General features: G+C 34.7%; 3 protein-coding genes across 3 annotated transcripts; 1 reads left to right on the forward strand and 2 right to left on the reverse strand.

Annotated features, from left to right (window-relative positions):
- The first annotated feature begins 4,821 nt into the window (after positions 1-4,821).
- On the forward strand, positions 4,822-26,653 carry LOC107820626 (uncharacterized). Its single transcript, XM_016646940.2, has 5 exons — positions 4,822-5,162; positions 6,170-6,559; positions 22,025-22,563; positions 22,675-22,735; positions 25,991-26,653. Exons 2-5 carry the CDS (start codon positions 6,187-6,189, stop codon positions 26,437-26,439), a joined length of 1,422 nt encoding a protein of 473 aa, XP_016502426.1. The 5' UTR covers positions 4,822-5,162; positions 6,170-6,186; the 3' UTR covers positions 26,440-26,653.
- A 12,769-nt stretch (positions 26,654-39,422) lies between these two features.
- Positions 39,423-40,575, reverse strand: LOC107798692 (uncharacterized). The gene has a single exon (XM_016621724.2). It carries the CDS (start codon positions 40,098-40,100, stop codon positions 39,513-39,515), a length of 588 nt encoding a protein of 195 aa, XP_016477210.1. The 5' UTR covers positions 40,101-40,575; the 3' UTR covers positions 39,423-39,512.
- Positions 40,576-42,752: 2,177 nt separating this feature from the next.
- LOC107798701 (uncharacterized) lies at positions 42,753-53,867 on the reverse strand. The gene is made up of 6 exons (XM_016621734.2): positions 53,711-53,867; positions 53,417-53,522; positions 49,618-49,662; positions 48,745-48,853; positions 43,599-43,839; positions 42,753-43,253 (listed from the first exon to the last, which is right to left on the reverse strand). Exons 1-6 carry the CDS (start codon positions 53,756-53,758, stop codon positions 43,065-43,067), a joined length of 738 nt encoding a protein of 245 aa, XP_016477220.1. The 5' UTR covers positions 53,759-53,867; the 3' UTR covers positions 42,753-43,064.
- Between the last annotated feature and the right edge of the window lie 18,222 nt (positions 53,868-72,089).

Consider the following 72,089-nt stretch of genomic DNA (forward strand, 5'->3'; position numbering starts at 1 on the left):
GCAAGGCCTTCAAACAAATATGATTCTAATCCCGAGGTAAATCTTGCTTTGAAAGATGATGATTTTGAAAGTCTCGATGATCTTACTCATTTGGAAGTTGAAGACTTCCTTGGGGATCAAAACTGGAGTTCGTTCATAATATTGGCGAATGCAATAATGTTGTTATATTTTATTTTCTATATATTTTTTTGTCTTGTTCCTAAATTTACTTTTATTTTCAAATTGTACTTAGGTTTTCTTATGGTGTTGTAATTTTTTCGTATTTCTTATGGTGTATTTTTTTATGAAGAAAAATAAACTTTTCCAGTTTTCAATTGGATCCAAGATGAGTGATGAAGATTTATGCCTTCTGGATAGTGCTACAACTCACAAAATATTGAGAGAAAAGAAATTTTTCTCTTATTTGATTATAAAAAAAGTCATATGTTAATAGGTTTACAAAAGGTTTACTATTTCTAATGATTTGATCATTTGGCATGATCAGTTGGGCCATCCCGGTACTAATATAATGCCTAGAATAATAGAGAATTCAAAGGTGAACACATTGAATAACAAGAAAATTCTTCAATTTAAGGAATTCTCTTGTGCTACTTGTTCTCAAGGAAAAAAAGTTATTAAACCATCAGCAACTAAAGTGGGGATTGAATCCCTCATTTCTGAAATGTATACATTGTGATATATGTGGGCCTATACATCCTCCATGTGGACCATTCAAATATTTTATAATCTTGATAGATGCGTCTACAAGACGGTCACATGTGTGCTTATTGCCAACTCGCAATATGGTAGTAGCGAGATTGTTGGCCTAAACAATAAGGTTAAGAGTATTTCAGATTATGCAATTAAAATAATTCGTCTTGATAATGCTGGTGAATTTAAATCTCAAGCTTTTACTAACTACTGTATGGCCACTGGAATAAAAGTTGAGCATCCGGTTGCTCATATTCATACTCAAAATGGTCTAGCAGAATCGTTGATTAAACGCTTCAAATTAATACTTAGATCATTGCTAATGAGGACTAAACTTCCCCTTTCAGTGTAGGGACATGCTATTTTGCATGCAACAACATTACTGGTTATCATAAAGTTCCCCTATTATAGTTGACATTTGGCCAGGAGCTAAATATTTTCCATCTATGAATTTTTGGATATGTGGTATATGTTTCAATTTGTCCACCACAATGCACAAAGATGGGTTCTCAAAGAAGGTTGGGAGTATATATTGGTTCAGAATATCAAAGAAGGGTATTATTCCTAAATGTCCAAGTAGCCTCCAACTTATAGATGTGGTCGACAATACACCGATAAGAATGACTCTACTAGACATGGCTCCGAGACATCCTAGGACACTTTAAAATCTTAGGTTATGATACCAAGTTTGTCACGCCCAACCTCGGGAGGCGCGACAGGCACTCAACCGAATAAACCCGGCCGAGCAAGCCTGTTAGATACTTTCTACCAAACTCACCCATGATAAGAGAAGACATGTCTTTATTAGCTAATCAGTAGAAGGACCATATGCATAGACATTGCCAAACCATTTCATTTTGCTACTTCCTGTTAAATTTCAAAAAGGCATACATGTTGTGATTTAGTGGAACAAAAATTAAAAATACAACATAATCCGTTTGACCTTTCTAGTACCCATGTACAACCCACATAACGTCTATGGAGAGTCAAGATGGTGCCGGTAATAAGGCCCCGACTATACCTCAAAAGTGACCACAATATAAATAAAAGGTATAATACATAACACCGGAATGAAATGGCGCTCACCGAGTCCGCTGAGAAGAGGATGCAGGACTATCTGTGATCAACACTGTCTGCTATGTAACTACCTGCATCCATTTAAAGATGCAGCGCCCCCGGCAAAAAGGGACGTTAGTACCGTCGAATAACACTAGTATGTAAAGCTAAACACCAACTCAATAGAATAAATAATAATATAAGAGGAACAACCAAGAATTCAATAAGGGCTTAAAATAATATTAAAACAACAAGTTAAGGATTATATACGTTTTCAAGTCAATTTTCATATTATTAGGTTGGGTGATCTTTAATACCGATATTCCATAATTCACAATACCTCCATATTCTTACACGGAGTCCGATCTCGACCCGATCGGCTAGGTCATCTCATTTGAGACATTACCATAATTTCATTATAATTTCCAGCACAGTACCGCCATGTGTGCGGCATGGCATCCGATCACGACCCGATCGGTTATGCCATCTCATTTAAGACATTACCATAATTTCATTATAATTTCTAACACAGTACCGCCATGTGTGCGGCATGGCGTCCAATCACGGCCCGATCGGTTAGGCCATCTCATTTGAGACATTACCATAATTTCATCCACAATACCACCGCATTCTTATACGGAGTCCGATCTCGGCCCGATCGGCTAGGCCATCTCATTCGAGACATTACCTTCTTTAGTCAATCATCTCACATCGTACTTCTTAACAATTACAAAGTCATTCTTGGCACTTGGCCGTATTTTATAGTTCCAGATCCCTTTTCCACGTTCAAATATCATTATTATTATCAACATCAATAGGGCTTCCTATTCAAGACATTAATTCACATATGATCAATTTAGGAAATTTTAGGCACGTAGGGGCCTTTCACGCAATTTGGCATAACAACCTTTATTTCGGTCTTCACATGAAGTTTTAACATTCCCAACACATATTTCACATTTTTGAACATATTATCAAATGGCAAGATGACATGATGAACCATTTAGAATAAACATTGAACAAACATCCTTCAACACAACCACATTAGGAAAAACCAATTCAATAATGATCAAGGACTTACTCCAATTACATGAACACCGTGGGATTTGATTCTAAAAAGGAGGGGGATTTAGCTAACATACCTCAATTGAGCTTCTCAACTCTAAAATGATCCGAAATTCTTAGCAATTTTAATGTATTTTAGAAATATAACAAGTTGAACAAAAAATTAGGAAGGTAATCATGGTTTTAACTAATTTGAGCATTTTATCAAACATTAGGTATGCATTAAGGTTCTAAGGCTCTTTTGTGGAAGATTTCATCATTTTTCACCCACTCTCTACCATTTTTAGCTCACAATCTTCCACATACTTTAAGGATACATGCATGCAAGACAACAACCCCCACCTAATAATTGCCTCTCTAATTACCCCATTTTTATAAAATTTCGAAATTGAGAGCTAGGACATAGATTCCTACCTTTAGGGTAAAGATTTCCTTTATTAATCCTCAATGATGGAGCAAGAATTAATGAGTAATGGTTAAAGATTGCTCCCCACTCTACGAACTCTCTCTCTCACTCTAAAATATCATAAATGTGCTCAAAATGGTCTATGGGGTGTTATGCGGTCCGCGAAATGACCGCGAAAATGGGTGCCAGAGCAGGAAAGAAACTGACACGGTCTGCGATCACTATGCGGCCCGCATACCTATTCTGCGGTCGCATAATGCATCATAGAACGGTTCTGCGGTCGCATAGTGCACCGCGGATCCTCCCTCCGAAAAATTCCAAGGCGGGATATGCGACAAGAATGCGGCTCGCGAAACGGTTATGCGGTCGCATAATGGCCGCGAAATTGGGCATAAAAAATGCACCAGAAATCTGCCCCACTCTGCGACCAGGCTGCGGTCCGTAGAGTGGTGCTGCGGCCCGTAGAAATGCGTACTTCTGCCCAATATTTTCCTTCAACTCCCCAACGCACTATTCAATCTAAAAAGTCCAAAAGAATTTCTACTAATATAATCTCTACGCCTACTTTGGCATCACGGAAACCGGGGTTATAGAAAATTTTTTACGGGGCCTTACAAGTAAATTTAGAAAACATATAATAAAATTGCATCTTTTGACTCGAAATTGGACGTGTCACATAACAACTTGTTTGGATGATTATTACCTGTTGTATTGTATCGTATTGTTACTTTAAATACAATATTTGTTTTGATTGTTAATTAAATTTTATTGTATCGTATCGTTAAATCTGTCATTATATAATGACAAAAAGTGTCATTTGATGGAACCGATTTGGTGTGATCGCGTCGTTACCTTATTTTTTTCTCTCATCTTGCCCTTCCTTATTATTAAATAATCTCATTTTATCCACCACCCTACCTTTTTATATAATAATTCTACCTAATACCTTACTTTTTTTTAATAATATTACAAGTTTATTATTCATATTATTGGTGCATGATATCATGAAATCATGCCAAACAATATAATTTATCCAAATATTAGATACAACAACAACAACAACATAGTAGAATTCCACTAGTGAGGTTTGGGGAGGATAGAGTGTACGCGTACCTTACCCATACCCTAGAAGGATAAAGAGGTTGTTTCAGGAGACCCTCAGTTCAGAGACAATAGATCCGTAACAATAACAAAAACCAAAAAAATAGTATCAGCATCGTAAAAGACAACAAATAAATAGAAAGACAAAAAAAAAGTGAAACATAACAAAAACCGCTAGCAGTCCTAGACAAAATATTATGAGACTAGCCAGCATAACGAGGAGTGTTCGACCTCCACACCTTCCTATAAGGGCCATGTCCTTGGAAATCTGAAGCTGCGCCATGTCCTTGCTGATCACCTCACCCCAATAATTCTTAGGCCACCCTCTACCTCTTCCGCACGTGCCTGAATCATCTAAGCCTCACTTCTTGCATCTTGTCGTCGAAGGAAGCCACGCCACGCTCTCCGGAATAACCTCATTCCTAATTTTATCTAAATATTATATACATAAAACTAATAAAATACAATACTACATGCTACATTAGTAACAAGGCATAACAACTATCCACACAAGCTATAAATTGGGTGGATTTCTTTTGCACAATGCCAAAAACCCTCTTATTTGCTTAGTCATCGCCTTGAATTTTGGAACGCTGTCGGGGCACTAGGAAGGAATCTCCGGCGGCCGCATTCTCGGGGAACTCGACATTCCTCAGCTATAAGGGAGTTTTAGGGTTTCCGATTCCGAATTCTATGATTCTACGATTCTACTGTATGTATACGCGAATGCATAGATATGTAATGAAACATTTGCTCTGAATCGGCTTTATTCCTCGACTTACGGTCGGCACAGGCAACCATTTTTTTTAATTCGGAAACCCTAGCCTACCTTTAATTTTCTCAGGTATACTCTCGAATCCACCGTGAGCTTGTTGATAATGGTTTAAAGTAGTGAACTTTGAAAAGTAATGCTGTTATCTCTGTAGTTTATTTACATGTGTTTACTGTTTTTAAGTAAAAGAAGTTGCTTGTGAACAACTGACCGAAGCCTTTGAAGTTTGAACCAATGGATTAAATAAAGCCATTTTTTTTGACAAAATAGTTGCTTGAAGTAAAGCTTTCTTGGCCAGCTATATGTAAAGTATTCTTGGTCAGCTATATGTAAAGGTTTTCTAGAGCTAGAGACACATGCCACTACTCCTTCAGAGGCCGAAAATGTGAAAAAAGTTTCAATCTATCTCTTTTTCCTCATTGTTTAGATTAGATTGATCCAATTTGAGCCTTTATTTTGTCAATCACCAACATAAGGGTGTGATGCTGTGATTATAAGGGAAGAATGAAAATTAGATACATTGTCTGATATTCTGTAATGATCACTGTCCGGAAGTTCTTGTAGTCAACTGGCAAACCTTAACAAAGTCAAATCTATCAAAAGAAGGAGTACTTCCTGTTGGACACATAAAATTGAAATTAATGGTTTTGAAATGTGCGTTAGATATTGTATTTGTTCTGTCGGGCAGGGTCACTTTTGTAGCTTCAAGTTGCAAGGTTCACTTTCTGACTAGAAAATTAAGGACAAGTTGGATACATTGATTTTGTGGAGATCCCTTGGACTATTCTTTTATCTATGTTCTTAGCTATCGTATTCTTTCTTTTGTTCAATTATTAGCTAACTCGTTTTGTACAGAGGCAAAAGTACCCGCTTTGACTTTTTAATCTTAAGCTGCTTTTTATTATTTTAATCATCAGAAAATGTGTTTGCTTTCTGATTTGGACTTGTGGTATGACTTCTTCATTCTTCTGCTTGATGGTTAAACGAGTATTAGGCATTGCTGTAAGACTGTAATTTAACAAACCTTTTCTTTCTTGGATTTTAAGCTGATATATTCTTTTCTTTGGCTATCTACACAGTTAAAACATCTAGCTACATGTCATCCAACGATGATCCTGTGGAGATTGACAGTCCTGCTGCATGTAACGGAGATACACTTAGTACCAATAAAAACGGACTTTACCTTTATCCTGTTTCTGTCAATGCTTCAGGCGAAGGTTTACCATATGCTCCTGCAGATTGGCCGAACCCAGGTGACAAATGGGCCTGGAAGGTGGGAAAACGAATTGCAGCTGCTGGCTACTTTCTTGATAGATATCTGTATCTTCCACAACGTCTTCGGGGAAAGCGAAATGCTTTTGCAAGTAGGCTTTCAGTGGAACAATACATCCGGTCTGAGTTTCCAAGTGTAGATATCAAGGAATTCTTTGCATCATTCAGTTGGAAGATTCCGTCAAAACTATTAAAAGGTTGGATTTGATATGGCTTTTTGGTCATTTAGTACGTTGAATTTTCTTATGTTTTTGGAATTAGTAAGAAACTTTTATACATAGCTCAATGCGGCTACACCACTTTCAAGGGAAAATTACCTTATCCCAAAAAGAAAAAAAACCACTTTCAAGGCAAAATTATGCAACTCGGAGCACCTATACGGAAGTACCAATCTTAAGCTCTAGACTCTGCATATGTAACTTTGTCTTGGGTTTGTGCCATGTTTGCTGAGCTCTCTATATTGGGGAGCCTATTTATATTTGCTTAACTTTAACAACGCCATTACGCCAATTTTAGAATACTTGATATTCTTTTGAGAGGCTATGGGTGAAAATGTTTATATCAATTAAGAAAGAACTTTTAATACTCCCTTCATCCTAATGTATGTGACACTGTTTGACTCGGCACAGAGTGCAAGAAAGAAAGAAAGTATTTTAAAACTTATAATTTAAAACATGCCATAGATATTTTTGTAACTATAAAATTATTTCATTAAGGATAAAATGAGAAGTTTAAAGTTAAATTGATTCTAAATATAGAAAGGTGCAATTCTTTTTAGAACAAATTAAAAAGAAAATTGATCTGAATATAGAAAGGTGCAATTCAAAATGGGACAGAGTGAGTATTAAATATATATATCTATACTAACAACAAATTATTCTGGAAGAAAAAGTCATTATTTCATTAGTTTTTCTTGAGAAAAATGGTGTCTAGTTCATTAGCTCATTAGAAAGGGCTAAGACGATTCAATCCGACACATAGTTCGATCGTCTCTTGACCTAACTAATCTTCCATCAATTAAAGTTATCAAACAATCTTTTTTTGTTTGTTTATGAAGTAAGATATATCATTGAAAGGGCATCAGGAGGATGCCAGATTATAGAAGACAAAAGCATGTTAGCTCTATTACAAGAGTGTCTATGCTAGAATCTGGGAGCTAACAAAGTCCAAAAATTGTCACCACTATTAAGGGTAAGAGAGCTCAAACTGAACAAACGAACTAAATATCTAGTTTTCAGGGAATGTGTTGGAGTTGAGATTCCATCAGAACATCTGTAGTTTCTTTCATTCCAACACACCAAAAAATTATTGTTGGGATCATTTTCCATATTCTTTTGATGACTTTGTCAACTCTCCGAAAAATGCTGATATAGCCTTCCTTGATGTACTGAGGCTGACACAAAATAGGCAAAAAATGAAAAGGAAGAAATACTAGATATCAACAGCAACTGAGTAGTGAAAAAATAGATTAGTTAACACTTTCTGAGCTTTGTTGGCACATGTAGCATCTGTTGACTAAGACACTGTTCCATCTGCTAAGAAAGACTGTGCATGATATGGTAAATTCCGAATTACTGTACCGAAACCGAAAATTTTGGTATATGTTCGGTGTTTTGGTATGGTATTTGGTTTAAGTTTTTAAAATAATTTTGTATTAGGTATGGTATTTGGTATTTAAAAAAATAATACTGAAATACCGATATTGTACCAAAATATATACTAAGCTACACATTATACATATTATTGATTAACATACTAAGTTACACAATACTTTTTTTTGGCATTCATGTTGAGGTTGACAGTAAATCCCATGTACTTCTTTAGGAAAATGTAGGAACAAGGTAGGTGCAGATTTTGATTCTTACTCTCTAGGTTGTCAAGCAGTTTCACGTAATATTTCAACGGTTTTAGGGTGTTTCTTACTCCGTTACTCTTGTATTGTTGTTGCATATGTTGGATTAGTCCTTGTTGTATTCTCTAATTTCAACAATTAACTCTAAGAAAGTAACATGATATTTTTAATGATCAAATGTATTCCTTTATGTACCTTTTTTCTCTTAGTTGATACTTGATTGTTTTGGACAAAGATTTTATCAACAGTCAGGTGAGTATAGCTTAGAACGTTTTCATTGAGTACTTTAATTAAAAATATTACAGTCTATGGCTCATGCACTAGTTAAAATTCAAGCCGAATTAATAGAAATTACCGGGCGGAATAAACCGAAACGTAAAGGAGAAAAACCGAATCATACCGAATGTAATTAGGTATGGTATTGTTATAGCATTTTAAGAACCGAAAATACCGAACCAAAACGACTAAGTGCCGTACCGTACAGATCGACGAACATCCTTACTGCTAAGGTTGTCTTTGTACGACAAGAGAGGGTTGCTGAAGTGGTAAGAACCCTTCACGTCCAACCTTGAGGTTGTGGGTTCGAGTCACCAAGGGAGCAAAATAGAGGAGCTCCTATGAAGGGGTTAAAAAAGGGTTGTCTTGTGTTAAACAAGCGTCATTGAGGGAAGTCCATGTGAGGCAAGATACTTTAAGTGGTAGTCTGGTCCTCCTGACATGTTTCAAAGGTCAATCCTCTAGCATTCCGTTCTAAGAGAACATAAGGCTGTAACCTTCTTTGGTTGTAAACTTCCCTTCTTTGGAATTTCCCTGTATGATCCTGTTGGGTGGTTGATATTCCGTCATGAAATCCTCCGGTGTGGCTAGGAGAGCAAGTAAGTCATTGATTTTCAATCATGAAGATTCCTATAAACACCGGATTGCAGATGTTTTCTATATTTTGGGCAGTATTTGAATCCTAGTAGCATGCAATATGGTATATTCTAGGTATGAATCTTTTAGTGCTGTATTACCAAGTCATATGTCTTTCTAAAAATTAGCATGTAGACCATTATCAACTGATAAGGATGTATTCTGAAAGAAATCATTTTGAAAGCTGCTGTTATGTTTCCATAGACCAATTCCATAAGCTCGTGAACTTTTATTAGGGCTCCAGGAGTTCCATATTTGGCATCTATGATCTCCTTGCAGTATCCTGCTTTAGTTTGTCCATGCCTTCATAGCCATTTGAGTAACATACATCTGTTATGAAGCTTAAGGTTTCTGATTCCCGTCCCCCGGAAGATTTTGGCTGCGTGACTTTTGGCCATCTAATCCATTGGAATTTGTGAGTCACCATTTCCTTCCCATAAGAACCTTCTCCTTAGCTTGTCTTGCTGCTTTAGTACCGAGCTTGGCATAGGGTATAGAGTCATATAGTAAGTGGGAATTCTATCAAGGGCACTAGTAAGTGAGTCTGCCCCCGTTGAGAGATATTGCAATTGCCATGTTGCAAGCCTCTTTTCCACTTTTTTTAATGACCTCATTCCAAATTGTAATGGATTTGAATTTGGCTCCTAGAGGCAGTCCTAGATATGTTGGGGAGGGAGCATGTTTTGCATCAAAGGATTCCAACTCTTCCAGGTCTTGAACCTCTAACTAGGTAGATAATGCTTTTAAGCATGTTGATGTGCAGCTGAGACAATAAAGGAAGCATTGCTGGATCTCACAGTATAAAAATTATGATGAAAGTGATTAAGAGCCTCCATGATATCTGTTTTGATTGAGTCCCATGCCTTTTGGAAAAAAGCCATAGCGTACCCATCAGAGCTTGGTGCTTTGTTAGGAGCACAAGACTTTAAGGTTGTTAGGATTTCTGATTTCTCAAAAAGTGATTCCAGGCCTTCTTTTTCATCTATAGATGATAGGATAACCCCTAAGCTCTGGTGTGGGTCTCCGTGAATTCCTTTCCTTGTACAACCATGTAGTAATCCAGAATTTCTTGTTTGATCTACTCTTCATCTTCAACTAATTCCTCTCCCACCATGAGCTTGTCCTGCAATTGTTCCTCCTTTGAGAGTTAGCATGCCCTCCGAAAATACTTGTGTTTCTGTCTTCCTCTCTTAGTCATAAGCCTCTGATTTTTGTCTCCAAGAAATTTCTTCAGCTAGTGCAATCTGATAAAGTTCAAGTCTTAAATTGAAAGCTTCCAGCTTTTTATCTAGAGAGTAGCAACTTGATCCAAGAGCCTCAAATCATCTAGTGCCTTGTTCCTTCATAAGTACTTTTATTGTTCTCATTGAGACCTTGCGGATTCCAACTTGGGATTTTGACCTTTACCTGGAAAGAGATTTTTGTGACCTGCTAGTCTACCACTATCTTCTTTGTCGCTGCCCTCTTGAAGATCTCAAACTAGTTTCTCAAGTTCTATTTCCCTTTTATTCTTCCCTTTTTTGGGGCTTGCAGCTGCCTTGGCCTGGTGCTGTTGTTGTGTTGCAGCGGTTGAGCCATCTCTCTTCTCTATTCTTAAAATAATTTCCAAGATCTTATGTTCGAAAACGGTAGCTGTTACCCCAAATGCTTTACATGCTTTCACCATTGCAATTTTGATCCATCTTGATGCTTCAACCTTTGTTGGTTTGTTCACCACTTGCATGCAAAGATCCTCTCATCGTGCCATGGAAGAGGAAGAAATTCATTAAGAGACTGAGTGGAGAAGTCTGATTCTGGGACGCACCTTGGGTGATTCTATATATAGAAACAATTGTGGTGTCGAGGGCACTGTGAGTGGCCCAACTTCATTGTCGACATCAGAGTGGGAATGAGATGCTTCGCTTATTACTTTATTGGCCTTATGCAAGCATTGCGCTCGAACAGTTGAGCGGCCGCCGGCCAGCAATTTCCTTTTTTCAAATTCAAAATTGGAGTAATTGAGGTTACACAAAATCTCCGCCAGAAGCTTAGATTTCCGGGGGTGGGATCAAAATAATTCTAAAGTTTTATCTAGTGTCCCTTTAGAAGACAAGGGTCATTTTTATTCCCTACAACATTTTCATTTAGTAGCATTATTGGACCTTTTTATGTTTCTTGTGTTTTCGGCCGCTTGAATAATACCTATTGTAAAAGCCCAATGCAGATTTGCCTTTATTGGGTCGGACCTGGGTCTTCTGTTTTGGAATTGGTACTGCTGTGTCTCTTAGAACAAAAGCTGGTCCCCTCATGTGTAAACCCATTAGCTGGTTATTAAACACAATTTTGTTGACTTGCGCAAGGCTCGAATTCTCAAAACCTACATGCTTCTCTATTGGCCTCACTGCTGCAATAGGTTCTGTGCATTGTTAGATCGATGATAGAGATGGTCGGGTTCTGCCATTATCGAGATTTCAGGTCTCAATCCCCCAATTCTATTCCCATCTTCGCTGGAAGTTGCTTATTTGGGTTCCTAATGCATTATCGAGCCTAGACAAACTGTTTTCTATTCTTTGAATCTTCATCTGCTCCAACGTAGCCACCACACTTATCTTCGATAGCATGGAGAGGAATGCCAAATGTTTTAACCCAGAAAACTTTCGATCTACTGTCAGTAGAGATTGTACCAACTTTTGGCATCCACTATTGTTGCTTCCAAATGCACACGCAAGTATACGTGGTCGACAAGTAATATAGGATTGTAAGTCCAGATATCGTACCTACAGGGACTTGTGATTAACTATCAACTAAATTAAACCCGAACAATTAATCTATTCAAGCGAATCCTAAAGTATGAATATTTAACTAAAACTAATCTAGAGTAACAAACTAAGAGATTAAAGGAAACAAGTTGGCGAAATTAGACACGAATTCAATGGGAGCCGATATTCTAAAGTTGTGGGTTAGCTAATAATCCCGTTGAGTTGTCCACTTAAATTATCTAAGTTATTTATCTGGTTTATTGATTGACGGTTAATATTACTCGTAGTATTCTCCCGAAGTACTACTCGCATATTCAAGCTAACCTAACGCCTATATTCCTACGGAATTAGGATTAACAAGAACGCATTAATAATTCTCGTATAGTAACCAAGCAACGCGATTAGGTATATCCCTATCCTAACCGCAAATCCGTTCCCGATATTCAGGTTCAAGATCTTGATCTACTCAATCTTATATGCTATCTAGAATTCCCTCTCCCGAGTTCAATCCTAGATTCGTAGATAGTATTCAATTGGTGATCAAACAATCGAATAATTAAGCACAAGATTGAATAAATAAACCAATATGATAAAATAATAAGAACAATTCAAGCTTCAAACTTCAACGTTCATGTAGCACCCACAACTCTAGAACTAATAAATTATGAGATTAAAACAAGAGAAGAGAAGAAAAACTAGTTGGAAGCTTCCTCCAAGCGTGGTTTGCGTTCTCCCTCCAAAGTGGCGTGTTCTCCTCCCAAAAATATGTTCGATCCCCTCCAAATTAGGTTTAAAATCCCTTTTATACATGTTGGGGGTGTGTAGGGTTGAAATTACCAAGTCTCGGCCGAATTAGGACAAACTCCGCCCTTCAGCGTCTCGCTTGGCGCCTGGCGCGAAGCTGAACAGTGAACTTTTTAGCATGCTGTCAACGACGTTTTGGTTGGTGCCTGGCCCGAACTTGGGCACCAAACTCGTACTTTTTCCAAATTCTTTCGTTTTTACTTCATTTTGCATGCAAACTTTCCAAAGCACTTTCAATTGATTCCTACACATATAAACATCAAAAATTAGCTCAACTCATTGAAATTACACATTAGAACAACAACGAATAGAGCAAAATGTGAGGCGATTCATATACAAAAATACATGCTTTTGGCCGAACATCAACACCCCACACTTAGACTCTTGCTCGTTCTCGAGCAACCTAAACTTTACTACCTAAACCACACAACTTGAAATACCACATCACGGGGGAGCATATGACCATTAAGCACATTATACCTATGACTATGGTTAATAGCAACAATTAAGCTATAGCATATGCAATCACCTCCACTTCCCCTTTAGTTATGCCATTCTTCAAAGGAATTATTCACAAGACAACATGTTCATAACAATCCTAGCCTCAAAAATCGACTCAATATCACAATGAACACCCAACATCATAGAGAAGTCTAATAATGTTACCTATCCCTCGTCAAACCATGTGCCCTCACAACAAGAACAAGAGAGTAGGTTGAATCCACACATTCAAATCAAATGTTCAAATATGACTCGCATCTATCAAAGAAAATCTCACTCTCACAAAGAAGTCACATGCATGCAAAAGGTACCATAGGCTTGCCCATAATGTAAATCTCCACTAATGTAGGCTCACTCGATCTAAAATCAATTAGGACTTTTTTCATGGTTGTAATGCAGGCTAAGGGACGGGTAAGATATATTCAGGAATAATGGTTCGCCCTCCTAAACACTTTAACACATCATATAATTAACTTAAGCGCAAATTCTTCAACTCACTTCAATTTCACAAACAAGATCACCCCCCAAAATTATTCCCTCTTTCTTTAAGCACTACTTTAATTTATACCACACCTACTTTAATTTATACCACACTAGCAAGAACAAGGCAACAATTCATTCAACTTTATTTTTCCTTCTCTTTTTCAGATTTTTCTTTCTTTTTCTTCTTTTTTTTCCCTCAATTTTTGCTAGTAGTGTATTATTCTACAAAACAAGTGCACCTTTCTTTCTTTCATTGGTTCCACTCGAAAGCCACCCCACACTTAGTCCTTACTTCTTCTAGCGCTCATTTCACAATTAAAGCGCCTTAAAAGGTAGCGAGATCAAAATAATGTCAATTAAGAACAAAAAGGTATAGGCTCGTAATGTGGGTGTTAAATAAAAGGTCTACATGCTCAAAAGGGTTAACTATGGATAGTTTTTATTTTGTGATAAGCACTAAAAAGATCAAAGAAGGCCTTAAATCATTTTTCAAACCGAGCATCACCTAAAATTTTGCTTCGACTCACATACCGGGCAAGTTCTAGAATCAATCACAATAACATGGACTACACAAAACCTCACTTCACACATGGCACATTACTCACTAAGGACGGTCTCGTTCCGACTCTCAAACAATGCAAGTATTCACGGAGCCACAAGATATTAAGCATTTAGCACAAAGTGAACAAACATCAAGAAAATGAGACATAGGCGTCACAAAACAACAACAACAACAACGACCCAGTGAAATCCCACTAGTGGGGTCTGGGTAGGGTAGTGTGTACGCAAACCTTACCCCTACCCCGGGGAGTAAAAAGGCTGTTTCCGAAAGACCCTCGGCTCAATAAGACAAAAAGAGACAATATCATTATCACCAATAGAAACCATAGGAAAAATAACATCATGGAAATGAGAAAGTAGATGCAAAGCAAACGCGATAGACAGTACATAGACCCGGCACTATGGTAAACAAATGAGTAGTAAGACACAACAATGCCACTAGCTGACATCGACAAAAACCCTACCAGACTAGCCTCACAAAGGTACGAAGTAAGGGAGACTCAACTACCTCGTAACCTACAACCCTAATACTCGACCTCCATAACTTCCTATCAAGAGCCATGTCCTCGAAAATCTGAAGCCTCGCCATGTCCTGCCTGATCACCTCTCCCCAATATTTCTTAGACTGTCCTCTACCTCTTCTCGTGCCCTCCAAAGCCAGCCGCTCACACCTACTTACCGGAGCATCTGGGCTTCTCCTTTGTACGTGTCCCAATCATCTGAGCCTCGCTTCCCGCATCTTGTCATCAATAGGCTTCACAAAACATGCTATCCAATTAAACAAGGCATCATGGACAATTTCAAAATATAGGGAAGATACTACACATACCAAAACCTAAATATGCTACTATCAAACAAGTCGAGGGCGCCTAGGAATCTCATCTTTCTTCCTCCATTTATTTTCTAAATTCCTAATCTATTCTACAAAAAATCTACTACTACTCGGTTCAAACTACATCCTATGGAAAAGAACCGAGGCACAAGGAAAAACCACGGGGATTATTACTACCTAAAGAAAAATAAAAGATATATTTTTGGATTTTTTCCGTTTTTCACACTTTTTTGTAATTTGTTTTTGGTTCGATTTTAATCGCTCAAGAAAACTGTCTAGGAGATCCATCGTCGTGAAAAGTCCAAAAATGTTTTGAATTTTTTTCTCAATTTTCGTTTTTTTATTTTTTACAAATATCACTACACTAAGAAAGAATATTACAATTAGCTCGGATAGCATAGAAAATCACCCAAACAATCTCCTCACCCTACACTTAAAATTGTGCAATGTCCTTAATGCACACTGTAAATAACAAGAGGGTAAAAGAGACTCCCTGGTAGGTCAAAGGCCGAAGCATTAGCAGCTCACGGGATACTCAGACTTCTCCCAGGTATGATCCTTTGTGCGGGCACCTCACACTTAGTTTCAACCACCTGCTCGCTTTTGCATATTTCCTGTTAGCTTTGACTCCATGTTCCTACTCGGCTACTGCAAAACACAAAAACAACACTACAAAGATAACACAATACAAAAAAAAAATGTAAAAAGAAAAAAATTAAAATTGGGTTGCCTCCCAACAAGTGTTTGATTTAACGTCGCGGCACGACTCCATCACTTTCACCACTTTTCTTTCCACTTTAAGGATATGAATTGCGCTCCCAATTTTGCATCAATTTTTCTGTCGCGTTCCTGGGGCGGTGGTGTAAAAATAAAGGAACCAAGCAATTGATATCGCATTTTGCACTTATTGGCCCTTAAGTGAGGGGTGTCATTTTGTCTCCTTTGCATCACAGATTTCAGAATATATGCACTTTGTTCCTCATCCATTGACTCCTCCATAAGCTCGAATAGATCAATTCTCGTGTCACCAATCAAACACAATGTTGAAAAATGTTTAGAATGAGATCCAATGCTCTCCAACTCTAGAATCACTTCACTTTTGCACACTTCCTCAACCTTGGCATCATCAACATTATTTTGGTCGAATTGTTGGAACTCCTCTTTTTGCTCCACAAGCAAGCTGGCCAGTATCCACAATAATTTGTTGTTGGGCATCAGACGCCTCAATCTTTTTATTCAATTGAGCATGCAGGTCATGGATATCTGAGCTAAATTGGTCTATCTCTTGCCTGAGCTCAGTTCTTCCTTCTATAAATTGTTTTGCCATATTTGAAAGACCATTCCGTAGAACCCTTGAAATTTTATTAGCTGAGCTTGTTCCTCTAGCCAAGATTGGCTTTCTTCAACTTTTACCTCTTGTAGGAACTCACCCTCTTCGTCGAGTTGAGGTTCTTCTTGAAAATTGGACATTAATTCTTCCATTCTAGCCTGCAGTACTTGAATTTCTAAGACATTCGTTTTTTGAATTTCATCATTTTGCTCAATTACTTGCGTTACCATGTCCATAATACGAGCAGCGCGTTCCACCTCCTCTGCTTCAATGCTCCTATCAACTCACAAATATTATTAGAAAAATCATAATAAGAGCTCGGAGAAGAATAATAAGAATTAGGACAACCATCCCAATGGCCACCTTGACCACCACACACATTACAAATATTTCACGCAAAAGATTGAGATAGTACACCCAACTCGCTCACGGAAATATTTTCACAATTTTACCACAAGTACGATCCTCCACAATATGGACATGGATCACCAAAATAAGAATAACCAATATTCGACCAATTCTCATTCCAAGATGCCATGTAAAAAAATAATAATTAAAGAAGTACTACACTAAACTAAAATTAAAAACTTGAATAGATAAAAAGTACAAGTCTAATCTAGAAAAACAGTCAATTTCAAAGTCCACGGCAACGACGCCAAAAACTTGTTGCTTTCAAACGCACATGCAAGTATACATGATCGACAAGTAATATAGGATTGTAAGTGCAGATATCGTACCCACAGGGACTTGTGATTAACTATCAACTAAATTAAACCCGAACAATTAATCTATTCAAGCGAATTCTAAAGTATGAATATTTAACTAAAACTAATCTAGAGTAACAAACTAAGAGATTAAAGGAAACAAGTTGGCGAAATTAGACACGAATTCAATGAGAGCCGATATTCTAGAGTTATGGGTTAGCTAACAATTCTGTTGAGTTTTTCACTTAAATTATCTAATTAATTTATCTGGTTTATTGATTGACGGTTAATATTACTCGTAGTATTCTCCCGAAGTACTATTCGCCTATTCAAGCTAACCTAACGCCTATATTCCTATGGAATTAGGATTAACAAGAACACATTAATAATTCCCGTATAGTAACCAAGCAACGCGATTAGGTATATCCCTATCCTAACCGCAAATTTGTTCCCGATATTCAGGTTCAAGATCTTTATCTACTCAATGTTATATGCAATCTAGAATTCCCTCTCCCGAGTTCAATCGTAGATTCGTATATAGTATTCAATTGGTGATCAAACAATCGACCAATTAAGCACAAGATTGAATAAATAAACCAATATTAGATTAAAACAAGAGAAGAGAAGAAAAACTAGTTAGAAGCTTCCTCCAAGCGTGGTTTGCGTTCTCCCTCCAAAGTGGCGTGTTCTCCTCCCAAAAATATGTTCGATCCGTTCCAAATTAGGTTTAGAATCCCTTTTATACATGTCAGGGGTGTGTAGGGTTGAAATCACCAAGTCCCAGCTGAATTAGGACAAAATCCGCCCCTCAACGTCTCGCCTGGCGCCTGGCGCGAAGCTGAACAGTGAACTTTTTAGCCTGCTGTCAACGGCGTTTTGGTTGGTGCCTGGCACGAACTTGGGCACCAAACTCAGTACTTCCTCCAAATTCTTCCGTTTTTACTTCATTTTGCATGCAAACTTTCCAAATCACTTTCAATTGATTCCTACACATATAAACATAAATAAATTAGCTCAACTCATTGAAATTACACATTAGAACAACAACCAATAGAGCAAAATGTGAGGCGATGCAAATGTCTACCATCCAAAACCAATTCCGTACGCTGATTCCAACAACCTTATGTCTTGATGGAAACTCAAACAGAAAGCGGTTGTGATCTATTAGTATCTTTGAGTCCTGCACTCATTTTCCATATGCTGAGGAACCATTTCGGTATGATTTTTGTATTTGGGCTACTTTAAAATGGATCATCGGAGATCGCTATCAGGCATCCAGAGTTTGGGTGTGTAACATCTTCAAACTTTGTGATGAGGCCACTGGAATAGCTAGCTAGCTTTCTATTCTTGCTGCCTCAAAGTAGGTTTTTAGTGATGGAGATTGTGGCCGTCTTGGTCCATGATTGTTGTGGCTTCCTAAGAACCGAAGTATTTTCTTAGCAATGTCAATCCAGCCTTTGTTGTATTCTATTCTGCCTCCAGAATAATCACCGCATGTTTCTTTTTACTCACAAATCTGTCATAGATGTTGTAATTTGATATATACTCGGTAAAGATATGGTTGTTGTGTTCTTCCCCATCTTCTATAAAGACTTGATGCTTGCTTCATAGCGTCACAAACCCATCGTAGAATCTTTTCATCGATGCTAATTCTGCTTGTAAAACAGTTGCGTTTTTTGATGAGTGAATACCATCTAATATTAGCATCCATAATGTTAATAAGTTTAATAGATTTGTCCCCCGAGATGAAAAACGTTTGTTACCCTATAATAAAATCTGATTTAGCCGGAGTGAGTATCAAAAGGAGAGAAAGAAAAGACATATTTCCCAAGTCAAAGAGGAAAGTTAGAGAGAACATTTTTAACCTTCACCGGGGATTTTATTTTATAGTTTTGGGGGGGGGGGGGTCAGCTATATGAATCATCTGTATTCATTTCGTTTTAGGCCCATTCATTCTTCAAAGAATTCTCATAATTAGTTTATTTTTGTATTGATTGTGAAGCTACTGCAATTGTCCTCCTTTGCTGCCTATACTTTGTACATGGGAGTTTACATTTTTCAAATAAGGTACTATAAATTGTTGGACTGAAACCACGACGAGTAATAAGGTTGGTATTTATTTCTTTTTATCACTTGTACTCTCTGGAAAATTTACATATACAAGTTTTGTTTAAATTTCAACAAAGAGACTGCTATGATCTCCCTTATGAAATGTTACTAGTATGCCTCACACGCTAAAAGGTGGTTGAAGCGAACAAGGGATAAGAGAATCCTAGGATGAAGTCTTTCCAAGCAAGAAGGGCAAACTAATGCTCCTCCGTCCATTTTATGTGACACTACTATTTAAAGAGTCAAAAACTTTTTCATTGACTATGGTTTTTTCCTTGTATTGCCTTTGTTTCATTTTATGTGGTAGTGTTTGACTGATCACAGAGTTCCGAAAAAGGAAAAAAAACTTTTGAAACTTGTAGTTCTAAACAAGCCACGACATTCCTGTTATTACAAAAGCATTTCATAAGGGATTGTTTGGTTACCAGGATAAGGATGCTAATCTCGAGATAGAATATGAGATTGCATTTATCCCATGTTTGGTTATGAGTATTAGCTAGTGGTGTGATAAATTTTATACTAAAATGATGGGATTAGCTATCCCATATAGAAGGTGGGATAGCTAATCTCATGGGATATCCCAGCCCCTGGGATATTCTTGTCTATTCTATCCCACCTTGTAACCAAACAACCCCTATGGGTAATATTGAAGTGTAAAGTTAAATTCTATCCAAATATCCCATTCTTTTTGGAACAAGACCCTAAAGGAAAGGGTGCCACATAAAAATGGAATAGAGGGAGTACTTTTATATAGTTCTCAAATATGTATATTTGTGTAAAAACATTTGAGGAACTGATGTTTTAGTTCACTAAAATAGATGCTTTGACTCTATACGGTTTAAGTCATTATTTTTTGGGCGGAGTGAGTAGTTGATTACTTCTTCTCCATACCACATTTGGCGTGGCCATTTATACGTGGCAGATAATTTAACTGATTGTGTTTACTTTTCTTTTGAAATGGTAATAATCGTGTTCAGAAACAATACAAAGGTAGTGCTGGGTTTTATGTACAAGTGAGCCAAAAATATAGCCCCTCTTCTATTCTTAGAGGGACTCTGAAATCTAGTCAAGTTTCTGCCTCATTTGCATATACCTTTTTACACCAAAATTGATATAACTTGATACAATCTAGCTTAATCCTCTGTACTGATTGTGTTTACTTTAAAGGCACCGTTTGATACGCTGTTGCAGATCTCTCAAAGTTGAAACCTAAAAAACTTGATTAATTTTGAGGAGCTTTAAGTTCACTTTGAGCATTTTCCGGTTGTAATGGGGTTACACCAAGGTTCTGCGCTCAGTCCGTTCTTATTCGCCCTGGTGATGGACGCGTTAACACACCATATTCAAGGGGATGTGCCATGGTGCATGCTATTCGTCGATGACATAGTTCTGATTGATGAGTCGCGAGCCGATGTTAACGAGAGGTTGGAGGTTTGGAGACATGCTCTTGAGTCTAAGGGTTTCAAGCTGAACAGGACGAAGACGGAATACTTGGAGTGTAAGTTCAGTGCTGAGCCAGGGGAAGAGGGCGTGGACGTGAGGCTTGATTCGCAGGTCATCCTGAGTAGAGGCAGCTTCAAGTACCCTTGGAATCGACGAGGATGTCACACACCGTATTGGGGTAGGATGGATGAAGTGGAGGTTAGCATCTGGAGTCCTGTGTGACAAGAGAGTGCCACCGATACTCAAAGGTAAGTTTTATAAAGCGGTGGTTAGACCGACCATGATGTATGGGGCTGAGTGTTGGCCCGTTAAGAACTCACATATCCAGAAGATGAAAGTAGCAGAAATGAGGATGTTGCGGTGGATGTGCGGGCACACTAGGATAGATAAGATTAAGAATGATGATTTTGGGGAGAAGGTGCATGTGGCTCCCATTGATGACAAGATGCGGGAAGCGAGACTTAGATGTTTCGGACATGTTCAGAGGAGAAGCCCAGATGCTCCGGTACGGAGGTGTGAACAGCTGGTTGTGGATGGCACGAGAAGAGGTAGAGGACGACCTAAGAAGTATTGGGGAGAGGTGATCAGGCAGGATATGGCGAGGCTCCAGATTTCCGAGGACATGACACTTGATAGGAAGATGTGAAGGTCGAGTATTAGGGTTGTAGGTTAGGAGATAGTTGAGTCGTGCCTTACTTCGTACCATTGTGGGACTAGCCATGTAGGGTTTTTGTCTAAGATAGCTAGTGGCAATGTTGTGGCTTACTATTTCGCTTTTCAGTGCATGTACTATTTACTAGCTATCGCTTTTGCTTTGCATGTTTTTTCTAGATTTTATGATGTTCCTATTTTTCTTATGATTGTTGTGGTGATACTAATATTTACTAATATTGTCTCCCTTTGCTTTGCATCTTTCTTCTGGATTTCATGGTGTTCCTATTTATCCTATGATTGTTGTTGTGATACTAATATTGTCTCTTTTTTGTCATTTTGTCTTTTTATTTTTTTATTTTTTTTTGAGCCGAGGGTCTTTCGGAAACAGCCTCTCTACTCCTTTGGGGGTAGGGGTAAGGTTTGCGTATACACTATCCTCCCCAGACCCCATTAGTGGGATTTTACTGAGTTGTTGTTTAAGTTCACTTTGAGGATGTGCATGAAGCTACTTTTTAAAATTTCATACCTTCTCTCCATTACAACCATCTAGTAAGCTCATAAAGATCTATTTCTTTAGCTCATCTTCAAAATTCTCATTTGAGTGAATTTCCTCTTTGATTATAAATTTGAATGCTGTCGCCTGTCAGTGGATTGCAAATCTTTTAGTGTTTCTTGTTGTGCTTAAACGAGTTATTTGTGACATTATTTCAAATTTGACTTCTTTGTCTGAAAATTATAGGTGGCTGGTATGCTGAGGTCACATCTTCAGGCATGAAACCTGATTCTCATTTTGGAAGCAGCAGTTGTAAGGCTGGTAACAGTGTGTGTGCCAGTTTAGTAGCAGAGAATCCTAGTCCAGAGACCATGATTTGTGACCTTTGTTGCAGTGAGCCTGGTTTTTGCCGAGATTGTTGTTGTATTCTTTGTTGTAAAACTATTAGTTCTGCTTATGGTGGGTATAGTTACATTAGGTGTGAAGCAACAGGTGTTGATGGTTACATTTGTGGACACATAGCCCATATAGACTGCGCTCTACGAGCTTATATGGCTGGGACAGTTGGAGGAAGCATCGGATTGGATGCAGAGTATTTTTGTCGACGTTGTGATTCAAGAACTGATTTGGTCTCACATGTCATGAAGCTTCTAAACATTTGTGGATCAATCGATTCTCGTGATGACATTGAGAAGATTTTGAGTGTTGGCATTTGCATTCTGCGTGGCTCACGAAAAACAAATGCAAAACAGTTGTTGCATCATATTAAATCGGCCATGGCAAAGGTATAGCTGACTGAGAGGTAGATGAACGGTACTCTGTTTCTCAAGATGTTTATTTTTGCCTTTATGGGGTTTCCAATTGACCAGAATGACCATTATGATATCTTGTATCAGCTTCACAAGGGAACCTGCATTAGAGATGTGTTCAAAGAAGAAGAATTCATGGACACCAATGGTACCTTCTCTGCCCTTTTTAATTCTTATTTGTGTCACTTTTCCCTTTGGCTCATGTATAGACCTGCCCGAGTTATCTGTTTATGTGGGTACATGCTTCTTGTGTTTTCACTATTGAATGTATACTATATTAAAAGCACGAAGGCTTTAGCGTAATGTTTGTCTTTTTTACCCCTTTAAAATAGAGTTCACACTGAACAAAATAATCATTTGATTTTTTCCCTAATATTTAGGATTTTGAAATCGACTAAAATTTTAGTCATTAATTTTTTCTTATTTACACTATGTAGGAAGTCCTAAAATTTAGAACTTTAAAATCAATAAGATTTTACTGGACTTTGACACCATATATTATTTGACTTTCCATCTATTGATAATCCTAGCATTCTTTTAACTTGATTTCTTCTTGAGTGGTGCAAGTTCATACAACTCCACGTTCAAAAAGAATTGTTGCGATCTCTACGTTCTTTATAAAAGTTTTCTGCCATCAGTATTTGCCGAGTTCGGATTGTGTGATTACTAATGCATGATTAGGATAAGGGTACAAGTTTTAGCATTCTCACAAATTGAGTAAAATGTGGGTAAAGACTTTAATTGTTGGTAAACTATCAGACCCTGATTTTGTAAAATTAATATGAAATAAACGCACGTACTTAGCTAGGCCTCATGTAAAGTCGAACGGCCTTTTTACCTTTCAATCAAATATTACTCTTATAACGTTTTTGTACAATGAAGCAATTACGGGAAAAAACTGGAGGAAGAATAGTGGATTCGAAAAATTCTAAACATGATTAACATTTATTATTATCAGGAACTTGCAATTTTTTTTTGTAATTTTTATTTTGTAACGCAAATACAACTTTTAAGTATCATTTTATTATTTTTACAAAAAATTATTTTCTTTGATATAGGGTACACGTGCAATGCGCGTACACTAAGACTAGTGTATATAAATGCATGAATAGATATGTATATGTGCATGCATTACTCTCTTTGTGTTTGCCTATTTCTGTGCTTTACATTTTTCACAAATTCCAAAGACATCTTGCAACTGAAGCATAATATGAACAGAAAATTATCAACCTAGAGTCTTCTACATGTAAGCAAAATTGGCGAGCCTCCATTTCATCCATCACCAAAAGTTTTTGGTAATATGATACGATTGAGAACTGTCCATCGTTGCCCGTCTCTCATCTCCACTTATCATGCATGGCATGCGATGTGTTCTGTTTGTAGATTAATTCTACTAAACTTTGGAGTTCACCCATCTCCAAATCTTGTAGATTCCTTCCGAATGTAAGATCCCAAATCACGTCCTCCTTATGTATCCTTTGAGTCTGTTGCATTGTCAATTCTTTTTGGCTAGAAATTTTGTATAAATTGGAAAGACAATTCTCAAAACGTTCTCTCCTCATCACTTGTGTCTCAGTCACCAAAATCTAATTCTGTTTCCATCACCCACCTTGATATAATTTGGCCATGGAACTCTTCCCATCTGTTCATAATACTCCTCCAAAGCTTGCACCCAAATGAAAATGTGATACTTCTAGTCCTTCACCCCCCATAAATGGTACCATACTTTTTGCAACCACCTCCTCCAAAGCTTGCACCCAAATGAAAATGTGATACTTCCTAGTCCTTCAAACACCCCTCCCCCCCAAAAAAAATAAATAAATGGTACCATACTTTTTTGCAACCACCTCCTCCAAAAAGCATGTTCCTCTATCCCAAATTTCCATAACCATTTATCAAGTAAAGTTTATTGAACACCCTAAGGTCTTTCACTCCAAGTCCTCCCCACTTCCACGGGGACGCTATAGTCTTTCAACTCACTACGTGATATTTCTTGGTAAAGCTTCAGGACTCAATATTCATTAATAATTTTTAATTGTCTCCTTTTTAAGCTGTAAACACTAAACACCTATTTATAGTCTAGGATAACTAAGCAAACAAACCCATTAGGTTAATACCTGAAATGAGCCTTAAAACAATGAACTCCTAAATCCGGACCTGGTGCGTGTGGTTGACGGCATGGTGTGCGGTCATACAACCTTCACGAATTAAATATGCGGTCCAATGAACTCCTAAATCCGTACCCTGGTGCATGCGGTTGTGGGCATAGTGTACGGTCATCATACAACCTTCACGAATTCTGCACATCCTGAATTCTGAATTGCTGTGAGGTTGGTTTCCTATAGTGCGGTTGCACAACCTTTGCAAATTCTGCCATCTCCAAATCCTTCCTCAAACAGACTTAGTCTTCGCTTGGGACCTTCCATTGGCATCCAATGCTCTCTTGGCATGATGTTTGGCGGGAACCCCTGGCCGTGCTCATATCGTTTATTGCTCTTGTGCTCCTGTTGTTGAGCATGAAGTGCAATCATGCCTTAATGATGTTGGCAGTAGGTAGTGTTCACTGGATTCTCTCTTTGGTATTTTCAGAATCCTAGGTCAGTACTTAAACTGTCTATATGACTTTCAGAATCCTTTGTCAGTTCATTCCATGTTTGGTTTCTGATGTCATTTAGGATGTTTTAGATCTTAAAAGACGGGGGCTTCTTACGGAGCTGATTTCTAGATTCATTGCAAATATTCAGTTTTAAGTTCTATTTCAAATCATTGAATGTCTTACCTCAGTCAGATTCAGTGATTATTTTCTTATACTAAATAAATCTATTCCTAATATTTTTAACTAATATACTCATTCATATTGTCTTCTTATTAATAAATCCCGTTTCCAGTTATATTCATCATGTAGTGTACACTTGAGCGCTTTGGTGCTTGCACCAAAATGCTACCTGATTGAAGACAAAACGTCAATCCTACACTGCACCTAGCTTCAGCTTTACATGTGTTTTTAACTACACTAAGCTAGTTACTCTTTGGCTCTTTTATTTGCTTGTAGTCTATCTACAAATTACTCGTTTTAAAGTATGAACGATGTGCATAACTCATCGTTTTGGAGTCATGAGTACCATCAAGGCTTATTTTCCGACACAAAATACTGAACGAGTTTTGAGATATATGAAACATATTGTCATCTTAATTTATATGAACTCTTTTCTTTTCTTTTTTGTATATCTCTTGTTGATGTTTGTGTATGCTGAGATTTATCTTTTCATTGTAAGAGCATTTAGTCGACTTAGTTACTATGTTCAAGAGCTTTCTGTTCGAATATCCCTCCTCCTTGCAAAGCTGCATTCAGTGTTAAGATCTCTTTAAAGCTTCCACGTATGTAAATTTCTTTTGATGGTAGGAGGAACATCTCAGCATGACACCGGAACATGTGTGTCTACATACCATGGAGAGTCAATTCTTAGCGAAAGATCTTCACCACAAAAGATGACTTCAAATTTTGACCATCGCATCGAATCCCTTAAGCTTGAGGATGAGATTGATCAAACACTGCAGGCATTGAGGAAGTCTCAAGAATTTGAGTACAGACTTGCTGAGGAAAAGCTCTTTGCTCAAAAGAACTATATCATGAATCTATACGAACAGCTTGACAAGGAAAGATCAGATCTATCAAGCCATACATCAATGGTTGAAACAGATACCTTACTTGATGTTGTCCTGAAAAGAGTAGACCAAATAAAGCGAGAAATTTCGAAACTCAAGGACATGAAACAAGTGCAAAATGGATTTGGAACAACTTCGAAGCAAATACTCAAGGATTACTTTGGTCTAGAAACAGAATCGTCTTAAGCAAGCTCTGCCCTTTGTATCTACAACAAATACGCCCTGCCCTGGCCATGTTATGCCAAAATTTTGTTCCGAGCCTCAGTGTTATTTCTTTGTAACAGTTGCGCTACTATTAGGCCATGTATATTTTTTTTTTCAGATAGAGGACATTATTATTAGTCCATATGTTAACATTTCCATAAAATCAGATTTATCTTGATCATTAAAAATTAGAGTAGATTTTTGTTGGTGAGAAGCAACGTTTTAAAAGGCGTGGGTGTAAGGCGAGGCGTAAGACCCGAGGCACAGAGCATAAGCCCCATAGATATTTAATTTTTAATATTTTATAAAATAATATAATTACAGTAAATATTTATAAACAGGTAAAATTATATAAAAAATAAAGAAAATTATAAATATGTAAAATATATATATATATATATATATATATATATATATATATATATATATATATATATATACTTCATTGCCTCACAAAAATCTAGTCAAAACAATCTATTATACGCTATTTAGAAGCTCAAGTAGCTTGAGTCGAAAAGAATAAAGTTTTCTACATTGAGGAACAAAAATGATGACTAACCTTCAATTTGAACTTTGAACTTGGTGTTACGAAGGAGAACGAAGTTCTTTTTGTATTTGTAAACAAAATTGAATATTCGTTGCTTTTGGGAAATATAAGTAGACTAGCGGACAAGATAAAGAATTGGGAAAGACCATGAATTGGGGCTTCAATCAATAAAAAAAAGGTCTTGACTTTTAAATTTAATACATCCCAGTTCCTTTTAAAACTTTTGAGTAATTACCAAGATGAATTTTGAAATTCTGGGTATTATATGAAGGACTTTTTCAACAAATTTTGTTTTAATTTGAAACAATCTCTGGGACTTACGCCTCACTAAAAAAACTCACCTCAAACGCCCGGGCGTACGCCTCTTGAGACTTTCGCCCCGTGGCGGACGCATATGGCGAAAAGCGGGATTAACTGAACCCGCTTCGTCAAAAAATAATACTGTATATATGTATAAATTACGATTAAAGCTGCATAAATTTTGTATAAATATTTTATTTGAACTCACTTGACAGCTACTATTTTACGACTAAAGTTATGTTCTTCTAAGATTGAACCCGCTTGCACAAAATTTTGGGTCCGCCACTGCTTTTGCCCCACACCATCGCCCCGGGGCATTTTTGGCGCGCCTCGCCCCAGGGCTCGCCCCGAAAACGCCTTTTAACACTGGTGAGAAGATCATAAAATGAATAAGTTAACTGATTTAACAAAATATTAATTTCTGTCAAAAGAAAGGCGCTAGTCAGGAATTATATGCAAGGCAGAAACCTGTAATGTATTTAGTGGGGTGAAATTTTTAGCATTAGATCAATGGAAGAGCTACAATCCATCCTGAGCAACAACAGATAACAGATTGTACTTGAATAAATAGGAATTACTACTAGGTAAGGGTAAAATATTAATTAATGGTAGAATTGAATAGAAGAATCCAATGCTTAGTCCTTTCTTCATATTTTCCAAACAAAAATTTCTGATATTACTTGAATTGTTAATGTCTCTGTTCAGTTTTACTTATTTATTATATCAAAATATATTTTTATTTTTACTTGTCCATTTTAGCAAATCAAGAAAAAAAATAATTTTTTTCTGTTTTATCTTTATCATTAATTATTCATCCTCCAAATCATTTCCCAAGACTTTAAAATGCTATCGCTAATATAATGAAAAAATATACTTCATTTATTATTTCTTAAGGGAAGTGCAAAATTCATTGTGTGGACAACATGGCCGGCTCTAATGATCTAGCTACTAAGGCTTGTGCCTTAGGCCCCAAATTTGGGAAGGCCCCATCTTTTAGAAATAATGGGTTTATAGGTATTTATATGAAATGAAATATAATAAAGTAAATAAAGTAATCGTTTGACTTACTTAAAAATTGGTAGTATGAATATTTTTCTAACATGTGGATCGAAATTAGTTTGTCAAGGAAAATAATACAAGTAGAAGATACTATATACTCATCCAAATAAAAAGGCTTGATTCTTTTTTAAATATTTATATTGCTTTTAGAATAGTATTAACAGTTCCTATAATAGTTGCATCAATGAAAATAATATGCTGGGGCTGTAGGGGTAGTAGCTTCGACGTCCGAGGGCCGGGATGTATAGGTGCATCCATGTCGTCAACTGTAAATTCATAATTTTTAATAACTATCATTAATAATTATGTGTTTTTTTATAATTTAAATTCATATTTTTTAACAACTTAATTGTAAAAATTATATATATACTTATGGGTTTCGTGCTAGATTTTCTGAGGCCTAGTGGTACCAAACTATCATTAATAATTTTATGTTTTTTTAATAATTTTTATTCATATTTTTTAATAACTTAATTGTAAAAATTATATATATATATATATATATATATATATATATATATATATACACACACTTTGTAAGTGTTGTTAAAAGGGATTAAAAATCAAATCAAAGAATAAATATATAGTGCAAGATATACATATAAAAAAATTAAATATAAGGATATGCTAAAACAATCATTCATGTGGATAAGCTTTTCTCGGTTTTGTTCCTTTTACCATCCAAATGAAGAACCATTACAAAATGGGTATATCTAAGTAGTAATTTTTGGTCCTGCCCTCAATTAACTTCTTCATAATATAATTTTTTCCTCTGCTCCACTGAAATGTCTAAGTATTTGACCTTCCATTGATCGAAAAATATTACATATTAGTACTTTCTACACTTTTTCACAAGCACGTGATTGTATGTCATGTTCGAATTGCTTACCAATTGAATAAAAATTTGATTTCTTCGAAGTAACTTATTAGTGGTAACTCTATAATTTTAACAACTTCTTTGAAAGTAGAAAAATACTTCATATTGCCTGCAAAAAATATTGACATAGGAGATAAAAGGTATCCCATATTTTTAATTGAATATAAATATATTAATCCCAAGTCTAGAGAAATAACCAAAACTCAAAGTATTATTTTTTTCAAGCATAATGCACAAAATATTAATATATTATGCTTCTCTCACGACACATAAAATTCATGATAAAATGTCACTAATCTTTAAATAATGTCTAATTGTAAACATCACTTTTTCATATTATTTCAAGAATATTTTTAAATATTAGTATAAGCCTAAGACATGTCTTTCAATCTTAAAAAATAATATTCAACATATTTTCATGTATATAATTATTCAAGTTATATGTATATGTCAATCGATAAATTTCTTTTGGTAACAGAGGTAACAAATATAACCACTAACCATATGATATTACTATCATGCATGAAGTTTAAATTATGCAATACAGATTACTATTTTATAAATACATTTAGCCTATTTCTTAGAGAAGTTAAGTTATAGTAGGTAAGATAGGAAAACTTTAACTCTAATAGTAGTCGATCGGAGTTTCAAAACCTAACGTTGATGAACCGTTCCAATATCTCTCCAAGCAATAATTGACTTAGCCAATCTCTTGCCAGGCATCGTTATAGAATCTCCCTTCTTTTTTTGTTAAATGAAATGCTTCATATCATATATTTCACACTTGAAAATAACTATAGATTACTTCATGCACGCAAATATGATATATATTTGAGATCACACATAGTAAATATTTACTCTAACATTAAATTTTGCAGATACTAAGTTTCATAAAACACAAAGGGTAGGAAATTAAAGAGTGAGTAGTGTAATGAAATTGAACCGGTTTTATTGTCACTTTTTTTTTTCACTAATTGCTTTAACGTGATGACTATTATCATATCAAGATTAAAATCGTTACCTTTTTTGGGCCGATACTTGAGTATCATCTCACATATCCCACATTGAAGATTGCAGCAAACACACAAGATATCCTGCAAAATGAACTACTTTGAATTGTCCCAAACTCGAGCATCATAATCGCCGCATCACTTGGGGATAGTTCAATACCTTTCCTGAGGTTTTGTCCATGATTCATCATAATACAATGCCTGTAGTACTCAAGAATTAAAAGTTGAATTCCTTGATTTCTTCTAATACAAAAGACAATCCAACAGGAGGAAGAAGTTTGCGCAGTAGTATTAAAACTTTTAATTAAGAATATTTGGTAGAATGGTTAAGGAATATGTTTATATTTCTCACGCAAAGAATAGAAATCTGGAATGGGCAGGCAATTGAGATTTAAAATGATAAGCATTTCTTTTATAAAATAAAAAGTTATTAAACTAAATGTTGTGTCAAATTGAAAGGGGTTAGTTATTATAGTAACAGACACAACCATTTAAAGAGTCACTTCCTTCTTTCTCTTTTTAAAATAGCATTTAAATGGAAAAAATCAGAAAAAATAACAAAAAGATTGAGAAAAAAGATAAATAGAATTCCTAATTTATGATAGTGCCACATCACCGGGCCAATGTCCCTCAATTATATAGATATATAGATTTAGGTGTTAGGGACAAAAGGACCCCAAAAAAAAGAGAGTAGATGGACATGAATTTCAACTTGGATAAAATTGACAAAATATGAATAAAAATTATTATTTCACTTGATTTACTCTTGATTTTTTTTATAAAATATTTCACCATTATTTCAGATATTGAAATTCAACATTTTCAAATACTAATTGTCAAATCATTATGCAAATATTGGAGTTCAATATTTGCAAATCACCGGAGAAGTTGCCGGAGAAAAAAGAATCGATTTTCTGAGATTCGAAATTGGGTTAAATCGGTAGTAAAGAATTTGATTTTTCTATTATTGGTTCAGATTCTTCAAACCAATCAAGTAGGCTCCAACCATTTGCAGTGAAAAATGTCTCTCTGATAAAGTGATAGTTTCTTTGTGAAGCTGGGAAAGATGGGAAATGAATTTCTGTTGTCGGATGGGTGGAGTTTGATTTGATCTGAGAGTGGTGGATTTTGGAAGTCTCTTAGAAATGGCTTTAAGAAAAATAATGAACGGAAAATAAAGTTGATATTTTGAAGAAGAAATATGGCGCCTGAGGAACTTTTTTAGGTGATTAGTCCGGTGAAATGGTATAAGTGATGGAGGAACTGGTCTTAACCTATGAAGAAGAAAGAAAAAAGAAAAAATAAATTTTATAAATTAAAAAGGTTGGGACCCACAAATTACACATGTCAAACAACCACAAGCTAAGCATATGACATGTTATCCATGTCATGGCAATTGCAGAACACGCTAAATCGGAGGTGTTTATTAATAACTATTTTGTAAAGTATAAGTGTCAAAATGAAAAACCCATAAGTTTGTTTACCGGCTTGAAAAATGAGTACAAGTTTAGGTAGTTGGGAGGCCATTTTGCCTTTTTAAAAAGATACTAAGGATGTGTTTGGTAAGAAGGATAATGTTTTCTTGGAAAATGAGTGGTTTATCACTTATTTTCTCTTGTTTGGTTGGTGAGTGAAAAACTTTTTTCGAAAAATATTTTCTAGTATTTGGTTAGAGAGTAGAAAATATTTTTTTATGCTACTCTCCTCACCTCCCTTCCTCCAAGTCCCCATGTTTCATGTGCCCCCTCCCAAATAACCAATATTTTTAGGACTCTAATTTCTTCAAGAATTTAATTATTCTTCTAAATATTCACATGAACCCAAAGGACCTAATGTGCTGCTTTACTTTTTTATGCAAAAACAATGTTGATATTTGTGCTCCATAACTAAAAAGAAAATACTCTTTTTTTTGGTTGAAAAAGAAAGTATTCTTTCTATAACATGAAAATAAAGTACTCATTTTGTTGAAATGAAAGAAAATACTCATTTTATTGAAATGAAAGAAAATACTTTTTACTACATCATTTTGTTGAAATGAAAGAAAATACTTTTTCTACATCATGAAAATAAAGTACTTTTTTTTGTTAAAATAAAATAAATACTTTTTTATATCATAAAAAGAAAATACTCATTTGTTGAAATGAAAAAAATTATTTATAACATGAAAAGAAAGTACTATTAATAATATTTATATTTTGAGTGGAGGGTGGGGATTGGGGTAGAGGTGGGTTGGGGTGGGACTGGTTGGGGTGGGTGGGTGGGGGTGAGTTGGTGAGGGTTGGTGAAGATGGAGAATAGGGTAGGGAAGATTGAAAAAGAGTTTTGAAAAATATTTTTCGTTCTCTTGATAGGGAAAATATTTTCCTCCAATTAGAGCAAAATGAGCTCATGAGGAAAATATTTTCCAAAACATTTAAGCCAACCAAACATGGAAAAATTAAAAAATATTTTCCGAAAAATATTTTCCTTCATACCAAACACACCCTAAATTGTTTCATATTTTATACCCTTCTCTTAATAAAAAAGAGTAATCAAGTTAAGCTGGGAATGGAGAATGACTTAGCCACAAAGTAGCAAACTCTCTAAAAGATAGACATTCACTCTAAGTACAATTCTATTCATAACACTCCCCCTTGAATGTCTACTCAATAGGTAATGTGCCTCGTTAAAACCTTAACTAAAATAAAACTCGGTGGAAAAAAAATTCTAGTAAAGGAAAAAAAGTATGCATGTTTAATAATACGCCTTTTGGTTGCCTCGTTAAAAACTTTGCAAGAAAAACCAGTGGGACAAAACCTTATAAAGAAAAAAGAGTACAACGCGTATTAACTCCCCCTGATGAGAGCATCAATTCACATCCTTGAGCCTTTGTATCCCAATCTTGTACATTAGTTTTTTAAAGGTTGACGTTGGTAGAGGTTTTGTGAACAAATTATCCATATTATCACTTGAACAAATTTGTTGCACATTGATATCACCATTGTTTTGAAGTTCATGTGTGAAAAATAATTTTGGTGAAATGTGCTTTGTCCTATCTCCTTTTATGAATCCTCCTTTCAATTGGGCTATGCATGTTGCATTGTCTTCATACAAAATCGTGGGTAGTTTAATTTGTCACATTTCAAACTATATTTGTCTCGAATAAGATGTATTATAGACCTCAACCACACACATTCTCGACTTGCTTCATGAATAGCAATTATCTCAGCATGATTAGATGAAGTAGCCATGATTGATTGCTTAGTCGATCGCCAAGATATAGCAGTGCCTCCACATGTAAACAAATAGCATATTTGAGATCGAACCTTGTGTGGGTCGGATAAACACCAAGCATCGGCATAACCAACAAGATCGGGACTGCATTCCTTGCCATAAAATAAGCTCATATCGGTAGTTCCTTTTAGATACCGCAATATATGTTTGATTCTATTCCAATGTCTCCTTGTAGGAGGAAAGCTATATCTTGCTAAGACATTAACTGAAAAAGTTATATTAGGTCTTGTAGTATTAGCAAGATACATTAGTGCACTAATTGCACTAAATTATGGTACTTCAGGACCAAGTAGCTCTTCATTCTTTTCTTGAGGTCGGAGCGAATCCTTATTCATATCAAGTGATCGAACCACCATCGGAGTACTTAATGGATATGCTCCATCCATGTAAAATCGTTTCAATACCTTTTCTGTGTAGGCAGATTGATGAACAAAAATTTCGTTTGCCAAATGTTCAATTTACAAACCGAGACATAATTTTGCCTTTCCGAGATCTTTCATCTCGAATTCCTTCTTTAAATAATCAATTGCTTTTTGGAGTTTCAATAGGAGTTCCAATAAGATTTATGTCATCAACATATACGGCAAGTACAATAAATTTTGATGTTGTTTTATTTATAAAAACAATGGACAAATGGCACCATTTATATAACCTTCCTTTAATAAATACTCACTAAGGCGGTTATACCACATTCTTTCTGATTGCTTTAGACCATACAAATATCTTTACAATTTGATTGAAAATATTTCCCGGGACTTTGAATTATGTGCGTCAGGCATTTTAAATTCCTCGGAATTTTTTTTATGTATATCTCATTATCAAGTGAGTCGTAAAGGTAGACTGTAACCACATCCATTAAATGCACGTCAAGCTTTTCATGAACATCAAAACTAATGAGATAACGGAACGTTATAGCATCCATAACAGGAGAATACGTTTCTTCATAATCGACGCCAGGCCTTTGTGAAAATCCTTGTGCAATAAGGTGTGCCTTGTATCTTTGTACCTCATATTTCTCATTCCTTTTACGTACAAAGACCCATCTATAACCAACAGGCTTGACACCATTAGGTGTTTGGACTACAGGCCCAAAAACTTCACGTTTCGCAAGTGAATCCAACTCGGATTGGATTGCTTCTTGCTATTTTGGCCAATCACATCTTTGTAGACATTCTCCAACAGATTGAGGTTCAAGATCCTCACTATCTTGCATAATGCTAGATGCAACATTGTATGCAAATGTCACGCCCTAACCTCGAAAAGCGCGACCAGCGCTCAACCGAGTGAACTCGGCCGAGCAAGCCTGTTTGATACTATCTACCCAATTAACCCATGATCAAGAAAAGGCGTGATTCCATTAATTAGATAGAAGGACGTTCATACATACAACATTAATCTGTCTCATTAGCTATTTCGCCTTTAAATGTCAAAATACATCGATTCTCATAGTCTGAGAGGAACAAGTGATCAAACACAATATATACTTATTTAACATTCTCAACACCCATATACAACTCACATAGTGTCTACGAAGCCTCTAAAGATACAAAAGAGAGTAAAGATGGTGCCGGCAACAAGGCCCCAACTATACCTCAAAAGTGACCACAATATGAACAAAGGTACAATACAAGACCCCGGAATGAAATAGGGCTCACCGAATCCGATGAGAAGAGGATGCAGCGCTATCTGTGATCAACACTGTCTGCTATGTAATCACCTGCATCCATTTAAAGATGCAGCGCCCCCGGCAAAAGGAACATTAGTATCGTCGAATAGCACTAGTATGAAAAGCTAAACACCAACTCAATAGAATGAATAATAATAATACAAGAGGAACAGTCAAGAATTCAATAAGGGCTTCAAATAATATTAAAACAACGAGTTAAGGATCATATATGTTTTCAAGTCAATTTCCATAGTATTAGGTTGGGTGGTCTTTAGTACCGATATTTCACAATTCAAAATACCTCTGTATTCTTACACGGAGTCCGATATCGGCCCGATCGGCTGGGCTATCTCATTTGAGATATTACCACAATTTCATTATAATTTCTAGCACAGTGCCACCATGTGTGCGGCATGGCGTCCGATCATGGCCCGATCGGCTAGACCATCTCATTTGAGACATCAACCATTTTCAGAATTTCATCCACAATACCACCGTGTTCTTACACAGAGTCCGATCTCTGCCCGATCGACTAGGCCATCTCATTTGAGACATCAACCATATTCATAATTTTGCACACAATACCACCGTGTTCTTACACGGAGTTCGATCTCGGCCTGATCAGCTAGGCCATCTCATTTGAGACATCACCCATATTCAGTCAGTCATCTCAATTCATGTTTCTTTCCCATACTTTCAAGTTTCAATATAATGGCACGAGTGGCCCCAGTTATAAAGTTATTCTTGGCGCTAGGTCGTATTTCATAATTCAAGTTCTTTTCCACATCCCAACATTATTATTATCAACAACAATAAGGCTTCCCATTCAAGACGTTAAATTCACATATGAGCAATTTAGGAAATCTTAGGCACATAGAGGATTTTCATACAATTTGGCATAACAACCATTATTTTAATCTTGACATGAAGTCTTAACATTGCTAGCACATATTCTATATTTTGAACGCATCCTCAAATAACGTGATATCATGATGAAGCATTTAGAATAAGGATTAGACCTACATTCTCCAACACAAACACATTAGAAATCGCCAATTTTATAATGATCAAGGGCTTACTCAAACACATTAGAAATCGCCAATTTTATAATGATCAAGGGCTTACTCCAATTATATGAACACTGTGGGGTTCGATTCTAAGAAGAAGAGGGTTTAGCCAACATACCTCAATTGAGTTTCTCAAACTCTAAAATGATCCGGAATTCTTAAAAATTTCAATCTATTTTAGAAATATAACAAGTTGGACCAAAATAAGGAAGATGGTCATGATTCTAGCTCATTTGAGCATATTATCAAACACTAGGTGTGCATCAATATTTTAAGGCCCTTTTTTTGTGAAAGATTCCATCATTCCCCAACCCATTCTCTATAATTTTTAGCTCACAATCTTTCCACATACTACAAGGATAGATGTGTGCAAGGTAAGTACTCTCATCCCCATGAATTACCTTACTAATGGCCTATTCTAGTTACATTTTGAAATTAAGAGTTTGGGTGATAGAGTCTTACCTCTTAGGAAGAAGACCTAGGTGTCTCTCTTGATAATCTTCAAGATTTTAGGTGATAATTGAAGAGCAATGTGATGAAGATCACTTCTCCCTCTAGGACCCTCTCTCTCACTCTAAAAATATTATAAAATATGGTCAAAATGGTCCATGAGATGTGTTTTAACGAAATAGGATAGGGTTTAAAAATCCCAAAATTGAAGTTCCGGAACAGGTTCTACGGTCGCATATGCGACCGCATACTGGTTATGCGGTCCATGAAATGACCGAAAAAATGGGGCTAGAACTGAAAAGAAACTGGCCTGGTCTGCGGTCACTATGTGGCCCGCAGACCTATTTTGCGGTGACATAATACACCGCAAAATGGTTCTGCGGTCGCATAGTGCACCGCAGAACATCCCTCTGAAAAATCCCAAGGTGGAAAATACGGCAAGAATGCGGCCCGTGAAACGTTTATGCGGTCGCATAATGGCCGTAAAATTGGACATCAAAAATGCCCCAGAACTCTACCCCACTCTGCGACCAATTTGCGGTTCGCATAGTGGTTCTGCGGTCGCAGAATGGGCCGCAGAAATGCGTACTTCAGCCCAAAATTTTCCTTCAACTCCCAGCGCACTGTTTAATACAAAAAATCCGAACCCTCTACACCTACTTTGGCATCACGGAATCTAGTTTTTTAGGAAAATATTTTACGGGGTCTTACAGCAAAGACATAATCCATCACTATATCCAATCAATTCAAATTTGTCTCAATATCGATTGAATTTATTAATAGTTCCTTATTTTCTTGAGTCTCATGCTCAATGATTTCATCATGAATCTCATGATTGGTTAAATCGTGAATTTTTTCATGAGACTCTTTCATAGTGTCATCTTGATCATTTTTTTTTCTTTTTCTAGGATTTCGATCCTTAGAACCCAATGGTCTGCAACGCTTTAGGTGTCCTTTTGACTCATTAGCTATGACACTAGAAGATTGTCCAACAGGAACATTAATACGAATTAGAATATTCTCTGCAGAGATATGTGATTTTGTTATCCTTTTTCAGATAAATGCGTATGGCATTTGATTTGCTATTTTCTGCAAGTGAATGATCTTTTGCATATCTTTTTCATAAATGGAGGTACGTGGATCAAGATGAGACAATGATGGATTTTTTTCACAAAATTTTTCGTTTGGTTTCACAAATTTCTCCCTCCTAATTTTGGGGAAAATGTCTCATCGAATCGACAGTCTGCAAATCGAACAGTAAATAAATCCCCCGTTAATGTTTCGAGGTAGCGAATAATAGAGGGCGATTCAAACCCAACATATATTCCTAACCTTCTTTGGGGACTCATTTTAGTGCGATATGGCGGTGCTACAGGCACATATACTGCGCATCCAAAAATTCTTAAATGGGATATATTTGGTTCATGACCCAAAACTAATTGCAACGGGGAATATTTATGATAATTTGTCGGTCTGAGATGAACTAGCATTGCTGCATGCAAAATGGCGTGACCCCAAACAGAAGTGGGCAGTCTCGTTTTCATGAGTAACGGACGTGCTATCAATTTCAGACGTTTAATTAGAGACTCTGCAATGCCATTTTGAGTGTGAACATGAGATACAAGATGTTCCACTTTTATACCAATTGATAAGCAATAATCATTATATGCTTGGGATGAAAACTTAGCAGCATTATCAAGTCTAATAGACTTAATTGGATTATCGAGAAATTGTGCCCGTAATTGGATTATTTGTGCTATTAATTTTGCAAACGCCAGGTTGCGAGATGACAATAGGCACACATGAGACCATCTAAAAAATGCATCTATTAAGACCATAAAATATCTAAACGACCCACTAGATGGGTGAATAGGTCTACAAATGTCCCCTTGTTTACATTCCAAAAACGCAAGGGACTCAAACCCAACCTTTGTTGGTGATAGTCTAATATTTAACTTGCCTTGATAACAAGAAGTGTAGGAAAATTCATTATTTAAAAGAATCTTTAAATTCTTTAATGGATGCCCATTTGAGTTTTCTATAATCTGTCTCATTATAATTGATCCAAGATGTCCCAATTGATCATGCCAAAGTACAAAAATATTGGAATCAGTAACCTTTTGGTTTACGGTAGAATGCGCCTCAATTGCATTAATTTTTGTCCAACACATGCCACAAGATAAAGATGAGAACTTCTCAATAACCCTTTTCTGACAAGAGATATTTTTGGTAACGATGAGATATTCAGGATTATTCTTATCTACTGTCTCAATATGTTGTCCATTTCGGCGGATATTTTTAAAACTCAACAAGTTCCTCTTGGACTTGGAGGAGAATATTGCATTATCTATGATAAGTATTGTTCCCCTAGGCAGAGTTATAGTAGCCTCTTCGAGAGCCTTTGATTAGATTACTATTACCAGAAATTGTAGTAACATCTGCCTTACACATACTTAAACGAGAGAAATATTTCTTCTCTTTGAATATTGTATGTGTCGTACATGAATCAATTAAACAAATATTTTTATAATTAAACTTTGATCCAAGTTTGATTTGAGAGATATCCATATTTGCTTAGTTTTCTCAAAGAGTTTCTTGAGACGTAGAGTCTCGTGCTGATAACATGTAATAAAATAATAAAAAAATAATATTGCAAGAAAAAGGGAGAGTATTAGTAGTATTCATACATGGAGAATAAAGTTGCCAGAGTCCACCATAATGTACAACAATTATTATTAGTATTATTTTTGAAGAATAAAAATCTTTTTAAATAAAATATTAATATCTCTTTTTCTTTTATTTTTTCTTACTGTACAAGAACAAGCCGGCCACCGCCACCCCAAACATTCCTACCGTCGGTGAAATCTTCACCGCCACGATCACCCTTTGGCACCGTAACAATCAACTCACCATCCACGAACACCGCCGTGGCCAGCTCCGGTTTTGTCGTCGCTGGCAACCTGAACCTCCACGTGTCCACCTTCAGCTCTTCCAACAGCAGCTCGTCTTCGCTGCCGGGGACGGCGCCGACACCTCCATCTCCCGCACCATTTCTCACCACGATCTTCGTAATCCCAGGATGAATCTCCACCGCCTGCACTCTCACGCCGCCTCCCGCTCCTGCGCCTCCACCCTCTCCGCCATCGTCAAATTCCATCTCCGCCACGAAACGGAAGAATTCCGGCCCTTCCTCCACCGCCACGTCAGCATCGGAACGGAACGGAAGTTCTAGAACCTTCCCAAAAACGTGCGGCAGTTTCCGTAGCTTCTTCGTCGGGTTTCCTTCCATTACCGCCAAAAGTTGTTCCCGCTGATCCGAACCCGAAGTTGAACCCGGATAAATACCTTCACGAATAGCAATGTTTCGTTTCATGGACATAGGATGGACCCTCATGCTATGGATCTGCTTGGCTGAAAAGCAAAGGCCCAATAATACCAAAAGTATCCAAATCTTGATTAAATTCACTATCTTTGAGTCTGTGTAAAACTAGATTCATGTAAATTAACAATGAACAAAATATTGAGAAAACAATAAATGATCAAACGTAATTGTGTATGCTATATGGAAAGTTTTTGGGTAACTAAAAAGAGAGATTCTTGGAAATGAAAAAAAGATAAAAATGCAGATGTAATTGAATATATAAAGGGGGTATATACCTATGTATATATAGTAATATATATTCAATTACATATTGCCTCTGCAAGTAGGTATCGGGATTTCGAGAGGAAAAACCAGAAGGAGGAAGAGGAAGACGAAAAAGAGGATTGCATGAAAAGTAAATGAAAATGAAGGATAAGAGAGGGAGACAAAGACGCAAAGGAAGTAGGAGTCTCTTATTTTTCTTGTAATGGTTTTGTGGGGGTCAAAGTTTTGCGGAGAGGGAATTTTGCTAACTTGTTATAACAAAAATTAAATCCTAATTGATCTGTTGAAAATAAAAAATAAACAACTGAAACACTGCATTTTTATTTTTGCTATCAAGTAGTGGAAGATATATACTCCTAATATTTACATGAAAAATTAAGAGTCCGTTTGGACATAAGAATTTTTTTATTTTTTTTCGAAATCAGTGTTTGGCCATAAAATTTTCAATTTTCACTTGAAAATGAATTTTAAAAATTTTTAAAAATTTTAAAAACTCTAAAAAACTATTTTTCGAAATTTTCAAATAACATTTTCATTTGAATTTCTTTTTTTTACTTTTTTTGAAATTTTACAATTCTTATGCCCACTAAATTGATGTCCTTTATCGCAAACTAGTAGGAGAATACCAACGTATCAATTTGACACAAACTCGCACCTCACGAGAAATTTATCCTGAAACCTCTTCATCTCGTAAAAATTGCATAGGCGTCCTATTTGGTCGCTCCCTTTTAACTTATACTCATTTTATTTTTTGTTTGCATTTGTACCCATTTTTTTTTAAAGTATTTTAAAAAGACGATTTTGCCCTGCAGGACTATTGACAAAACTGTAGACTGCAGGACAACAATTCAGCATATTTTGGCATAAAATTTTAGCAAATGAACTAAATAACTTAAGCATGTTTAGTCTGAAATTTTAGCAAATGAACTAAATAACTTAAGCATGATAAGTCTAAAGTTTTAGTAAATGAATTAAATAACTTAAGCATGTTTAGTCTGAAGTTTTCGCAAATGAACTAAATAACTTCAGCATGTTTAGTCTGAAATTTTAGCAAATGAACTAAATAAATTAAGCATGTTTAGTCTGAAGTTTTAGCAAATGAACTAAATAACTTCAACATGCATTAGCAAAAACTCATTAGAAAATTACATATTGCAAGACAAAAACTTAAGCTTGTTTAGTATGAAATTTTCGCAAATGAACTAAATAACTTCAGCATGTTTAAACTGAAATTTTAGCAAATGAACTAAATAACTTCAGCATATTTAGTCTGAAATTTTAGCAAATGAACTAAATAACTTCAGCATGTTTAGACTGAAGTTTTGGATAAAACGTCATCTCCAAACGTTAGCATGCTGCTACGTTTATCAGGACTTGTTTTACAGTATGCTAATGCGAATGAGGTCATCTCCAAAGTAGCATGCTAATGCTAATACTATCAAGGATGTAATTGTCATATTATTACGGATTTTTTGTCAACTGGCTACCAAATTAATAATTTTTAAAAATAGGGTACAGGTTAAAATGTGACACAAATATAGGGTACGGCTGCAAATCCCCCTTCCACTCAGCACCTCTATGTTTTAAGTTAGTAAATTAAATACCATGCCAAAGTTCAATTGGTTCATAATTGAAAGATTGGAACAATATAAGCTGGATACAGAGTCACACCTCAAAAAATACTTTGTAATTTATATATCATATCGTGACTCAAAAACTTATGCCAAAATGTTTTTATCCTCTATTTTTACTGCTATACTTGTGCGATCCACAAACTTCATTAATGATATACACAACTAATTTTTATTTCTTCAGCTCAAGCGTGTGTTTTTACTTTTCAGAAAAAGCATTGCTAATTTAAGATTATTCGCCTTTTTTAACAATCAAATCTCAAATGCTGACTATAGCTCCCAAATGCATTTCATGATTGGTTTAATGGTTTTGATTAGGTGTACACCATTTCCCTACACATTGCATCTTCAGCTCGATTTAAGGTTGTTAATTCGGACCCTTAAAATATTTTAGTTGCTATATATAATCCACATTACAATAACCTCTAAAAAATGAATTTCATTATGTGTGTTTGATAAAGAAAAAACTATAGGAACATCTTTTACTTTAAATGATTTGCAGCGCTAATGGAGATCAATGCTTCTGGTAATTTTTTTGTACGAATCCGGACTACATTTTTTCTTTTAAAAAAAGGAAATGTCCATATCTAAGATTAAAGTAAAAATACTATAACTCACATTTTTGGTTGATTTAAGGGGTTTTTATACGTATCCTCCCACATTTTGCAGAAGATCAAAAGGTAGATTTCTGGAGCATTTTCAGATATAGGATAATAAAGAAACTGTAAAAGCAAAAGAAACTATGAAAAGAGAAATCACAAGGAGAAAATAGAATATAGAAGACTCGACTTAAAATGCTGCCAAATTGAGTAACTCAATCCTGCCTTTATTACATTTCATCCTATATTAAATTATGCTAGTTTACCTTGAGTTAATCCATAAACCTTTTTCTATTAAATAGGTTTATGATAAAATAAAAAAACAAAACAACAACAGGCCATAATTTTATACAACCAGCTTTAAGGTAATGTCAGTTTCATGTAGAGATTTGCTAGAGATTACATTTAACAGGTGCATGCAAGACTGATCCCAGTAACAGATCAGTTTCATTGAATTTGCCAAGGTCGGCCAACTAAAAAGCTCAACCTTCCATTTTCTCATGGTGATGTCTCCGACGCCTGCCTTGAGACCGTCTGTGGCTATGATTATGCCTCCTAGGAAGCGTGCTAGGTGCATCAGGGCAATGACTCTCTTCGGCACTCACTTGATGTCCGAGTATGCAATCAAATGGGTCTTCAGTTGACTCTAGAGGAGGAGCAGCACCATTTATCTACAATTTTCAATACAAAGCCTGGTAAAAGTAACTCAAAATGATTCTACTATAATGAAGACAAATGATTTGTTTTTTTATAGACAAAGGAAGCAAGGATTTTTTATGCTCATTTACACAGAGAGCCCCCAATTTACTCGCCAACTCTGCCGGAGAGGGCAGTTTGTATAAAGATAGGATAATCACCATTTGATACTTGTCATTAATTCTACGATCATGTGCATAAATTTGGTTATCTTGTCCCCGTTCCTACTATGTCCTTGCACAAACAGAAAAACCTCCTGGCCCCAAATATCCTTTAATCTTCTTCAATGTTATATAAAAGGGCAGCAAAGGAGTACTCACATTAACTTGCTTTCTCTCAAGATTAGTGATCCTCGGATCAGTATTCTTCAAATGGGTTTTCTTACTGGAAGAGTCATCACCATCCATCCTGTGAGAAGAAAAAATTTCCCCATAGGTACTCCGAAAACGCCATCTTGGTTTTGGCTGGTCTGTTGAATCATCATCATAAACATTTTCAGAGTAAAAGTATTTGGAGACATGCTGTAATACAGGCGGATTACGCTGGTACTTCCTCAACATTCTATCATGAGAAAATACTACATCAGTAAATAGTTAAAATGGATCAAACTGAAACCTCAACTTCTATCTTTTTAGAATACTACATCACTAGTTCATACACGGGATGAAAAGAAAAAGAAATTACCATGATACTATTCAAATATAGAAGCAAGATGACGAGATTCATAAAATTCCACGAGTATCAAAGATTTATTTCAAGAAAAGTTTATTAAAATCTTTCCACTTCTAAGGAATATGTCCTGAAAATGAATCATTTTCTTTTGGCCGAATACATTGACAGACAGTTGAAGTTGTCAAAATTTATTATCTGAACACCTAAAGTGAGCTCGTGGCCTATTGAGCACTCAAGCCCATTCAAAATGTACCCATTAGGCACTAGGTGGTGAAATGGCACAACGCGTGTCTTGCACCCAAAATTGAGGGCATACAATAATGGTTTTACCATAAAATTTTGAAGTTTGGCAGGAAAATGTTTTTCCGGCCATTCTCTCTCTCTCTTTTTTCGTCTTTGAGCCGAGGGTCTCCCAGAAACAACCTCTCTATCCCTCCGGGGTAGGGGTAAGGTCTGCGTACACTCTACCCTCCCCAGACCCCACTAGTGGGATTTAACTGGGTTGTTGTTGTTGTTCTCTCTCTCTTTTTACTAACCCTTATTTTCCAGATTCAAACCCATTTTCTCCGGTCATCTTCAAACCATTTTTCCTTCTTCATCCAGCCGTTCCAGCTTTAAAAACATTCCAGATTCAAAACATTTTTCGAATTCAAACAATTTTTTACTTGTTAGAATCTTGCTCTCTTCTACTCGCTTAAGCTTTGGAGCTGTTATCATTTCTACACACACAAGTCATTTGACCCTGCTAGTACATAACTTGGCCAAAATAGCGAGGACTGTATCTATCAGAATACAAAGGTACTTGATAAAAAGGGAACAGATATGAGTCTTTAACCAGATTTAAGCATGCAGACCTAGCATAAATAGAAGACTAGGCTTCAAACATGAAGTGCTAAAACACAGGACCATCCAAAAAATGGCTTTATAATCTTGCACTCCTTTTGAATAGTTTATGTTAGAAATTTGTTCAAATAATAAAGTATTAAAAGAGTATAAGGTGTCTTTTAATTGAAAGAATGTACCCTTTCATTATTTTGTATCACCAAGTAGTATACAACTACAAGTAGCCTTGTTTCTTGAATAAAAAACTAACCATTCTTCACATTTTCTTTCTTTTTAAAAAGATCAAGTTGAAAGTTCTTGTTTTCCTAATAGAATTTCTCCACAATTTTCTTAGCATAGAAATTCAAAGGCTTGTCATATCCACTAAAGCTATCTGCACTAATCCCATGGCAATCTTGGGAAGAAGAGGAGAAAATTATCGCTTTTAGGAAAGTGTTTCAGATGTATTTAAGCCTTACCTTATTATGGATTATTCTTCATATACTTTTCCAACAATCTAAAAGCGATATTTTACTGTGAAGAAAATATTTCCTGTTATGGAGAATTCGAAAGAGTGATTGCATCACTTTCCGGAATAGCAAACAATGCTCTTCTGGAATATAACAAGCCTATTACGAATTGTCTAGAAACGTTGTTGATTTGAAGTGAAACAACACTCTTAAATGGAGTGTTGGTAGTTAATTCCTGCAACTATTATACCACTATTTCTAAATAGTCATGTCCTTTGGAATTTAACTTTTGAAATAATCATAATAATACCACTCTTTGTTGTTTGTTGCTGTAAATAATCATAATAATGATAAAAGTATAAGGATTCTTCTTAATTTTCAAGTCCCTGCTAAATCTAATAGCAGAGACAAAAGAGAATTTGAAGCACTAAAACTTCATTTCGTATCTTAGGCAGTTTATGCCTATGAATAGCCAGACATTGGCTCTACAGTGGCATTGGCTGATTTGCCAATATTAGTTGGACTATGCATAGCTGAAATTTGGCTCTGCAACGCCATTTGCAGATTCTTCAATAGTCCCATGTCCCGAGTGATTTTTTCTTGAAGTCTCCTTATCATTTTTCACATCAATATTATAACTATACAACAATTCCCCACTAGTCTGTAATATTACTCCTAATATCACGCATAATAGGAAGTATCTAGTAGATTAGAACTTCCCACTAGTGTAAATATTTTAAAATTTAGACAAAGTTATTGGAATTACTAAGATTAGAGCCATAACTCACTTGTGCCTAAACTGAACATGATATTATCCAGCCACTTTAACACATTGGTTTGCTCAAGCACTTGAAGACATTCAATGTTATGGAGAATTAAGAAGTTTAGCAATTTGGGTGATCCATTTACTAAACTTCTTAATTCACCATAATAGTGAATATTTTCATAATAAATATCGGTTTTAGATTGTTGGAGAAATATATGAAGAAGAACACAAAACAACATAAAGCCTTGAAAAACGTTCGAAACGCTTTCCTAAAAGCGATATTTGCTCCCTCTCCTTCCCGAGATTGCTACGGGATAAAAGCAATTAGCTCTAGTGGATATGAGAAGCTTTTAAATTTCTATACTAAGCAAAAGGCTGAAAAATTCTAATAAGAAAACAAGAACTCTCAACTTGATCTTTTGGACAAGAATGAAAACGTGAGGAATGGTAAAAATTGAAGACGTTTTCTGCAACGCCAAAAGTAACGCTGGAATAAAGGAAGTTTCAATTCAAAAACAAGACCATTTGTAGTTATATATTACTTAGTAGTTACAAAATAATGAATAGGATACATCCTCTCAATTTAAAGACACCTTATATTCTTTAAAAATATTTTATTATTTGAACAATGTTCTAACAGTCTATTCATCTAGCAGTCCTTTTAATTTAAAATATGAATGAGATATACTGATGCTCAGTATATTTCCTAATATTATGTATTTCCATGCACACTATTATGTATTTCCACAACGAGTGAGCACATATTTCTATGGTGGGTGGGACATACATACATACATATATATATATATATATATATGTGTGTGTGTGTGTGTGTGTGTGTGTGTGTGTGCGTGCGTGTGTGTGTATGTGTGTTTTGAAGACGTTTTCTGCTACGCCAAAAGTAACGCTGGAATAAAGGAAGTTTCAATTCAAAAACAAGACCATTTGTAGTTATATATTACTTAGTAGTTACAAAATAATGAATAGGATACATCCTCTCAATTTAAAGACACCTTATATTCTTTAAAAATATTTTATTATTTGAACAATGTTCTAACAGTCTATTCATCTAGCAGTCCTTTTAATTTAAAATATGAATGAGATATACTGATGCTCAGTATATTTCCTAATATTATGTATTTCCATGCACACTATTATGTATTTCCACAACGAGTGAGCACATATTTCTATGGTGGGTGGGTGGGTGCGTGCGCGCGCGCGCGCACGTGCGTGCGTGCGTGCATACATACGTGCATACATACATAAATAAATAAATAAATAAATAATTGAAGTTAAGAAACTCTGGTCATACTCTAGATTATGGCAAATTTTAAAGTTCGACGCTCGCAGTGAGGACAAGTTCTTTCTATCTAAGGTACATCCAGCACAACTTACACATTTCTCAATCATTCTTATCCTGAACTGAAGCCAAAGAAAGTAGCAAAAGAAGAAGAAAATAGAGAGAATACAAACGTAGCATAACTAACCAGTCAACGTGTCCCTACCGCAAGTTGGATCCAGACAAATAGCCTAGAGAGATAAAGATGTACCAATGCCCCAAGTTGTCAAGTACTAAGGCTCCTCAAGGATATAAATCTCGAGTATACAATTATTTATCAGATGGGAACAACATTTCATATTCTGTCTTTGTCAAAGGTTTAGCACCTTTCTCATTCAAATATCCAGAACTATAAAGCAATTTGAAATTCCTGATTTTGCTTCCTTGGGTAAGAGAGGTAGCTGTCACCAAGGATATTATTTACATTAATTAGTTCCGACATTTTCACATGGTACCTCACTCTAACACTAATGGTGACAAGTATAACCTGTTAGTACGATCAGGCCAACTGATCAAGCTTAAAAGATGAAAACTTGACCTCCACAAACTGATACATAACTAATAATAAACCAGATAGTATTATTGATCCTACACTTTACGTGATTAGATATATTCTATTTTCCTCCTTATAGTTCTTTATATTTTTACAGGGTTGGTAAGCTTCAACTTTTCAGGTAACCCATATTAATATGCACATCTTTTTTAATTAAAATTATTTCAGGGAAACCTCGATGCAAAGATGTCGTAATGCACATCTTACGACATCTAATTAATTCAGATATCTTTGATTTAAATAATTTTTCGAAACCCATATAACCTGCCTCCTTTGCTAAACATCTTTCACGTTAACAATTGTGAACAGTTAAATTCAGGCAAGTAATAATCTTGCAAATCTTACTAATCACCCCTCCACCCCCCCTAACAACCCAATTTTACATATCCTACCTACATAGACTTGTAAAAGCTATTGAGGTAGCAGTTGAACTCTCTGAATAAATTGAACTTTTTCCTTTCTACAGGCATGGGCCTTTTGTTATTTTCTGAGAATAAGATATTGAAAAGTATTTAAGATGCCATTCAGAGCACATTGCTTAAATTTGAGTTAAAAGTTCCTGATCTCTTTTTATGAATGAAAGAGACCACCTTTTTTGGAATGAAAGAGACCACCTTTTTCAGAAAACCCGAAAAGAAAGTTGGAACTTCAACTTAAGTAGAGCAAGTGCGACTGTTTTTTGATAACTAGAGTTGGTGTGATTATCCAAGTGCTCAAGGTTAAGTTTCATCATACTAAGTCATGCATATATTTGACTGTGTCACACTTCATCTTTAGGGGTACAAGTCACCTCATTATTTAGCCCAAAAATATAAAAGTTTAAGAAGTGTTTTTGAGGACCTACATTTCCCCCAACTCCTTTTGCAGACGAGTTCCATGCTGAGAGAGAATAAGTTCAACACCTGAATCCAAAGATTTGGCAAATCTCCACTTGCCATAGAACCAACCAGCACCTGGAGATAGAAAGTTTGAAAAACTAAGTAATACACTTCAGAAAACCAACCCTAAATGAATCTCTGTTTTGGAGTAGAAATCAATAGCTCTTTTAGAAACTTGAGCCCTAAATCAGCAGTTTGAACTAAGTGTCCTACATACAAAGATTGGTAGTAGTGCGACAGTGAGTTTATAAGTCTCCAAAGTTGCAAAAGCCCTTTGCAAGTAAACATGAAATAGGCATGTCAGTTTATTTTTCTTTATTCATGTAAAGGCTGATAGGTTACCTCTTGACACGTAAAAATACAGAGCATTGCAACCACAATCAAAAAGCTTAACAACTATTAAAAAAATGAATCTGGCTAGTCCAACCATTGGCACTGCCTATACAATCTACTGCATGATTAAATTAATATTTGTAATAAAACAGCACGATCATGTGAGAAGAGGAGATTTCCACCAAGAAGTAACAACAAATGATTAATTAATTAATAAATAAAAATAAGAAGGACCACAACTAAGCGACTTGAAGTTGAATTCTTCTTTTAGCTTTTACTTCTTGCATTACATACAACTTTTTTTAAGAAAAGCTAAATATGTAATTGAATTGAGCACTTGACAGGCATCAACTGCTTACTCGGCATTTCAGATTTTACAAAAACAGACACCATACAGATAGATAGTTGTTGGTGCCCGATATGTAAGAGAAAAAGAGAAGAACACGAGAAAGATAACTCCCTGTCCACTAGAATAAGGTTGAGGATGAGGGTGAGTTTTGATTTACCTACTGCAAGGTTGATGCGGAGTAGGTTATGCAGCCTTCGAGTAACTACAACAAACACAAATTGAAATAATAGTATTAGGTGCTTTAATGAACAACAAAATATAGGGAGGAAAGATAATCACAGAGCTAAAGCAATACAGCAGAGAAGTGAAAAGAGAAAAAGAAGAAAAGAAATTGCTTTTCTGAGAAGCATATATTCCTAAACTTCGCGAAATTAGTCATCCAACCTTCCATTAAAAGTTGCTTAAAAAGGAACTACATTCTTACTCAAACGTATCATATACGCCCTTCATTTCTAATGGAACTCCAGCGGCATACTATCTGTGCTCACAATTTAAAATGTCCACATAAGTGAGACATGTGGAAAAAAGATGAAAAAACTTCAAATTTGCTCCACACTTTGCGGAATTAGCCATCCATGCCCCTATTTTTATAATCAGTCAGCTGACATGGTGTAAATTTGGACAATGTTGGAAAACCCCCATTCTTCCAAATAAATTATCATCAAATGAACCCATTGGAAGAATACCCACTGAAATATTCACAATCAAGTAACGGAAATAAAATAGAGAAATTACGGCACCGAAAATAAAAACATAGAGAACTCTTTTAAAAAAAGGGAAAAATCACGGTCCCAGAGGAGCAAAAACAATATCACTATAGCGAGACAAATACATTTTGCACTCGAGCATCACAAAGTCCTCGAGACTATACACCCAATGATAAGCTTTTCCTTACAATTTGTAATGCACTCGTTCAGGTGCATGGGACTAGAGGAGGAGATTTGTGGGGCCCAACCCTATTGAAAGGAAGAAGTTTATCATTTGGCAAAATTTTCAAAGGTTTGCAAAAAATATAGATTTGGCAAAATGGTGAATAGATCTATTCACATTGCAACCTTTGAAATTTCTATTGTTCGCTTATGTCATTGATGACATCAGTAGGTTATTTTACTCCTAGAAATAGGACGCTTCCCTTCATTTGATAGTACACAAATTCATAGAATGAAGCACATTTGTGAAGCAAAACATTAAGAGTTTTGAGCAGCTTTTTAGTAAGGTCATTTCAAGTAGGGGTGTTCATCGGTCGGTACGGTATTTAGATATTTCGGTTTGGTATTTTCGGTATTCGGTTTCTTAAAATGCTATACCAATACCATACCTAATTAAATTCGGTATGGTTTGGCTTTTCTCCTTTTGGTTTCGGTTTATTCGGTTCGGTAACTTCGGTTTATTAGGCTTAAATGCTAACTTTAATATTCTTAATTAAAGTACTTATAAATACAAATATAAAAACGGTCTAGCTCACCTGACTGTTGAATAAATCTTTATTCAAAATCAACAAGTATAAACTGAGAGAAAGAAGGTACATAAAGGAATAAATATGATCGTTGAAAATGTCTTGCTACTTAGTTAGAGTTAATTGTTGAACTTAGAGTTATGCAATAAAGTAATACAAATGCTACAACAATACACGAGTAATAAAGTAAGAAATACCCTAAAATCGTAGAAACGTTATGTACCACCGACCTCAACATGAATGCAAAAGGAAACTATTGTGTAACTTATAGTATGATATAATCAATAATATATGTATTGCGTAATTTAGTATATATTTCGGTATAGTATCGGTATTTCGATATTATTTTTTTAAATACCAAATAGCATACCTAATACCAAAAATTTTAAAAATATAAACCAAATACCCAAATACTGAATACCAAGTACCAAAATTTTCGGTTTCGGTACGGAAATTCGGTATTTACCATATTATGCACAACCCTAATTTCAAGAGGATATTTCTTTGTATAGCCTCGAGGACTTTTGTGAAACTCGAGTGTGAAGTGTATTTGTCTCACTATAGCAATATTGTTTTTGCTCCTTTAAGTCAGGTTTTTCCTTTAGTTTAAATGGGTTTTTTACATTTTTATTCCCGATTTCTTTATTTCTTTATTTTATTCTCGTTATTTGACTGTGAATATTTTGTGGGTTCCAAAAATCCTCGAGGCTATACACTCAAGAAATATCCTCACTACAAAGCCATTCAAAACTCTAAATTTTTTTCTTCAGAATGTGCTTTTTATGAATTGGTGTATTACAAATGGAATTTTCTATTTATAGAAGTAAAGTAAAATACCCTTCCGATATCATTAGTGATATAAGCAAAAGATAGAATTTCAAAAATTGCAATGTGAACTGATCTATTGGGTGGTTGGCCAAATCTATGGTTGCTGTAAACCTTTGAAATTCTTACCAAATGCTAAACTTCTTTCTTTCAATATGTAATGGGTTGGACCCCACACACATTTCCTCCAAGCAACCAGTATTGACGCCATCCTCCACCTATCTTTCGCCACTAAAACTACTACTGCAACCTCTCTCAAGTCACCCTTCAATCCTGACCATCGTCTTCTCTCTTCCTCAATTTTCCGCCAACAAGACCTCATTTTCTGGGAAAATATGAAAATGTTTATCTTCTAACCTCTAAGGTTTGAACACAACCCATATGAAGGCTCTACAATCACATTACAATGACAAGGTTTAACCTTTTTCTTGTTTTGGGTCTTTTTGGATTATTCACCGTTGATGGGAGAAATCACAGCCAAACATAAGCAAGAGAAATGGAGAGAAAGTGCATCTCAACAGGTAGTATCATATCCATTGTTGAAACAATTTCTTATTAAATTGACTTGAAAATACACATAGTTGAGATGATATGGTATCTGAAATTGGCACGCAAACCTTTCTATGACTACTGCAAGTTAGAGATATTTTTTTCCAATGGAGCTGATAATATCTGTCATTTCCAGGACTTAATTTTCATAAATCTAGGGGGATGGGGAGAGGTGGATATCCAACTTCCACGGTCCATTTGCAAAACTTTAGAATTTTTAAAAAGTTCACCATTCCTTAGGGTGGTGGAAGCTCTTCTTGGTCACTGGCTATGGTGGTGGTGGTTAGGGAGTATTGATGACTAATTTTCGCAAAGTTCAGGGGTAAATTTGGACTTTTCTTTCCTTTACTTTCTCCACCTATCTTCTTTAGATGGCAATTTAAAATGGTCAGCATAATAAAATATGCACAACAGGAGTTTTGCTAGAAATGAAGACATATAGGGTAACCGAGATGTCCCTTTAGAAGCAAACATTTAACAGATTGCATATATGACTAATTTCGCAAAGTTCAGTAAATTTGAACATTTTCCATACTTATTACAAATTGGACCACTAGAGTTTAGCCTAGAAATCCAACACAATCAGAACGAACTATATTCCCGTTTAGTTAACTTTATAAGGCAAAAGTTGACACCGGTCATCACCCTATCCTAAGGTTTCGGACCTCAACAGGAGTTGATGGAACAGCCTTCGAGAAGAAAGAAGCAGCAGTGTAGCAAAATATGGCACAAGAAAAATATACCGATTATTTCAAACCATTAAAAAAATACTAATTATTTCATTAAATCCAAAAATGTTACTTCCCTTTCTTTCTTTTTTTAAGTGTAGGCGGGATGGAGGATCTAGCAATGGAATCATGAACGATGAAAAGTATTAGGGGGATTATCCACTAAAACTAACTTGAGACGAAACAAAAATCCAAAGGAACAAAGAAAAACACTATCCTGAAATAACTGAACCAATATTTGCAGATCAAATAAATCAATTTGGATTAAACTAAAGCTTTCAACCCATTTAACTGTTCAGAGGTAAGAAAATAAAAGGCATATATGCAAATACTTTGACTAAAGTTAAAAAAGAATTATCTAATAATGAAATTTACAAGTAATTATATAGGAATTGTACCTAACCAAGTGGCAACGGAAGCACCAGCGGCACCAATACCAAAATCTCTTACAGCAGATTGCTTCCATGAATTTAGTAGTTTACTTTCTTCAGTTGTTAAAGTAGCCTATCAATTTTAATAAATAGATAAATAAGTATAATATATTTTTCAGAATTGGAATAAAACTGAAATTTACAACAAAAATTTTCTGAAAACTAAGGATAACAAAAGAATAGATAAATTATGAAGAAAAAAAGTTGGTATCCATTTCAATAGGAAGCATTAGGCCTTTAGGCTCATAAAAAAAACCAAACCTTTCTGGAGATGAGAAGTTCATTCAATTCGATGAGTGCTTCTGCCATTGTTGCACCTAATTTCGCAGACTGAACCCGACCCAAGGTGTAATGGTTCTTATGACAAAGTAGCGGGCGAAGTGTAGCCACTTTTAAGTATCCATAATTTACAATACATAACCAATTTATTCATGTATTTGGAAATTTAGGATATAGTTTACTCAATTTTTGAGCTGTTAATTTAAAATTCAAAACTATGTGTTCTGAATCTGTGAACTATTAATTTAAAATTCAGAACATAAGATTCGAACTTCTAGACCCAAATTTCAGGACTAACTGTCTTGAACTTTTGAGCTGCTAATTTGAAATTCAGCTCTAAGTATCCTTAATTTCTGAACTACTAATTTAAAATCCAGGGCATAAGATTCGAACCTCTTGACACAATTCTCGAACTTTAGGACACGATGTCCTGAAAGTTGAACTTTGAGGTTGAACTTGGAGATTTAAACTCTAAGACGTCGTGTCCTGAAATTTGAGCGAAATTGACTAATTTTTAAATATATTATAAACTATGAATATATTTTAAACAAAATACTTAAAAGTAGCTTTCTATTATATTTCCACCAAAGTAGTGTAGTAGAGGTTGGGTTTGGGGGTCCGGATACAAAATAGGGTCAACAAGTACAATTTTTTGTTTCTAAAAGAAGAAAATCATTTTAAAAGACGAAAAAACAAAAAAAACATTTTAAAAGATAAGCAATAAATCATTTTAAAGATATATTGTTTAAAAATATAAGTTATTTTTGATAAATAAATTCTAAAAAAAAGAATTATGTGATTGATGAGCAGAAAATACTTACAGAAAGAAATGATGGATAACAGTGTTAGCAAATCAAATGTAGCTTTGATAAGAATTTTATGAATTAGTTATTGACAATATAATGGTCTAATGAATATATATTGATTAGAGCAGTGATATGAAGTCAAAAGTTGAGATAGTAATAAGAAAAACAGTTCTGTCACCAAGGGGTCGTTTGGCAGGGCATATAAAAATAATGTTAAATAAGGTGTATTAGTAATGTAGGAGTTAGTAATGCATGAGTTAGTAATGCAAGCATTAGTTATACATAGATTATTTTTTATGCATTGTTTGGTGTGGTGTATTAAAAATTAAAATGCATTGCATAATTTTTAAGAAATTTAATTGTTTACAAAAATGCCCTCCATATTCTTTAACTTAAGGGACTCTAAGGATAATTTTGTCTTTAACTATGCTAATGCATGCATTAATAGCCTTTGTATTGCTAATGCCATGATTTTCTATGCATTAGCTATACATAAGATAATACCAAATAAAGTGTATAACTAATGCTTGTATTAGTTATACATAGGTTGAAAAGGTGTACCAAACAAAACATTACTAATACACAAAGCTAATGTATACATTATTTTGTCTAACACACTCTACCAAACGACCTCTAAGTGACAAAAGTATTTTCTCGAGAAAAAATATTTATTTTGAAAAATATATATTGACAATTAAAAACTAGAGAATGACTTATAGCATATTTGCTCAAGCTTTGGAAAGCCAAAAGTGCTTTTTTTATAAAAGAAATTACTTATTTTAGAGAGTTAGAGTTGTTTGATTAAATTTTTAGAATAGTAGGTTCTGAAAAACATATTTTTTTCCGGAATCACTTTTGGAATTTCGGTCAAGCGTAAATTGCTGCTCTAATATTGATAATAGTGTTTTTCAAATTAATTAGTGTTAGAACCTGCGTGATGCGCAGATAATTTGACAGAATATTAATTTTATAAAATTATGATATAATATATCATATTATTTTGATAAATCTTAGTTGTTATTTTATTATTTAATATAGTATGCAAAAATATAACAAAATCAATATAAAATCAAAGGATACACATCATATAGTAATCAAATAAATTGTTTGTTCCTTATTTATTCTTTATTAAATTAGCAAGTACTAAGTACTATACGTTTACTAATGTGACTTTTTATTAATTTGTCAATTGGCTAACTATATTTATACTACTTCTCTTTTAATATAACATAGATATATGTTTTCTTACTTTGAAAATATTTTTATTTTTTTAAAACTTATGTATGTTATACAGTTCAAAATTCTTCAATGGTCTAAATTTATCAATAATTGTTTGAGTGTTATTTATTTATATTTTATTTTTTTAATTAATTCACAATGTAAATATCATAAAATTATCTTTATCCCTCACTTGTTGTACATTCTTTTCTATTGTAATATTTGATTAGTTTTCTCATTTTATTGTTTACTGAAATTTTAAATATTGTAATATTTTTTTTACTAAATTATAATTTTGAATTCATCAAAAGTTTAAAGAGATAAGCCTTTTATTATTTTTATAAAAAAGCCTGTCAATATTTTTAATAATTATTAATTTGTGTTTTCTTTTTTCAGAAGATGGGGATCATTGAATTGATTGGCTCTTTTATCCCCGAGGTTTTATGGCAAGCTCGAGCCTAGCTCCCAGGCATTGGATATGGAAATGCAGGAGAGGTGGTCGAATTAGATTGCTGGTTCGTGATTGGGCCCGGGATCGGAGGTGAGAGCGTTAGAGCCAGCCTCTTTGTTTCGATCGGAAAGAAGACTTGGATATATATATATATATATATATATATATATATATATATAAATTAGATTCTACTTTTGACTATATATATATATTCTTATGTATAATAGCCTAATAGTATCTTTACATTTTTATATTTTTCATTCTGAAATTATGAGTTTTATTTATTAACTAAAATTTCCTACATGAGAAATTATTAGTACATATGTTTTTACGCTATCACTTGATTTTTTTTTTAGTATTCTTCCTTTATAACTATTTGCTTATTATGATTTTAGTGATGTGTATATGTACGACTTGTCTCATCATAATTCTAATTATACATCTTATATTTTTATATCTTCTCCCATAAATTATTTTTTTGTTCTTTGCTTATCTAATTGTATTATCCATTACTTAATATTACTAAATTAACATATGAATTATTAATACATATATATATATATATTCTTATGTATAATACCCTAATATATATATATATTAAAGGTTTTTAACCTTCCATACAGTCATTAAACTATATATAAAATTCAAGTATATTTCAATTCTTATCCTTACTGATTGTGCGGATTACCGCCAGTCTTTAAATATAAGGGTACTGAATTAGCTAGATTAAGAATTCTCAAATATGTTAAAATAGAAATCTTTAACTGGTGGAGACCTTTACGACCGTTGTAGTGTCGAAGAAGGTGCGAAACGAAGCCAGTTCCCGGTTAAACGGTGATTTCTGTTTTAATTTAATTGAGAAGTCATGGCGGATTACCGCCCGACACTTGATCCTGTTAAATGGTATCAGAGCCTAGGTACTTTCATGGTATATATAAGATAGATATGAAATATTCGACATAGATATGTTTCTGAAATATGGATTTAGGAGAAACTAGTATGAAAAATACTAGATTGGAAGAGGTAGATATACCTCAAAACCTTGATTTGTTAAACAAATGGACTATTCCTAAAGTCCCTATTAGAACAATCTATGATTATGGATGGTTTGATAAACTCTCTTCTAAACAACTTATTAAAACAACTGAGCAATCTTTAGCTTTAAGTTCGTCTGAACAGACTATTCGTTTGTTAAACAAACATGATGTAGATATTCATAAACACCAGTATAATTATTTGCATATTGGTATGGTTCAAATTGCTTTTAAGCCTTTAACCCTTAAAGGGTTACCAGAGACATTTTTGGCTGCTCTCAGAGATGCCAGAAATTTGAATTTTAGACAGTCTCTGATGGGTTCTATTGAATCTACTGTCGCCTATGGCCCAGTATATTTTAATACTCAACCCAATTTGCAATTATCTTTATCTGATGTTAATATACTTGATGCATTAACATTAAATGTGAAAACGCATGGTTATAATTATGCGCCTGGTTCTGAACTGATATGTTTATCGTATAGAATATATTTTAAATTACTATCTACGTTAAATCCCAGATGTAAATTATATGATACATCTGATCAGACTATTCTAGTGGAAACGAATTTTGCAAAGTCTAAGGTCACCACGAGAAGACCTATTAAGTGGGAAGAAATTAATTTTCCAACCACATGGACTTTGGATTCGGTTATATCCCCCAGTCAGATAACTGATACTGTTAGTAATACTGAGTATTCTCATATTACTCAAAATCCGGATGGTAGGATTTGCATTCAGTTTGACGATAATAGTTCCACTTATAGTAGACAGTCATTTTCTAATAATAGAATGTTGCCTACTATTAATTCTAGTTATAACAGACATTCCTTTACTAGTCGTAGACTGTTGCCTGATATTCAACACATTTCTCCTGTTGAACCAATCTATGGACCAGCTAGAAATCGTGCTGCATCTTTACACACAATTTCTACTAAAGTAGGTGATAAACCTGTTGAAAGGGTTAAGATTAACCCCAAAACAAATATTGTTCAGGATAGTGATAATATTTCTGATAAGGATATTCCTTCTGCGTCCGAAATGGATTTTGACCCCAATGATTCTTAATGATTCCACACCAAATTGATTTTAGTCCAGGGTCACAAGCTAGAGGTTATATTCAAAAAGAATTTTTTACTGATAAATGGAACCAGTTTAAAACTTGGTTTTTTGATACTTATAGTAAGGAAGATTTAAACAATATTTCACAAGAGTTTTATGAAACTTGTGCTTTACATAATCAAATTATGTATTTTGTTCCTTGGTTTATAACCACATATTTACCACTTTTTATAAAAGTTTTGGAAAGATCTTATAAAGACGGGAGTGGCAATATTACTAAAGCCATTTACCCTCCTCAATCGTCTTTTGTTTTACCTAATAATACAGGTATTACTTTTACTGCATTTCAAAAATTTATTGATGAAGATGTTGCTGCAGTCAGCATCGCAGAAATTAATAAATTAATTTCTCAAAATAATTATTTGAGTTTATATGTTAAAGTTTTGGGTGAAAACGTTAGTTTTCTTAATAAAAAACTTGATGATTTAACAGTCTTGATTAAGGAGATGAATACGAAAAAGACTTTGACTGATATTGCCTCTTCTTCAGGAAGCAAATCAGAACCTCAGATTGTTGTTACTCATATTCAAAGACCTCCTGATATTCAGGATTTTAAATTTAAATCTTTTGGAGACTTAGAAGAACTTCTTGATAAAAAGTTATCCGGTTTGAATATCAAACCCATTGATTTATCAAATGATTTTGCTGATAAATTAGATTCTACTTTTGACTATAAAAAGGATGTTTTGTCAAAATTTAATAAACTCAGAAGTTACCCCAAAAAGAATAATAAGTTTGCAGATAGCAGATATGCTGATAAACCTAGAATGCAGACTTATTATTACAATCGTCCTACTCCTCAAGATGTTTTAATAGAGGAACGTGATTGGAATCAGACTAATACGTCTTACAGTGGTTCCGAAATTTACGAATGGAATCTTGATGGTTTGACTGATAGGCAGTTAACTATTCTAGTACATAGAATGCTTATGTATGCAACTATCTGTAAAAGTGTAAAAAATACAGATAGGAATATTTGCAGAATGATTGTTGCAGGTTTTACTGGCCAACTTCGTGGCTGGTGGGACAATTATTTGTCTGTCGAAGAAAGGGCAATGGTTATTAACGCTAAAGCCGTTGACGAAGGACTTGATAACTTAGGCATGGCCCTAGTGGCAAATAGAGAAGATGCCGTTTATACCCTTATTCTTACTATATTAGAACACTTCAATGGTAGATTTACCAACCAAAATGAAACTGTTCGTACTCTCCTTAATAGCCTTAGATGTAAGACTTTAAGTGAGTTTAGGTGGTATAAAGACACCTTTATGAGTAGAGTGATGGAACTACCAGAAAATAAGTTTGAACATTGGAAAGCTAAGTTCATAGATGGCCTTCCCTCTTTATTTGCCGAAAGAGTTAGAAAGGTTTTAAGAGGTAGTTATGAAGAAATTCCTTATGCAGACTATACCTATGGTAAATTAATAGGAATTTGCACACAGGAAGGATTAAACCTGTGCAATGAATTAAGATTGTCCAGACAACTTAAGATGGATAAGCTTAAAGAAAGAAACCAGTTAGGGGACTTTTGAGCCCAGTTCGGTTTACCCGAAACTTCTACTCATAGGAAAAAGAAACATAAGTATCATAGATACCCCAACCAAAACAGTCCTTATAGGAAAAAGAGATCTAGATATAGATCCAAAGAAGAACGAGAAGCCAAGAAAGCACATCGCAAGTCTACTAGATTTACCAAAAATAGGTCTAAGCGAGATCTTGCTGACATTAAGTGTTATAAGTGTGGTAAATTTGGCCATATAGCTCCAAATTGTAAGCTTCAAAAGCTGAAAACCTTAGGACTAGAAGATGAACTACGTGATAAGGTTTATAGTTTGTTATATACTTCTGGATCGGAATCTGATTATTATTCTGAATCAGAATCCGAAGCTGAAATTGATTTGCTTGATTTATCTGATAGTGATAAAAATATTGATAATACTTGTACAACTTGCAAAGGTGATACATGTACTTGTGATGATGAATTTTATAAATTACAATCACAGTTTCAAGACCTAAACATGAAAACTATTACTTCTGATAATGTAATAGAACTTTTAAAAGAAGTTAATGATGAAAAACTTCGTGAAAAAATTATTAATTTGGCTGCTAGTTCAAGTTCTAATTCAAGTTCTGGTTTTGCAAAACCTTTTGAAAAAGAATTTGAATATTCCCCGCCTTATTCCTTACTAGAGGTTAATAACCGTTTGTTAAACAAAAATGCATCTCCAGCAAGAGATTCTTCTTTCGATGATTTAAAAATTGAAGTTGAAAACTTAAAACGAGAGATCAAATCTCTTAAACAAAATCAAATGATTTGTGATCATAGGATTACTCAGATTGAGAAAATCAATTCTCCAGCTGAGAAATCTAATGATAAAAACAAAGGTATTTTTGAAAATGATATTGAAGAAAAACCTATTAATTTTAATCCTAAACATGATATGTTTCTAGGAATGATGCAAATTATTACTGCTCATAAATGGTACATCAAATGTACTATTCTCATTGATAATAGTTTCTCAATTACAAACATTGCCATGATTGATAGTGGAGCAGATGTTAGCTGCATCCAAGAAGGTTTAGTACCTACGAAATATTTTCAAAAAACTACTCATATGGTTAGATCTGCATCCGGACATGCTTTAGATATAAAGTATAAACTTCCTAATACGGGTATTTGTCAGAATAAAGTCTGTATTCCTCACTTCTTTTTCTTGGTAAAAAACCAGTTATACCCTCCAATTATACTTGGAACACCGTTTATTAACGCCGTTTATCCTTTTACTAGCATAGACTCGAAAGGTTTTACTGCTACTTATAAGGATAAAGAGATAAGTTATACTTTTGTTACAGATCCAGTAACTAGAGATATTAATGCTTTAATTGATATGAAGCAAAAACATGTTGATTCTTTACAATTAGAAATGTTTAGTATGAATATATTTGATACTCTGAATTCTACTAAAGTACAGGAAAAAATCAAATTGATTTCCGAGCAGATTGCTATTGATATTTGTGCTGAGCATCCTAGTGCTTTTTGGAATCGAAAAAAGCATATTGTTACTCTTCCATATGAAGATAATTTCACTGAGGATGATATTCCTACTAAATCTCGACCTTGTCAGATGAATGCAGAATTGGTGGAATTTTGCAAAAAAGAGATTGATAGTCTGCTATCAAAGGGTTTGATAAAACCCTCAAAATCTCCTTGGTCTTGTACAGCTTTTTATGTTAATAACGCAGCTGAAAAGGAACGTGGTGTTCCTAGATTAGTCATTAATTATAAGCCCTTGAATAAATATTTAAAATGGGTTAGGTATCCTATTCCTAATAAAAGAGATTTATTGTCTAGATTATATGACGCCAATATATTTTCAAAATTTGATTTAAAATCTGGTTATTGGCAGATTCAAATATTTAAAGAGCATACTTATAGAACTGCTTTTAATGTTCCATTTGGGCAATATGAATGGAATGTTATGCCTTTTGGTTTAAAAAATGCCCCTTCAGAATTCCAAAAAATTATGAATGATATTTTCAACCCTTATCTAGACTTCGTCATTGTATATATCGATGACATTTTGGTATTTTCCAAAACACTTGAAATGCATATTAAGCATTTAGATATTTTCAAAAGAATTGTTATACAAAATGGTTTGGTAATCTCAAAACAAAAAATGAGCTTATTTCAAACTAACATTAGATTCCTAGGACATTATATTTGTCAGGGGAAGATTACTCCTATTCAACGATCGATTGATTTTGCCTCAAAATTTCCCGATGTTATTACTGATAGAACTCAGTTACAAAGATTTTTGGGAAGTTTAAATTATATTTCACCTTTTTATAAAGATCTGTCACGTGATTTAGCCCCCTTATATGATAGGTTAAAAAAGAATTATAAAAGCCCTTGGACTGATAGTCACACTACTTTGGTAAAAAATATTAAACAACGTGTTAAATCTTTACCTTGCTTAACCCTTGCTAATCCTACATGGCAAAAAATTATAGAGACTGATGCGTCTAATATTGGTTATGGAGGGATATTAAAACAGATAAATCCCAATGATAAACATGAATATCTGATTAGATTTTATTCTGGTAAATGGTCTGAAGCCCAGAAAAAATACGCTACTGTGGCACATGAAATGTTAACCATAGTAAAATGTGTTTTAAAATTTCAGGACGACTTATACAATCAAAAGTTTTTGATAAAAACTGACGCACAATCTGTTAAATATATGTTTAATAAAGATTTTAAACATGATGCCTCAAAAATGATATTTGCAAGATGGCAAGCTCAATTAGCCCCTTTTGATTTTGAAATACAATATAAAAAGGGAATTGATAATTCTCTGCCAGATTTCTTATCTCGTGAATATTTACAGGATGGAACCCCCTGGGGTAGGGGAAGAGGTAGAGGTTGGGGAAGATCATCCCCACAGTCCAAAGGAAGGTCATCACCTTCGGGATCGTCATACGGATCCTCATCAAACTCCCCAGTTATACAAATGGGAAGAAGGAGTTTAGTCAATGAGAGGATATCTCTCAGAGAAGAATCATCGATTGGACCATCCGTCCATCTGGAAGATATTCCAGAAGATAGTCCGTTATACGCACATTTGCAGGCATATTTGACTGCTCAAAAACAGAAAGATACTTCTGTTAAGCAAAGTAATACTTTTGCTTCCATTACTAAAGATGACAATGATGATATCAAGTCATACGAGAAAGTGCCAAAAAGAGAAATGATATTTCTCTTAGAAAATTCTGACATTCAGAGAAAAGAAGAACCATGGAAGATATTCCAAAGGTATTTGATAAATGGGTTATATTATCCGGGTGAGTCATACAAAACCCGTTCCTACTATGAAACGATACTGACCAGTACTGGAAGTGCAGATTTTCAGCACTTTTCTGGGTATAGCACAGACGAGAACGTTTATAACTTCTCGAAGATTATAATTAAACAGATTATATCTGTTGAAGACTGGGGTATATCCACAATGAAGGAAAGGCAGATAAGCCTTAACAAAAATAAAATGAATTTTACTTATTGGGATTATATCCAAGCTTTTGATAAAGTATTATACTACAATAATGATAGACACAAACATACTTGGTTTATAAAAGTATGTGCAAAGATATTTGCAACAACTGTTCCTAATTGGTTTCTAAACTGGTGGTCATACCACGGTCCAACAATAAAGATTTTACCAGATCCATTTCTCATGTTATACAAAGAATGGATAAAAATTTCTCCTTTTATTAACGATTTATACCACGCAGATCATATCTGCTACCCAGAAAAAATTAACCAAATATATTTCTTTCTGGAATTTTCTATCCCTTGGATACACAAATGGAATCCAGAAGTCGGATTCACTGAAGAACAAGTCCCCTGCTTATATAGGACTTTTTACAACAATTTTTGGGACAAGTTAATGAAGAAGGATCCCAAAACAAAGACCTTATATGGTCAAGAGCTCTTGGAATCAATCGAGATAAAGATCCAAGAATATTCCAGTAAACCTCAGAAAGAGGTAATTGATGACAATTCAGTGAGGCATATTGCCAGAAGGATCTCCTTTCAAGAAGGAGATAAAACAGAGATGATTAACAGTTACTTGGAAGAGGTTAAAAGAAATTTACTGTCTTCCATTAATCAATATGAAAAGTCAGATACGTCAATGCAAAGTGAAACAAGCAACGATGATATTGCTGAAGATTCTCAGCCCATTGAAGCAGAAAGGATATTATCTGAAGAAGACTTACATGATACAGAAGAATTCATCCGCAAATTGAAAAAAGCGGAAAAGAAACCAGCACAGTGAAATAGCTGGACCCCACTCAAACAGTGAAGCCGCCGGACCTACAGCATAGTGAAGCCGCCGGACCCACTCGAACAGTAGATACACTGTTCATCAACAGTAAATACACTGTTTCTACAGTAGAAACACTGTTACAGGGACCCACGGGGACCCACTTTTACTGTTCATAGATTCCTTTTCTTTTTCTATTTATAGAAGTCATTCGTTCATTCTTAAGGAGCAGACGTGAAGACTCCCTCTCTCTAGAACTCTCTCTCTCTCTCTCTCTCTCTAAGAGTAAGTAAAGAGTTAGTTTGAAGTTTGTAGATTGTAATAGAAGAACAAATAAATAAAAGTTTTCAGTTCTTCATCTTCAGGGCCTTGCTTCTTGGCCACAAGGTACATACTTCTGTCTTTCTTAGTTTAGATTTTCTTCTAGTCTCTCCTCTCTGGCCGTGACGATGTCCGGCTAAGAGACTTCATATCTATGTTGAGTATCTAACTTCTCTCCTATATACACTATGAAAGCGACGGCATCTATTAAAATATAAATGAGTTTTATATATAGAGTTTTGACTTGGTGTCAAGATGGTTGGTACAGTCTGATATAACACTACTCTTATTGGCTTTGCCTTAGTGGCTCCGTCTAGCCAGCCGTGAACCTCAGCCCGATAAAGGAGTTAAAAGGGCATCTTCTTTCACGGTTAGAACTGCTAGACACATGGGCTCAATAAAAGTATGTATTATATTATGACAGACCCCTTGCTTGAGTAAAGGTTTTTAACCTTCCATACAGTCATTAAACTATATATAAAATTCAAGTATATTTCAATTCTTATCCTTACTGATTGTGCGGATTACCGCCAGTCTTTAAATATAAGGGTACTGAATTAGCTAGATTAAGAATTCTCAAATATGTTAAAATAGAAATCTTTAACTGGTGGAGACCTTTACGACCGTTGTAGTGTCGAAGAAGGTGCGAAACGAAGCCAGTTCCCGGTTAAACGGTGATTTCTGTTTTAATTTAATTGAGAAGTCATGGCGGATTACCGCCCGACACTTGATCCTGTTCTTTTCCGCTTTTTTCAATTTGCGGATGAATTCTTCTGTATCATGTAAGTCTTCTTCAGATAATATCCTTTCTGCTTCAATGGGCTGAGAATCTTCAGCAATATCATCGTTGCTTGTTTCACTTTGCATTGACGTATCTGACTTTTCATATTGATTAATGGAAGACAGTAAATTTCTTTTAACCTCTTCCAAGTAACTGTTAATCATCTCTGTTTTATCTCCTTCTTGAAAGGAGATCCTTCTGGCAATATGCCTCACTGAATTGTCATCAATTACCTCTTTCTGAGGTTTACTGGAATATTCTTGGATCTTTATCTCGATTGATTCCAAGAGCTCTTGACCATATAAGGTCTTTGTTTTGGGATCCTTCTTCATTAACTTGTCCCAAAAATTGTTGTAAAAAGTCCTATATAAGCAGGGGACTTGTTCTTCAGTGAATCCGACTTCTGGATTCCATTTGTGTATCCAAGGGATAGAAAATTCCAGAAAGAAATATATTTGGTTAATTTTTTCTGGGTAGCAGATATGATCTGCGTGGTATAAATCGTTAATAAAAGGAGAAATTTTTATCCATTCTTTGTATAACATGAGAAATGGATCTGGTAAAATCTTTATTGTTGGACCGTGGTATGACCACCAGTTTAGAAACCAATTAGGAACAGTTGTTGCAAATATCTTTGCACATACTTTTATAAACCAAGTATGTTTGTGTCTATCATTATTGTAGTATAATACTTTATCAAAAGCTTGGATATAATCCCAATAAGTAAAATTCATTTTATTTTTGTTAAGGCTTATCTGCCTTTCCTTCATTGTGGATATACCCCAGTCTTCAACAGATATAATCTGTTTAATTATAATCTTCGAGAAGTTATAAACGTTCTCGTCTGTGCTATACCCAGAAAAGTGCTGAAAATCTGCACTTCCAGTACTGGTCAGTATCGTTTCATAGTAGGAACGGGTTTTGTATGACTCACCCGGATAATATAACCCATTTATCAAATACCTTTGGAATATCTTCCATGGTTCTTCTTTTCTCTGAATGTCAGAATTTTCTAAGAGAAATATCATTTCTCTTTTTGGCACTTTCTCGTATGACTTGATATCATCATTGTCATCTTTAGTAATGGAAGCAAAAGTATTACTTTGCTTAACAGAAGTATCTTTCTGTTTTTGAGCAGTCAAATATGCCTGCAAATGTGCGTATAACGGACTATCTTCTGGAATATCTTCCAGATGGACGGATGGTCCAATCGATGATTCTTCTCTGAGAGATATCCTCTCATTGACTAAACTCCTTCTTCCCATTTGTATAACTGGGGAGTTTGATGAGGATCCGTATGACGATCCCGAAGGTGATGACCTTCCTTTGGACTGTGGGGATGATCTTCCCCAACCTCTACCTCTTCCCCTACCCCAGGGGGTTCCATCCTGTAAATATTCACGAGATAAGAAATCTGGCAGAGAATTATCAATTCCCTTTTTATATTGTATTTCAAAATCAAAAGGGGCTAATTGAGCTTGCCATCTTGCAAATATCATTTTTGAGGCATCATGTTTAAAATCTTTATTAAACATATATTTAACAGATTGTGCGTCAGTTTTTATCAAAAACTTTTGATTGTATAAGTCGTCCTGAAATTTTAAAACACATTTTACTATGGTTAACATTTCATGTGCCACAGTAGCGTATTTTTTCTGGGCTTCAGACCATTTACCAGAATAAAATCTAATCAGATATTCATGTTTATCATTGGGATTTATCTGTTTTAATATCCCTCCATAACCAATATTAGACGCATCAGTCTCTATAATTTTTTGCCATGTAGGATTAGCAAGGGTTAAGCAAGGTAAAGATTTAACACGTTGTTTAATATTTTTTACCAAAGTAGTGTGACTATCAGTCCAAGGGCTTTTATAATTCTTTTTTAACCTATCATATAAGGGGGCTAAATCACGTGACAGATCTTTATAAAAAGGTGAAATATAATTTAAACTTCCCAAAAATCTTTGTAACTGAGTTCTATCAGTAATAACATCGGGAAATTTTGAGGCAAAATCAATCGATCGTTGAATAGGAGTAATCTTCCCCTGACAAATATAATGTCCTAGGAATCTAATGTTAGTTTGAAATAAGCTCATTTTTTGTTTTGAGATTACCAAACCATTTTGTATAACAATTCTTTTGAAAATATCTAAATGCTTAATATGCATTTCAAGTGTTTTGGAAAATACCAAAATGTCATCGATATATACAATGACGAAGTCTAGATAAGGGTTGAAAATATCATTCATAATTTTTTGGAATTCTGAAGGGGCATTTTTTAAACCAAAAGGCATAACATTCCATTCATATTGCCCAAATGGAACATTAAAAGCAGTTCTATAAGTATGCTCTTTAAATATTTGAATCTGCCAATAACCAGATTTTAAATCAAATTTTGAAAATATATTGGCGTCATATAATCTAGACAATAAATCTCTTTTATTAGGAATAGGATTCCTAACCCATTTTAAATATTTATTCAAGGGCTTATAATTAATGACTAATCTAGGAACACCACGTTCCTTTTCAGCTGCGTTATTAACATAAAAAGCTGTACAAGACCAAGGAGATTTTGAGGGTTTTATCAAACCCTTTGATAGCAGACTATCAATCTCTTTTTTGCAAAATTCCACCAATTCTGCATTCATCTGACAAGGTCGAGATTTAGTAGGAATATCATCCTCAGTGAAATTATCTTCATATGGAAGAGTAACAATATGCTTTTTTCGATTCCAAAAAGCACTAGGATGCTCAGCACAAATATCAATAGCAATCTGCTCGGAAATCAATTTGATTTTTTCCTGTACTTTAGTAGAATTCAGAGTATCAAATATATTCATACTAAACATTTCTAATTGTAAAGAATCAACATGTTTTTGCTTCATATCAATTAAAGCATTAATATCTCTAGTTACTGGATCTGTAACAAAAGTATAACTTATCTCTTTATCCTTATAAGTAGCAGTAAAACCTTTCGAGTCTATGCTAGTAAAAGGATAAACGGCGTTAATAAACGGTGTTCCAAGTATAATTGGAGGGTATAACTGGTTTTTTACCAAGAAAAAGAAGTGAGGAATACAGACTTTATTCTGACAAATACCCGTATTAGGAAGTTTATACTTTATATCTAAAGCATGTCCGGATGCAGATCTAACCATATGAGTAGTTTTTTGAAAATATTTCGTAGGTACTAAACCTTCTTGGATGCAGCTAACATCTGCTCCACTATCAATCATGGCAATGTTTGTAATTGAGAAACTATTATCAATGAGAATAGTACATTTGATGTACCATTTATGAGCAGTAATAATTTGCATCATTCCTAGAAACATATCATGTTTAGGATTAAAATTAATAGGTTTTTCTTCAATATCATTTTCAAAAATACCTTTGTTTTTATCATTAGATTTCTCAGCTGGAGAATTGATTTTCTCAATCTGAGTAATCCTATGATCACAAATCATTTGATTTTGTTTAAGAGATTTGATCTCTCGTTTTAAGTTTTCAACTTCAATTTTTAAATCATCGAAAGAAGAATCTCTTGCTGGAGATGCATTTTTGTTTAACAAACGGTTATTAACCTCTAGTAAGGAATAAGGCGGGGAATATTCAAATTCTTTTTCAAAAGGTTTTGCAAAACCAGAACTTGAATTAGAACTTGAACTAGCAGCCAAATTAATAATTTTTTCACGAAGTTTTTCATCATTAACTTCTTTTAAAAGTTCTATTACATTATCAGAAGTAATAGTTTTCATGTTTAGGTCTTGAAACTGTGATTGTAATTTATAAAATTCATCATCACAAGTACATGTATCACCTTTGCAAGTTGTACAAGTATTATCAATATTTTTATCACTATCAGATAAATCAAGCAAATCAATTTCAGCTTCGGATTCTGATTCAGAATAATAATCAGATTCCGATCCAGAAGTATATAACAAACTATAAACCTTATCACGTAGTTCATCTTCTAGTCCTAAGGTTTTCAGCTTTTGAAGCTTACAATTTGGAGCTATATGGCCAAATTTACCACACTTATAACACTTAATGTCAGCAAGATCTCGCTTAGACCTATTTTTGGTAAATCTAGTAGACTTGCGATGTGCTTTCTTGGCTTCTCGTTCTTCTTTGGATCTATATCTAGATCTCTTTTTCCTATAAGGACTGTCTTGGTTGGGGTATCTATGATACTTATGTTTCTTTTTCCTATGAGTAGAAGTTTCGGGTAAACCGAACTGGGCGCAAAAGTCCCCTAACTGGTTTCTTTCTTTAAGCTTATCCATCTTAAGTTGTCTGGACAATCTTAATTCATTGCACAGGTTTAATCCTTCCTGTGTGCAAATTCCTATTAATTTACCATAGGTATAGTCTGCATAAGGAATTTCTCCATAACTACCTCTTAAAACCTTTCTAACTCTTTCGGCAAATAAAGAGGGAAGGCCATCTATGAACTTAGCTTTCCAATGTTCAAACTTATTTTCTGGTAGTTCCATCACTCTACTCATAAAGGTGTCTTTATACCACCTAAACTCACTTAAAGTCTTACATCTAAGGCTATTAAGGAGAGTACGAACAGTTTCATTTTGGTTGGTAAATCTACCATTGAAGTGTTCTAATATAGTAAGAATAAGGGTATAAACGGCATCTTCTCTATTTGCCACTAGGGCCATGCCTAAGTTATCAAGTCCTTCGTCAACGGCTTTAGCGTTAATAACCATTGCCCTTTCTTCGACAGACAAATAATTGTCCCACCAGCCACGAAGTTGGCCAGTAAAACCTGCAACAATCATTCTGCAAATATTCCTATCTGTATTTTTTACACTTTTACAGATAGTTGCATACATAAGCATTCTATGTACTAGAATAGTTAACTGCCTATCAGTCAAACCATCAAGATTCCATTCGTAAATTTTGGAACCACTGTAAGACGTATTAGTCTGATTCCAATCACGTTCCTCTATTAAAACATCTTGAGGAGTAGGACGATTGTAATAATAAGTCTGCATTCTAGGTTTATCAGCATATCTGCTATCTGCAAACTTATTATTCTTTTTGGGGTAACTTCTGAGTTTATTAAATTCTGACAAAACATCCTTTTTATAGTCAAAAGTAGAATCTAATTTATCAGCAAAATCATTTGATAAATCAATGGGTTTGATATTCAAACCGGATAACTTTTTATCAAGAAGTTCTTCTAAGTCTCCAAAAGATTTAAATTTAAAATCCTGAATATCAGGAGGTCTTTGAATAGGAGTAATCTTCCCCTGACAAATATAATGTCCTAGGAATCTAATGTTAGTTTGAAATAAGCTCATTTTTTGTTTTGAGATTACCAAACCATTTTGTATAACAATTCTTTTGAAAATATCTAAATGCTTAATATGCATTTCAAGTGTTTTGGAAAATACCACTTAATAGGTCTTCTCGTGGTGACCTTAGACTTTGCAAAATTCGGTTATATCCCCCAGTCAGATAACTGATACTGTTAGTAATACTGAGTATTCTCATATTACTCAAAATCCGGATGGTAGGATTTGCATTCAGTTTGACGATAATAGTTCCACTTATAGTAGACAGTCATTTTCTAATAATAGAATGTTGCCTACTATTAATTCTAGTTATAACAGACATTCCTTTACTAGTCGTAGACTGTTGCCTGATATTCAACACATTTCTCCTGTTGAACCAGTCTATGAACCAGCTAGAAATCGTGCTGCATCTTTACACACAATTTCTACTAAAGTAGGTGATAAACCTGTTGAAAGGGTTAAGATTAACCCCAAAACAAATATTGTTCAGGATAGTGATAATATTTCTGATAAGGATATTCCTTCTGCGTCCGAAATGGATTTTGACCCCAATGATTCTTAATGATTCCACACCAAATTGATTTTAGTCCAGGGTCACAAGCTAGAGGTTATATTCAAAAAGAATTTTTTACTGATAAATGGAACCAGTTTAAAACTTGGTTTTTTGATACTTATAGTAAGGAAGATTTAAACAATATTTCACAAGAGTTTTATGAAACTTGTGCTTTACATAATCAAATTATGTATTTTGTTCCTTGGTTTATAACCACATATTTACCACTTTTTATAAAAGTTTTGGAAAGATCTTATAAAGACGGGAGTGGCAATATTACTAAAGCCATTTACCCTCCTCAATCGTCTTTTGTTTTACCTAATAATACAGGTATTACTTTTACTGCATTTCAAAAATTTATTGATGAAGATGTTGCTGCAGTCAGCATCGCAGAAATTAATAAATTAATTTCTCAAAATAATTATTTGAGTTTATATGTTAAAGTTTTGGGTGAAAACGTTAGTTTTCTTAATAAAAAACTTGATGATTTAACAGTCTTGATTAAGGAGATGAATACGAAAAAGACTTTGACTGATATTGCCTCTTCTTCAGGAAGCAAATCAGAACCTCAGATTGTTGTTACTCATATTCAAAGACCTCCTGATATTCAGGATTTTAAATTTAAATCTTTTGGAGACTTAGAAGAACTTCTTGATAAAAAGTTATCCGGTTTGAATATCAAACCCATTGATTTATCAAATGATTTTGCTGATAAATTAGATTCTACTTTTGACTATATATATATATTCTTATGTATAATAGCCTAATAGTATCTTTACATTTTTATATTTTTCATTCTGAAATTATGAGTTTTATTTATTAACTAAAATTTCCTACATGAGAAATTATTAGTACATATGTTTTTACGCTATCACTTGATTTTTTTTTTAGTATTCTTCCTTTATAACTATTTGCTTATTATGATTTTAGTGATGTGTAT

This window comes from Nicotiana tabacum, chromosome 14 (genome assembly GCF_000715075.1).
Source record: "Nicotiana tabacum cultivar K326 chromosome 14, ASM71507v2, whole genome shotgun sequence".
Classification (NCBI taxonomy): domain Eukaryota; kingdom Viridiplantae; phylum Streptophyta; class Magnoliopsida; order Solanales; family Solanaceae; genus Nicotiana; species Nicotiana tabacum.

Excerpts from the sequence above, each read along its gene's own strand:
- LOC107820626 (XM_016646940.2), top strand. The coding sequence starts at position 6,187 with ATGTCATCCAACGATGATCCTGTGGAGATTGACAGTCCTGCTGCATGT. Across the intron at positions 6,560-22,024 it reads TCCGTCAAAACTATTAAAAG|GTGGCTGGTATGCTGAGGTC; the intron begins GTTGGATTTGAT and ends TGAAAATTATAG. Across the intron at positions 22,564-22,674 it reads TTAAATCGGCCATGGCAAAG|CTTCACAAGGGAACCTGCAT; the intron begins GTATAGCTGACT and ends ATCTTGTATCAG.
- LOC107798701 (XM_016621734.2), bottom strand. The coding sequence starts at position 53,758 with ATGGCAGAAGCACTCATCGAATTGAATGAACTTCTCATCTCCAGAAAG. Across the intron at positions 43,840-48,744 it reads CAAAAGGAGTTGGGGGAAAT|AATGTTGAGGAAGTACCAGC; the intron begins GTAGGTCCTCAA and ends TTCTCATGATAG. Across the intron at positions 43,254-43,598 it reads TTGAGAGAAAGCAAGTTAAT|ATAAATGGTGCTGCTCCTCC; the intron begins GTGAGTACTCCT and ends TGAAAATTGTAG.
- LOC107798692 (XM_016621724.2), bottom strand. The coding sequence starts at position 40,100 with ATGAGGGTCCATCCTATGTCCATGAAACGAAACATTGCTATTCGTGAA.